This window comes from Lepidochelys olivacea (genome assembly GCF_965140295.1).
Source record: "Lepidochelys olivacea isolate rLepOli2 genome assembly, chromosome: 24".
Taxonomy (NCBI): Eukaryota; Metazoa; Chordata; order Testudines; family Cheloniidae; genus Lepidochelys; species Lepidochelys olivacea.
The window spans coordinates 16877164-16942583 of NC_140434.1; the positions used below are offsets into that span (position 1 = coordinate 16877164).

The 65420-nt window shown below is 55.9% G+C and overlaps 2 protein-coding genes and 1 long non-coding RNA gene across 3 annotated transcripts; 1 reads left to right on the forward strand and 2 right to left on the reverse strand.

Annotated features, from left to right (window-relative positions):
• The first annotated feature begins 1065 nt into the window (after nucleotides 1–1065).
• Nucleotides 1066–17697, forward strand: LOC311512530. The gene is made up of 3 exons (XR_014709470.1): nucleotides 1066–1197; nucleotides 16577–16653; nucleotides 17183–17697. It is a non-coding gene; the product is annotated as an uncharacterized lncRNA (long non-coding RNA).
• A 474-nt stretch (nucleotides 17698–18171) lies between these two features.
• LOC311512522 (sialic acid-binding Ig-like lectin 14) lies at nucleotides 18172–30583 on the reverse strand. Its single transcript, XM_084613779.1, has 12 exons — nucleotides 30446–30583; nucleotides 26591–26752; nucleotides 25842–26246; nucleotides 25386–25706; nucleotides 23022–23075; nucleotides 22349–22612; nucleotides 22052–22117; nucleotides 21656–21922; nucleotides 20789–21094; nucleotides 20559–20652; nucleotides 20224–20317; nucleotides 18172–19150 (listed from the first exon to the last, which is right to left on the reverse strand). Exons 2-12 carry the CDS (start codon nucleotides 26724–26726, stop codon nucleotides 18959–18961), a joined length of 2199 nt encoding a protein of 732 aa, XP_084469905.1. The 5' UTR covers nucleotides 26727–26752; nucleotides 30446–30583; the 3' UTR covers nucleotides 18172–18958.
• Nucleotides 30584–41568: 10985 nt separating this feature from the next.
• On the reverse strand, nucleotides 41569–50178 carry LOC311512523 (sialic acid-binding Ig-like lectin 16; the record flags this gene model as incomplete). The annotated part of the gene is made up of 11 exons (XM_084613780.1): nucleotides 41569–41773; nucleotides 43946–44063; nucleotides 44310–44403; nucleotides 44585–44890; nucleotides 45374–45640; nucleotides 45770–45835; nucleotides 46074–46337; nucleotides 46782–46835; nucleotides 48169–48489; nucleotides 48625–49023; nucleotides 50043–50178. The coding sequence occupies 11 exons, from the start codon at nucleotides 50176–50178 to the stop codon at nucleotides 41582–41584; spliced, it is 2217 nt and encodes a 738-aa protein (XP_084469906.1). The 3' UTR covers nucleotides 41569–41581.
• Between the last annotated feature and the right edge of the window lie 15242 nt (nucleotides 50179–65420).

Here is a 65420-nt window from a genome sequence, read left to right on the forward strand (position 1 = left end):
CACACACACACACACACACACACACACACACACACACACAGCAGGTCTCATCCCCTCCAGCAGGGGGCAGCCTGGGGACACACACACACAGCAGGTCTCATCCCCTCCAGCAGGGGGCAGCCTGGGGACACACACACACACACACAGCAGGTCTCATCCCCTCCAGCAGGGGGCAGCCTGGACACACACACACACTGTATCAAACTCCCCCCCTCAACACGCTGAGTCTCTCTCCTTGACGTGCTTGTCAGATTTCTTCTGTACTAAGGAAATGAGCCGCGATCGGATTCCTTGCTCTGAAATGTCACCCCAAATATATATATATTATCGGGGGGGCGGGGGGGGGGAAGAGAATATAGATAAAACGTACAAAAATTATGTTGTTATGGCAACATCTCCGGGCTGCCTCCTCCCCACAGGGCAGGGGAAATATTGTCCAATACATCATGCGCCCAGGGACCTGACAGCAATAAAATTGTCCCTAACCAGCTCCTGTCCGGGTGATTTATAAGTCCTTAATTTCCCGATGACACCAGGGTATTTAACTTCATTTGCTACCGTTCCCCCCCCACGACCGCGGACACCTGTCGCCCTGCTCCGGGGCAGGCGAGCCAGCCCTCTGCCCCCTTTCTTTGAATTGAAATACTCCTCCCATCTCCAAGTGGTAATTCCGCTCATCGGGAGGCAGGTGGCAGGTGGCCTCTAGGGGACACCACTAATCTGCACCCAGCTGGCTCAGCGGGGATGGGGAATGGGGCCTTTCCCCTCTAGGGGCACCAGCTCTGATCCAGCCTCAGGGCAGGACACTGGCTGGCCCTGGGTGGGGATCTCTCCCCAGTCCCCCCCGCATACCCCCCAGCTTGCCCTCCCCACACAGCCCACCTCCCGGCCAGCTGGGATCTCTCCCCGGCGGGTGCTGATTGGAATGAATTCCATTGGAGTCAATGGGGCCGGACCCCCAGCTGGGGTCAATCAGCCGTCGTTCCTTGGAGTCAGCGCTGTAGTGAACAGAGGCCTGGATTCCTGGCCCTTGTGAGCGCTGCTAAGGAATGAAACTCAGACGTCCTTTGGCGGCCGGTCGATCTGACGCACGAGAGTTTATTATGCCCCTCAGCCGGGCTCCCCCGGCTTTGCAGCTCTTCCCTGGCACGGGGAGTTAGGAGGCCGGTCCTGGGATCACACCGGCTCGTGATCTAGGTCAGTGGTTCTCAAATCGTGGGGTGGGACCCCAGAATCGGTCGCAATCTTGTTTTAATGGGGTCACCAGGGCTGGCGTTTGACTGGCTGGGGGCAGGGATGAAGCTGAAGCCCGAACCCCACCACCCAGGGCTCAGGTTTTGGCTCCAGCCCTGGGCGGTGGAGCTCAGGTTACAGGCCCTCCACCCAGGGATGAAGCCCTTGGTGGTGGGGCTAGGGCAGGCTCAGGCCTTGGTCCCCCCTCCTAGGATTTAGTCAACGTTGGGCGGGGGGGGGGTACACTTAGCTGACTGGGGAGTCCAGCAAGCCGCCCAGTCTGGGGAACTTCCCGTGCAGGCGGAAAGAGCTGGGGGGTCGGGGACAGGGGGGAAACGGTGTAGTCAAATACCCCTGCCAGGATGTTTCCCCCTGGAACGTTTTGCTGGTGCCCGGGCTGCAAAGTGAGGGCAACTCTGCACTAAGCAGGGACGGTCACGGCTGGGATTTGGCCGCAGGGGGGAAATGTTAATGCAGGACACGAGGGATGCTGTGATCTCAAGAGTCAGGGCTGGTGCCGGTGCCCCAGGGCGGCACCAGGGGGCGCTGTGCTGCAGGGGGCGGGGTGGGAGGCTCTCCCCTGGCGGTCAGGGCCGGTGCCCCAGGGCGGCGCTAGGGGTCGCTGTGATGCAGGGGGCGGGGTGGGCGGCTCTCCCCTGGCGGTCAGGGCCGGTGCCCCAGGGCGGCGCTAGGGGGCGCTGTGATGCAGGGGGCGGGGTGGGGGGCTCTCCCCTGGCGGTCAGGGCTGGTGCCCCAGGGCGGCACTAGGGGGCGCTGTGCTGCAGGGGGCGGGGTGGGAGGCTCTCCCCTGGCGGTCAGGGCCGGTGCCCCAGGGCGGCGCTAGGGGGCGCTGTGATGCAGGGGGCAGGGTGGGGGGCTCTCCCCTGGCGGTCAGGGCCGGTGCCCCAGGGTGGCGCTAGGGGGCGCTGTGATGCAGGGGGCGGGGTGGGAGGCTCTCCCCTGGCGGTCAGGGCCGGTGCCCCAGGGCGGCGCTAGGGGGCGCTGTGATGCAGGGGGCGGGGTGGGCGGCTCTCCCCTGGCGGTCAGGGCCGGTGCCCCAGGGCGGCGCTAGGGGGCGCTGTGATGCAGGGGGCGGGGTGGGCGGCTCTCCCCTGGCGGTCAGGGCCGGTGCCCCAGGGCGGCGCTAGGGGGCGCTGTGATGCAGGGGGCGGGGTGGGCGGCTCTCCCCTGGCGGTCAGGGCCGGTGCCCCAGGGCGGCGCTAGGGGGCGCTGTGATGCAGGGGGCGGTCAGGGCCGGTGCCCCAGGGCGGCGCTAGGGGGCGCTGTGATGCAGGGGGCGGGGTGGGCGGCTCTCCCCTGGCGGTCAGGGCTGGTGCCCCAGGGCGGCGCTAGGGAGCGCTGTGATGCAGGGGGCGGGGTGGGCGGCTCTCCCCTGGCGGTCAGGGCCGGTGCCCCAGGGCGGCGCTAGGGGGCGCTGTGATGCAGGGGGCGGGGTGGGCGGCTCTCCCCTGGCGGTCAGGGCCGGTGCCCCAGGGCGGCGCTAGGGGGCGCTGTGATGCAGGGGGCAGGGTGGGGGGCTCTCCCCTGGCGGTCAGGGCCGGTGCCGGTGCCCCAGGGCGGTGCTAGGGGGCGCTGTGATGCAGGGGGCAGGGTGGGGGGCTCTCCCCTGGCGGTCAGGGCCGGTGCCCCAGGGCGGCGCTAGGGGGCGCTGTGATGCAGGGGGCAGGGTGGGGGGCTCTCCCCTGGCCGTCAGGGCCGGTGCCGGTGCCCCAGGGCAGCGCTAGGGGGCGCTGGGCTGCCTCTCAGCACCACCTGAACCATCCCCGTGTAAACACTTTTAAGCGGTTTCGATTAGTTCCCCTCCGGCCCCTGGACAGAACTAGCTCCAGAGCCGCGTCTTCCTCCCTCCAAGCGCTTTTCATTGGAAGCCTGGAAAATGGTTTTTAATAAGATTAGGAAGTCGTTTGTCAACTAATTAATTGGCTTTTCCCTGGTACCTGGAGCCACTGGCTCGGAAAGGGTGTGAGAGCAGAGGAGAAGGGGGTGCGTCCACGTGTGAGAGAGAATGAACGAACAAACGGGGGTGTGGGGGGGGGTGATCTCCCTGGCTTCTGGTGCCTGAGTTGTCGGTGTGCGGGTGTGCGACCACCACCGCAAGCCACACTGAAGGTTCAAAGGGCCAAGGCCACTTCTGACCTTCGGTGTGACCTGTGGTGGTGAGCACACGATCCCACTGTCCCAGCACCCGGCCAAGGGCGTACGGGCCCGTGCCAAGGCCCGCTCGCCTGGGGTCACGTGGCCAAGGTCATACAATGGCATCAAAGGGTCACGTGACAGGAGTGGCGTCAACCAGGTCAATGTCTTGGGTCATAGGTCAAGGGTCACCCCCGGGCCGGGTATCACTGGCCTAGGCCATGTGACCAAGAGCACTGGAGCTAGGGGTCAAAGGGTGAAGTTCACGGAGATGCAGGTCAAGCTCAGGGGGGAAGGGACCTGTAGGGGGAGTTCAAGCACGTGGGTCAAAGATCAAAGGTCACACAGGAATGGGCTAAACATTGGAATCAGAGATCAAAGGTCGTCCAAGGACAGACAACGCCGGGGGTCAAAGGTCACATGGGGCCAGCGAAGCAGGGGTGAAAGGTCATGTGGGGACAGGTCAGAGGAGTGGTCAGTCTGAGGTCCCTGGGTAGCGGGGGAACCCCCATCACCCCATCTCAGGGGACAGGACGAGGGTTGAACAGGCCCCATAACCCCCCTACCCAGCTTTGGCATCTTTCTGTGCACCAGACCCCAGTCCCCTCCCAGAGCTGGGGAGAGAACCCAGGAGTCCTGGCTCCCAGCCCCCTCCCCCCGCCCCGGCCCCTGCTCTAACCCACTAGACCCCGCTGCTCTCAGCCAATTAATTCTAACCCCACTGCGGTGTGAATGATTTATTTAGATTTTATTTTCCTTTGGAAATTGCCTGGTAATCTGCTCCCTAATCGCCGCAGAGCTGATTATGCAAATGGCATTCAAATGAGGCACGAATCAGAGGGAGGTGACAGGGTGTGGGCGCATTAAAGGCTGGGAGGTGTGGGCAGTGGGGATTTGCAGGGTCATTTAGTGCGTGAAGGCAAGGAGATGATAGAAGCAAAGAAAAGACAGAAAAAGAGGGGATGTATAGGGATGAATAGATAGATAGAGGGGTGTATGAGGATAGATGGATGGAGGGATGGATAGATAGGGGGGTAATGTCTGGGGATGGATGGATAGATGGGGGGTAGTGTCTGGGGATGGACGGATAGATAGGGGAGCCTATGAGGAGGGATGGACGGACGTATAGATGGAGGGTAGTGTCTGGGGATAGATAGCAGGGGGGTGTATGAGGATGGATGGATGGATGGATGGATGGATGGGGGTAGTGTCTGGGGATGAATAGCTGGGGTGTGTGTGAGGATGGATGGATGGATAAATGGGGGTAGTGTCTGGGGATAGACAGTGGGTGGATAGATATTTGCAGCGTTGTTGTAGGGGGGTCAGTCCCAGGATCTGAGATGCGCTGGCGGAGGGAACAGTTCTTACTGGACCAACGTCTGCTGGGGACAGTTGAGCTGTCGAGTCCCAATGACTCAGAGAAGTTCTCTGTGGAGCTCGACAGCCCGTCCCCCCCCAGCGCGGCTCCAACCTCACTGCAAATAGCCTGTCTGTCTCCACACCCCTCTGTCTAGTGCTACCCCTCCTCACACCAGCTCTGCTGGGTCACCAGGAGCAAGGCCCGTGCCTCAGTTTCCCTCCCTGTTTTTTTTCTGTTCAGCCGGTAAGTTCTCTGAGGCTGGATCTGTTTTTCTGTGTCTGGGCAGCGCCCGGCGTGACGGGGACCCCGATCTCACTCCTTTCCTCTCTGACCTGTCCGGCCAGTGAAAGCCAGTACAGCGGAAAGCCATATCTGACATCAAACGAGGAGCCAGCAGCCAGAATCCATTAGAGCCCAGCGCTCCCCGAGGGGAGATTCCCGCCACGCTGCGGACAGCTGAGAAATCAGGCCCTGACGCGGCAGGAATTGTATTTAGGGACCAAGGGAGAGGGTTTGGGGCTGGGGATCCCTCGGCTTAAAACCCTCCTGACTTAACGATCGAGGCAGAATAAAAACTGGGGCTGGAAATGAGCGGCTGTCAGAGACCAACGTCCCTTTTCCTGGTGTATCCACAGCACCCCCCACCCCAAGCAGGGCGCATCCTCGCCAGCAGGGGGCGATACACCCCCACCCCAAGCAGGGCGCATCCTCGCCAGCAGGGGGCGATACACCCCCACCCCAAGCAGGGCGCATCCTCGCCAGCAGGGGGCGATACACCCCCACCCCAAGCAGGGCGCATCCCCGCCAGCAGGGGGCCATACATCCCCCCCCAACACACACCCATGCACACACAGCAGGGCTCCTCCCCACCAGCAGGGGGCAATACGCACACCCCCACACCCACTGCAGGGCACGTCCCCTCCAGAAGGGGGCGATACACACACAGAGAGACAAACACAGAGCAAGTTTCATTCCCTCCAGCTTCAGAGCAAAGGACTGGCTGGCTCAGGGGGCCTGTCCCCTTTAGGGGGCGCTGGCTCCCATCCCCTGTCAGGGCAGGGCCTGGCTGGCTCAGGGGGGCAGGGCACGGGGCCTGTCCCCTCTAGGGGGCGCCAGCTCCCACCCATGGGCTCTAGCCCCTCAGCGCAGCGGTTCACCGGCCCCCCTGTGCAAATCGAGTGACCCTGGTCTCGGTCCCCCGTTCCCAGCAGGGACAGCCCCCTCCCCATGCGGCTGCACAGGCCATGGGGACCCCCCCCAGCAGTGGAGCGCTGGGGGCGCTGGGTGGCTGTATGGGTCCGGGGGTTCTTGTCTCCCCCACTCCAGCTCTGAGTGGGGGGCTGGAAACCGTGGCGGGGGTCCTCCCCACCGCGCTGGGCTGCAGCGAATGGCTTTAACCCAAGGGCTATTCAACCCCGACCCCGGAGCCCCCGACCCACAGGCCCCTCCTCCGCGGAGCCCCGTGGCCCGGATCCACACGCGTGTGCCGAGCACACGTGCGGCAAATCACACGCTCCAGGCAGCAGCTTGGCTGTGCGCCGGGCGCCACCTGGTGGCGAGCTCCGGTATGCAGCAGTCCCAATTCCACGGGGCTCAGGGCTGCGGGGGGGCTCCACCTGGCGGTCAAGACTGGCCCCCCCCAGTGCCGTGCTAGGGGGCGCTGGGCTGCGGGGGGGGCTCTCCCCTAACGGTCAAGACTGCCCCCCCCAGTGCCGTGCTAGGGGGTGCTGGGCTGCGGGGGGGCCTCTCCCCTGGCGGTCAAGACTGGCCCCCCCAGTGCCGTGCTAGGGGGCTCAGGGCTCCGGGGGGGGGCTCTCCCCTGACGGTCAAGACTGCCCCCCCCAGTGCCGTGCTAGGGGGCGCTGGGCTGCGGGGGGGGGGCTCTCCCCTGGCGGTCAAGACTGGCCCCCCCAGTGCCGTGCTAGGGGGTGCTGGGCTGCGGGGGGGCCTCTCCCCTGGCGGTCAAGACTGGCCCCCCCAGTGCCGTGCTAGGGGGCTCAGGGCTCCGGGGGGGGGGCTCTCCCCTGACGGTCAAGACTGGCCCCCCCCCCAGTGCCGTGCTAGGGGGCGCTGGGCTGCGGGGGGGCTCTCCCCTGGCGGTAAAAACTGGCCCCCCAGTGCCGTGCAAGGGGGCGCTGGGCTGCGGGGGGGGGTCACTGCACGGCCAATGGCGTGCACTGAATGGTGCAATAAAAGGGCATCAGAAAACAGCGCCTTGCTCCCCTGGGCGGGGCTGTGGTGTGTGTCCGTGTCCGTCCGTCCGTCCTCCCCTGCCGCCCCCTGCTGGAAGGGACGAGCCCTGCTGTGTGTGTTTGTGTCTATTTGTGTCACTATTCACGTGTGTATGTTCCTGTCGGCCACTGATTGCGACCCTGGTTTTGTGTCTCTGTGTGTTTGGGTCTCCGGCGGGGGATGAGTATTTGTGTCTCTCGGTGTGTGTTCGTGCATACTTGTGTCTCGGTGAGCGAGTGTGTCATTGTGCGCGTGCTGGAGGAGTCGGTGGCCACCTCCGCTCCCCGCAGCACAGCGCCCCCTAGCGCCAGCCTGGAGCATGGTCACCAGCCCTGACTGCCTGGGGAGAGCCCCCCCCCCAGCACAGCGCCCCCTAGCGCAGCCCTGGGGCATCGGGGCCAGCCCTGACTGCCTGGGGAGAGCTCCCCCCACTCCCCGCAGCACAGCGCCCCCTAGCGCCAGCCTGGAGCATGGTCACCAGCCCTGACTGCCTGGGGAGAGCCCCCCCCCACTCCCCGCAGCACAGCGCCCCCTAGCGCAGCCCTGGGGCATGGGGGCCAGCCCTGACTGCCTGGGGAGAGCCCCCCCCACACTCCCTGCAGCACAGCGCCCCCTAGCGCAGCCCTGGGGCATGGGGGCCAGCCCTGCCTGTCTGTGGCGAGTCCCCACCCTGCAGACGAGTCTCAGATTGGCTGGGTTGCCTAGTTTGCATTGCAAATTCCCTGGGACAATTTCTGCTCGGCCTGATCTCAGACCAGGGACCCGGCCGCCTGCAGTTTCCAGCCCTGACTCATATGCCTGGTGCTTTGCGGAAGCTTCTCTGCGGATCATGTTGGGAAGCTGACACAGCACAGCCCCAGCTGTTGTGAAATGCATCTGCCCTCCCCAAAACACACCCACACCCCTCGCTCCCTCTCTGAGCCTGTCCAGCCAGATCATGGAGGATCTAGGACAATGCCTGCCTGGAACGGGGATCGGAGGGACTTTCATTCACCCTGTGCCCCAGGACTGTGCCCCGTGCTCTGGCTCTGCCTTCCCTGTGGCTGGGCCCCTCTTTCCTACCCACAGAGAGGCATTGGTGGGAGCGGTGGGATTCCACATTATTTGCTCCAGCAGCTGGGGGCATCACGTTCAGATACACTCAGGGCAACTCCCCCCGCTCCCAGTGATGGGCTCAGGCTCTCTGCGGACGCAGGCAGGGTGGCTGCTGTCCCCTGCTGGAAGGGATGAGCCCTTTTCTTCTCCCATGGAGGTTAGGAATTGACTTCATTTTTAAAATGAAACTGAGAATCTGATTGAATTATGGGGGTGCCTGGATGACTCAAGCTGAGATCAGGGTCCCGTTGGGTCGGGTGCTGCCCAGACACAGGGAGAGACAGTCCCTGCCCCAGCTGAGATCAGGTCCCTGTTGTGCCGGGAGCTGCCCAGACACACAGCAACAGACAGTTCCTGGCCCAATGAGACCACAATCTAACAAGACAAGGATTCCTCTTCTTCTTCCCACCCCCCATTTTACCAATGGGGAAACTGAGTCACAGAAAGGTGAAATGACTGGGCCAAAGCCACAGGTCAGAAACAGAAATCGAACCCAGGAGTCCTGAAATTCCCAGCCCCCCTGGCTCTAACCACTACATCCCACTCCCCTCCCAGAGCTGGGGTTGGAACTAGGTTTGCCAGGTTTTGGTTGGATGTATTCCTGGAGATTTCATCACATGACATCATCTTTCATTAAAGATTAATCTTTAATTCCTGGAGACTCCCCGCCAATCCTGGAGGGTTGGCAACCCTAGCTGATTTAATCTTTAATTCCTGGAGACTCCCCGCCAATCCTGGAGGGTTGGCAACCCTAGCTGGAACCCAGGAGTCCTGACTCCCAGCCCAAGTGACAGATGAAGCTGAGAGATCCTTTTAAGTCTGAGCAAAGTCCCACGTCTATTTTCAAAAGTGCTTTAGGCATTTAGGAGCCAAAACCCCACTGATGGTCGATGGGATTTCAGCTCCTAAGTCCCTTTTGAAAACTAGAGATGCAGGCCTCACAACACAGCGTGGAAACACCTACAGAGCTTGACAAGTCTTGGGCCGTAGGCGCTGGGGGCATCTTGTAACATGCCCCAGCACAGCACGCAGCCCAGCTCCCCGTGCTTGCAGCGCATGCCCTTACAGACTCGCCAGCCCCTTGTATATGCAAAACCCTCGGCCTCGTGGCCGGCCTTGTGTATTTGTTCCACATGAAAATGCCTCGTTTGCGTTTCAGGCCCTGGGCGCACGTTCTATAGGCGAATGCAGAGGCTGCATTGCGAAGCCTGGCGCATGAATTCTACGTACAAATATAACTTGTCCATTGAAGAGCCGGGTGGTGGCTTTCTATATGCAGATGTGTCATTCGCATTTCAGGCCTGTTAGCCGACGGCCAAGGATGTTTGGTGAGGTGCCAGCTATGCCCGTTTATACCATCCGTGACTTTAACCGCTAGGACGCACTGTCCCTTCGCGGCGGGCAGCCCGGGCTAGGCTGACGGATGCCCCGAGGTCCTAACCACCCGTGACTTTAACTGCTAGAGCTCAGAGCTCCTTCGCACCGGGCAGCCAGGATTGACTGACAGGTGCCCCAAGAGTTTGCCCCGTGGAGGCGGCACAACTCAACGCTAGGCTCTTAGTACTCTCACCTAATGGCCAGGCTTTAGAGCCAAAACGGCTGAGGTTCTTTAATTGTGTTGGCTGCTTTACAGTAAACCAGAGAAAACAAGTCAGGCTTATGCACAAATGGTACCAAAATTTATTAAGCTAGATTCTAATCATGTGGTTACAAAATTGCTAGTGCCTACTTATTTAAATGTAGAGATGTTACACACACAAACAAGTTACAAAACTGAAGCCACAATCCCAAAGAAAGAAAACAAAGTATAGAGCTCTATTTCAAAATATGTGTACACTAAAGATAGGAGATCAGGTGTGGGTGCTTCTTACCCTCCTTGCATCTCTCGATTCCAGCGGTGCCAAGCCAGGATCGGTCACTCAATTCCGCGGAAAGACGAATAAGGGACAAGGCGTAGGGACCCTCTTAGCTGCAGAAGCCTTGGGAGGCTGTCACTTATCTGACCAGCAGATAGATAGTGAAAAGCACTCCAAAAATCATGGTGCTGTAGGTCCCCTACATATACCTCTGTACTCCTTTATTCTCTTTCTCCTTTCTTATGCCAAATTGAGGCTGGTCTGTCGGGGTGACGCCAGCTTTCGCAAGAGTAGTTTACACTTGCAAAGGAGAGAAACAATAAGTTTCGACTACTGGACATTTCTTTTATCAGGGTAAATATTTTCCCACCTAGGATGTTGGTGTGTGTGCATCACGCTATTTAGTTGGGGCTAAGAGCCATGTCTGTCACAGGGCCTCTGCCTGCTGTGAGCTTAATCGTCGTATCTGTTCCCAGAGGCACATTGTAGCAGCACACCTGTGCTTTCACAGCTTCAAAGGCTGTGCTGGAATATATGTTAAATGCCCTGTTCCGGCTTCCTCGTGTGTTTCCAGCAATGCTAGTCTGGGGGGGGGAGGGCTGGCTGTCTGGCTACAAGGCACCAGGCTTGCATTCTGTAGGCCAGTGCGTGAGGTTCCCCTGGTGCTACCTGGACTGGTGATCTGCTAGATCACTCCGCTCCTCGACTGTGGGAGCCAGCCTCACCCTGCTCTGCTGTGAGAACCCCACTCCCGGGTTGTTCCCCCACGGCCTCCAGCATGTAAACTGCTCCCAGCGCATAAGGGAACGCTTGTCGCCAGCCCGCTGCTTGGATTGTGCAACCAAATGACACTAGCCAATATCTCCAGTCCCAGACACAACCCTAGGAACCTCCTGTCACGGAGTCCCCGGGCGATGCTCTGGACCTGCTCCCCATGAAGCCAGGCAGGACTCTGGGGAGTCTCTCTGGGAGCAGCCTGTCTGCAGGACACACAGCTCACACGGCTTCCCCCTTCCTGGGTCTGACCTTGGAGCAGTCAGCCTCTCCGTGCGCTTTCCACAGCGAGTCCGCTCAGGCTGGGCTCCTGGGGAAGCCAGAGGGTCCTGCACCCCAACTCCACAGTCAGACGTGACTCTCAGCCAGCCAGGAAAACAGAAGGTTTATTAGACGCCAGGAACATGGACTAAAAGAGAGCTTGCAGGTGCAGAGAACAGGACCCCTCAGCTGGGTCCATTTTGGGGGGCAGTGAGCCAGACAACCACGTCTGCACTTCACTCCATGTCTCCAACCACCCCAAACTGAAACTCTCTCCAGCCCCTCCTCCTCTGGGCTTTGTCCCTTTCCCGGGCCAGGAGGTCACCTGATTCCTTTGTTCTCCAACCCTTCAGCTCTCACCTTGCAGGGGGGGAAGGGCCCAGGCCATCAGTGGCCAGGAAACAGGGTGTCGGCCATTCTCTGTGTCCAGACTCCTGCACACACCTGCCCTCTAGGGCTCTGCAATGATCATACACCCTTACCCCACCACCTAGATACTTAAGAACTGCATAGGGGAAACTGAGGCAACCCCACACTATTCAGAGGACACATTAAGAACAGTCCCACTTGGTCACACCTCTGTCTTGCAGTGTCAAGTTATGCCCGCTCGACGCTGCAAGTTTATATGAGTTCGTCAATTTAACAAAGAAATTGGTATGTACCAGGCTTGTTATCCCAAGGCAAGATGCTGACATGCCTCAAACAAAACGCATGGCTTCAGGTAGAATAAACAAACAGATTTATTAACTATAAAGATAGATTTTAAGTGATTATAAGTCAAAGCACAAGAAGTCAGCTTTGGTCAAATTAAATAAAAGCAAAACGCCTTCTAAGCTGATCTTAACACTTTCAGTGCCCTTACAAACTTGAATACTGCTCACCACAGGCTGGCTGGTTGCCCTTCAGCCAGGCTCTTCCCTTTGATCAGCGTTTCAGTCACTTGGTTGTGATCTCTGTAGAGGGAGGTGGAAGAGAGAGAGAGCATGGTGAAAGTCTCTCCATTTTATCATGTCCTTTCTTCCCTCTTGGCTTTGCCCCCTCCCCACCCTTCAGAGTCAGGGGAGCATTACTTCATCGCAGTCCCCAACTGTCCAGAGGAAGGGGGGTGACTCACTGGAGAGTCCAACAGATCCTTTGTTGCTGCCTAGGCCAGCGTCCTTTGTTCCTGTGAGGCTGGGCTGGGTTTGTCTCATACATGCCGGGATGAGGTGTGAACTGCCCCTCTGCTCCTGGAGAGTTTTGGCTGGGCCTGTTTTAAGCCCTGAGGACACATTTTCAACCTTATATCTATATACATGAAATTACAACCGATAACATCACTATAACAACAATGCTCAGTGCATCATGAGCCTTCCGAAGACACCTGACCTGACAAACTGCATTGGACACCACACAATCATATTATAAGGATGAACATGGGGGTGCAGGGTGTTCCCCTGAGGTACAGAGTGTCACAAAATGCCTGGGGTGCAGTTCAGAGCCTGCTGCATGCATGTTATAGGCAAATGCATGGGGTGCATTACAGAGCCCAGCACATGCATTCGATATACACATATATCTTGTGCATTGCTGGGGTCTGCTTTCTATGCGCAGATGCATCATTTGCACCTCAGGTGCCAGGCATGCATTCGAGAGGCAAATGCTTTTGCATGCATTGAAGAGCACTCTGTAGACAAACGCCTCGTATGCACAGCAGATCTTGCACTTCCCGTTGTAGGCATTAGCTTCCCTACCATCGCAAGAGCAGGGACTCCAAACTTCAATGCCGACACTTAGGCAGGGGAGGCAAGAGCTAGAAACACCCCCCACGCATTGCAAGGCCCCTGTCCGTCCCATGCACCTCCCGGAGGGCTGCATTTCATGCTCTGCAGGGGCACTCTCACAACACATGCCCCTCCCTGGTTGCACAAATCGAACGCCTTGCTTGCAAACAGGGATGTGATGCAACCCCAGAGCTGGGGAAGCTGTTTTCTCACCGCCTTCCCACGCTCATCCATCGCCAGCTCCCCCCACTGAACCCGAGCCCTTGTTCCTCCTTCCACTCCGCTGCCCGCTGCATTTCAGCCTCAACCACAGATTTCCTGGCACTCAGTCCTCCAATGACCCCAGAGATGCTGACTCCGATGTTATCGGGGATTCCCAGTGTTGTGATCAAATAACCCCCAGACTTAATTAGAGATTCACTGTCCCTGGATAACTGTCCACCCTCAGCTCCATCCATCCATCCATCCCCCTACACTCCCATCCATCCATCCATCCAGCTCCGCATTCCACTTCATCTGTCCCCAGACCCTCTCCAACCACCCTCATCCATCCCCCTCTATCTGGTCACCCCCTGTCAGGGTTCCCTCCCCACTCTGAACTCTAGAGTACAGACGTGGGGACCCGCATGAAAGACCCCCTAAGCTAAGTTCTACCAGTTTAGGTTAAAAACTTCCTCAAGGCACAAATTCTTTGCCCTTGGATGGTACCCTGCCACCATCAAGTGATTTAACAAAGAATCAGGGAAGGACCACTTGGAATTCCTCTTTCCCCAAAATATCCCCCCAAGCCCTTTCCTGGGGAGGCTTGAGAATAATATCCTAACCAACTGGCTACAAAGTGATCACAGACCCAACCCCCTGGGTCTTAGGACAATAGAGAAATCAGTCAGGTTCTTAAAAGAAGGATTTTATTTAAAAAAAAGAGTAAAAATCACCTCTGTAAAATCAGGATGGAAAACAACTTTACAGGGTAACAAAAGATTCAAAAACACAGCCGAACTTCCTCTCGGCTTAGTTTCAAAGTTACAAAAAACAGGAATAAACCTCCTTCCAGCAAAGGAAAAATTCACAAGCAAAACAAAAGATAATCTAACACGCCTTGCCTGGCTTTTACTTACAATTTGTAATATGAGAGTCTTTTAGGATGGATTATAGGAGAAGGAGTTTTCTGAACTGATGCTTCTCTGCTTCCCAAGAGAACACATGAAAAAAAAGGCTTTCCCCCCCCGACTCCGCCCCAGATTTTAAAGTATCTTCTTTCCCCATTGGTCCTTTTGGTCAGGTGCCAACCACGTTATTTGAGCTTCTTAACCCCTTACAGGTAAGGAGGAATTCTAGGTTACCCTTAGCTGTATGGTTATGACACACCCATACACACTCCGGCATCAATCCATCATATTCACCTCACCGCCCTCCCCCCAGCTCACAAATCTAATTCGTTACCTAGCCAGGCCCAGCTGCCAGCCCTTGGATGCTTCTGTTCTGACCCATTCCCGGTGTACCTGAGAGCCAATAGATGGCACCCACCCCTGGCCCTCGGGTCACCCTGCTGGCCCAGGGTCCATGGGTTCTAACCCAGGGGGGTGGGTCCTGTGCCTCTGACCCCGACAAGAGGCCCGTAGCTGGCAGGGCTGGGAGGGTGGATGAGATGTGCTTTGCGGCCGGGAGCCGTCTCACCACCGAGAGTCGTGATGGTCACATCAGGTGCCACATCAGCCATGGACTTATCCTCCCACCCATACAGAAACCAGCCCAGTCGCTGGGTAAACTGAGTCACCTGCCCCGCTGCCTGCAGCACAGCGCCCCCTAGTGCCACCCTGGGGCATCGGGGCAGCCCTGACTGCCAGGGGAGAGCCCCCCCCCCCGGCTCACTGCAGCACAGCGCCCCCGACTGTTCAGAGGGAGGGACTTACTTTTGGAGACCCATGATGTGGGCCATGTGCAGTGCAACACTAACAGTGCCATAAACTCCCGGGGTGACTCCCTGCACAGCGCTGCCCCCTGCTGGTGGTGCTGGGAAGTATGTCAGAAAGAATCCCTATTAATTGCTTTGTCTCCATGAAGTGGGTCTGCAGTGAGACCCCTTTGCATTTCTGACGTAGTAAATGGATGCTCAGTTATGTCTATGCAATCCCCAGAGTGAGGGAACTAATAGCAAGTAATAACGCTAATAATCTATCACTCAAATAACGGTGTAAGTAATCGATTGCTGAATTGCTACGATAGTTAATGACCTATTGCTAAATTATAATTTAATAATTAATACAATGTTATTAATATCAATGATCTATCAGTAAATTATAGTATATTAATTAATAATATTCGGATGCTAATTAATAACAATAACCTATTTCTAAATTCTAGTATATTAATAAGGACATTCTCTTGCTAATTAACTATGATGATCTATTGCTAAATTCTAGTCTATGAATATGAATATGTTATTAATTAATTACAATGACCTATTCGTAAATTATGGTTTATTAATAAGAATATTTTGTTTCTAAATTATTCACTAAAGTTATATACTTATTTTTATAATCATGTAATTTAGTAATCTATTGCTAAATTTCTATAATTAGCAATGATCTATCACTAAATTATGTTAAATACTAAGAATAATCTGTTGTGAAATTTCTTACCAATTTTATATTGGTAATTATGTTAATTAATATCAGTAATCTACTGCTAAAGTGCTATAATTAATAATGATCTATCACTAAATTATAATATTAATTACTCAGAAAAATCTGCTGTGAAATTAAACAACAATTATATGCTGATTATTATAACAATGTCAATTAACAGTAATCACTATATTCTGATATTCAATCATATTCCATTGGTAAAATTACTAAATTATTAGTAAGAAAATTATCATTGATAACAAATTGCTATGGTAATTAATACAAATGTACACTACATTCTAAAAATATTCATTAATATTCAATTGCTCAAACCAAATAATTAATTATTGGTAATCAAACGCCAATTATTAATTTTGATGCATTGTACATTTCTATAATAATTAACAAGAATATCCATTACATTGCAGTACTATTCCTTAGTCGCACTTTTCCATGGCTCACATCATGAAGGGAATTATTAGTAATAACGCTTGTTTGCAGTGTTATCGTAGCCGGGCTAGTCTCAGGAGATCAGAGATACAAGGGAGGTGAGGTAATGGTGAAAGAGACAAGATTTTGAGCTGTCTCGAGCTCTTATTCAGGACCAGAAGAAGAGCTCTGTGCAGCTTGAAAGCATCTCTTTCACCAACAAAAGTTGGTCCAATCAAAGATATTCCCTCCCCGGCCTGGTCTCTCTAGTAATAAAGTTCTCATTACTAATTAATATACTGGCAGCTACACTGCCAAGATGCTGAAACCACTTCAAAATGCCGGCGGTGTCTCAGTATGTCGCTCCTTTCCACCGGAGCAGTGTAGCCCATGTTCAGGGCCTCACAGACCATTTCCATGCAGCAGAATTTGTAGATCCACGTCAGGTGTTTCTTGGGTACAGTCCTGTTTATCTCCCAAGAATGGAGGCACAGCCATCTCTCCCTCAACACAGCAGATAACAAACTCCAGGGGGAAGTTTCCTTCCTCAGAAATCCAAGCCTGCTTGCAGACAGTATTCTGCCCAAAAAGATTTCCTCTCAATGCTCCTCTGGCTTGCTGCAGCCTTTTTGGGGGCAGCTTTCTGCTTCCGAGGTACCCAGCTGCAGCCCAATCAATGACCCTGTTTCATTTATCACTAAGCAAAGGAGTGTTTAATTGCTGCCTCATTTAGGCTGGACAGAAGGCTGCTAACACCCCTGAGCTTCAGCGAGGTTCTGTGTTTGTTCCCAGATGAAAGACAAGCTTCCTGGGAATGATCAACACCCTCCAGCACCCAAAACACAACAGGTCTCCCCAGTGGAACACAGGTAAGAGCCATTGTTATGCCCCCTTTCCCCTTGTGTTACACATTCATCATGGTGTGTTTCTCACTGGCTTGTCCCCTTTCCCCTTGTTAGAGTCGAGAGAGATTGTGTGTCTACCAAATCGTTGTGTCTAATTCTTCCGGATGTTACACACTTTTTAATCTGCCTGTCCTCGATTGTTGTGTCTAATTTTCCCTTGGATTTGATCCTCATCAGATTGTGTATCCACCTGTACTAGATCATTGGGTCTAATTTCTCCATGCATTACACACTCATCTGATTGTGTCTGTTTGTTTTCTAGTCTCTCCATTTCCCCTAGTATCCCCCTCCCCTGCAACCCACTGTCTCTTTCCCAGGCGGTTGTCATTTCACACCCCCAAAACACAATCAGACCCCCCAGCTCCTTGCTCAGCTACCTGTAGGTGGAGCGAGTGGAATCTCTGTGGCCTGGTGCACCAGGTCCCAGCACAGTCAGGAAAGTTGCTCCAAAATAAACGGCCAAAGAAATAAAGCAGTTTTGCCTTATTTACAGGCCTGGTGGACGTATCACCCACAACCGGCTGGGGAGGGAAGACTATGCATGGAGAAATGGCGTTCCTAGATGCCAAGGCCAGAAAGGTGCATGTGTGCCTCAGTTTCCCTGTGTGCTGCGTGTGTAACGAGGTGGAGGGAGAGGGTTCGTTGTTGCAGAGGGCCCGGTGTGACCTCGCCTGGCAGCCGGGACCCCGGACAACGGCTTGGAGATGGGGAACCCTAACAACTGTTGACCTGGTGACCAGGAGCCCCCCCAGCTTGGAAGGCAGCCAGTTCGGGCCAGTGGAGGACAAAGGGCGGAGGAGAGAGGACCCTGATGACCTGTTTACTTGGGATGGAGGACAAAGGACACAGAGGACAGGAGAGGAGCTGTGGGGCCAGTGATATCGGATGCTCAGCTGGAAGGAGGGGGCTTCTGGGCTGGGGGGAAGAGAGCAGCCAGAGCCTACCTGGATGCGAGAGAGACCCAGATGTCCTGTGCTGAGGGAGGCCAGGCCCGAGGGCCCTGAGAGCCTCCTGGGCTGGGTTCAGACCTTCAATAAACCTCCTGTGTTATGCTGGCTGAGAGTCACTGCGGGGTAGCGATCGGGGGGGTGGAGGACCCTGGGGTGCAGAGCAAGGGGACTCCCTGAAGGGGCCCACGGCAGAGACAGGCCAGCTCAGAGGTGCGGTCCCAGGAGGTGCTGGGGTCAGAGGGTCTAACCCCGAAGAGAGAGTGAACCTTCCCGGGGGGCCGTCACACCGAAGGAGGGTCACTCCCAGGGGCCGTACGGAGCCGAGCGAGAATAAGCCCTGGGTGTCCGTGACAGCTGGGTGCTGCCCAGACCCAGCGAGAGACGGGCCCTGCCCCAGCTGAGATTGGGGCCGTGTTACGCCTGGCGCTGCCCAGAAACCAACCGTGATCGGGGCCTTCCCAGGGGAAAGGCCGAAGTGAAAACTGATTCTTCACTGCACACAAATAAGTCATAGTTGTTATTGGCCCTTTGTTAAAAAAGTAGCAGGGACAAAAAAGACACATGAAAATCTATTTCAAGGAACAGCTTGTAAAGCGGGAATTTTACAGTCAGATGCTTTTGGCTTTGGAGTGAACATGTTACCTTGAATAGAGCATCGTTATTAAGAATTTATAATCACATGGCACTGATTGACCTAGACAGAGATCAGGGCCCATTGTGCCAGGGGCTGCCCAGACACACAGTCCCTGCCCCGAGGGGTTTAGAACATAACTAGCCCAGGACACCATTATTATCCCAATTTTCAAGTGAGGAAACTGAGGCCAGACAGATGCAGCAACTGGCCCAACCTCACCCACAGCATTTTCAGTGGAGCAGGGATGAGAACCCAGGAAACTTGAGTACCAGGCCAGCACCTTAGATACAAGCCTGTCCCTCCACTCTTGCCAGCTGCTGCCCCTGAGATGGAAAATGCTCTCCATCTGTAAAACGAGTTGGTGGGGGCTCAGGCAGGGTAGAAGAGAGATGCTCTATGGCTGAGAGGTGAGCGGCTCTCTTTCCCCCTGGGGCAGTGGGGTTTGGGAGGGGGCAGGCTTTGGGACCCGGCTGCAGAGGACTTTGGGATACCTCCCCACAATGCAGCGCTCCAGCATCTCGAAGGCCTAGTTGATTCCGCCCTGAGTCCGGGCCGAAGCAGGGATTTGCACCCAGGTTTCCCACAGCCCTGGGCCGACCACTTGTCCCCTTCCCCCCTCACTGTGACACCCCCCCCTCACAGGATGGGCCGGAGACGCCCAGCCTGGGCCCATGGGGCGAGGGGGCTATTTCAGCCGGAGCTCAGAATATTCCGTGGCGGGGGCTTCCGGAGGCTCCCCCCCTTTGTGCTGCAGCTTGGAGAAGTCGATGGAGGCGTAGTGCAGCTCCTCCGGCTCCCCGGGGCCTAGCGGGCCCTGAGCTGCTGCAGCCGAGTCCTGGACGCCTTTGGTCCGGCCGGCGGCTGGAGTGTTGTGATCCTGGGTGAGAAGCAAGGCAGAGACACCAGGCAGAGACTTGCATCCACCCTGCTGAGCTGATTGCATGGGCTGCCCCCGGCCTGGTTTCCCCCACCCTCCATGCAAATGCATTTCCTGCATCGGGCGTGCACTAGCCAGAGGCGGGGGGGATTGGGTGTGTTTCACACGCGCTGCATGCGTGAGCCGATCCCATGCCGGCACCAGCTCAGTTAATGCCTCCCCTGCCTGACCCCCACAGGCCACGCATTGGCAAGACGCACGGGGCGCGGGGGGGGGGGGGGGGAGGTTGCTGCATTTCATGCACTGCACTTGCAGGATTTCATCCCATGCATCTCGTTGCAACACAGGTTCAACGAATGTATTCACTGGATTTATGCAATGGGGATGCATGAACTGTGCCCATGCAGCTTGGGCAGCACGGGGTCCCTTAATCCACTGAGTGCATTGGCAAGACGCACGGGGTTCTGTGCATTTCACACATTGCGCGTGCCTGCACCGATCTCCTGCGTCTTGGGGCAGAGCCGGTTACGTGAATACGTTCCCTGCATTGCCTGCAGCGGCCACGCATTTGATCCCAGGCATCTCGTGGTTGCAGAGCCCATGCTGATGCTTTCGTTGCTTTTTCTGAAAGGTGCAACAGACTCGGAACAGCCTGCACGCACCGTCCGATCACAAGCACCTGACACCGCAGCTGCAGAAATGCATTTCCTGCCCGGTTGGTGCATCCAGGAGATTGGCAGCATCCCCGCCCCAATCTAGTCCCATGCACGTTGTGAATTCACGTGAATGCATTCGCCGCATGTCCTCCCCTCTGAGCGAGACCCGAGGGATGAGGTGCCTTCCCTGCATGCAGGAGCCGACCCCATGCCGTTCGGGGGGCCCAGGCTGGTGGCAGGGGTGCATATCCTCCACCGAGCACGCATGGGGGGTTGGGTGCCCTGGTGAAAGCCTGACTTATAGTCCTGCATTCATTAAGGGGGGGGAAAGCAGGGGGGAGGGAGGAGGAGAAATGGAGGGGGGAAGAGACAGGAAGGGCAGGTGGGCTTGGTCCCCTGCTCCTCCCAGGTACATACCATGGGGATGGTGGTGACCTTATTGTAGATCAGGCTGGAGTCGTCGGCCGTGTGCTCAGCCTGGGTCCCGGGAGCCGGCTCCCGGCCCCGCAGCCTGTGGGAAGATGGATCAGGACGGACTCATGAGACCCGGGGCGGTGGGGGTGGCACACCAGTATGAGAGTCTAGAGGGCAGGGGACTGGGATAGGCCAGGGAGAGAGGTTGGTGGGTCGGGAGGGATCTCACTGGATGAGGGACTAAGGGGCTGGAATAGCCCTGGGGAGATGGCAGGGGATCTCAGTGGGATCTTGGGACGGGGGCAGCTGGGGGTCAGGTCGGGAGGCGTCAGACTCACTTGATCACACAGAGCCCGAGAAGGAAGATGCCGACAGCGACCCCCAGTCCACAGGCCACCCCGATGCCCAGCAGCTTGCCAGGCTCCTCCGCACCTGCAAAAACACACAGCACGGGGCACGGCTGGGAGAGAACCCAGGAGTCCTGGCTGCCAGCTGCCCTGCCTCCAACTCCCAGACCCCACCCTTCTTCCAGGGCGGGGGACAGAACCCAGGAGTCCGAGTGTCTCACCTCTCTGCGGGGGGCTGCGTTCAAAGTGCAGGGCGGCGTAGGTCCCGTGGGGGTTGGAGCCGAGGCAGAAGATCCGGGGACCCCTGTCCCCGCTCCCTGTCCAGCTCAGGGTGCTGAAAACCTCGTCCCCCTGGGCCCACGAGCTGACCTGCAGGGCCCCCCGCGAGCCGTTCCCAGCCAGGGGCTCCCCGTCCACCTGCCACTGAAGCCGGGGCGGGGGGTGGGAGCGCAGGGAGCAGCTGCAGCTGACGCCGGGCCCCTGGCGCTGGCAGGACGCGTTCAGCCCGGTCCCCGGCCGGGGGCTGTCTGGAGAGCACAGGAGATAAAGGGAGAAATTAATAGAGAGAGAAACCCAGTGGCAGGGAGTCCCGTGGGTTAACCCTCCTAATACCCAGGGGCAGGGAGTCCCACTGATTAACCTACTAATATCCAGTGTCAGGGAGGCCCGTGGGTTAACCCTTCTAATATTCAGGGGCAGGGAGTTCCATAGATTAACCTGCTAAATATCCAGAGGCAGGGAGTCCCGCGGATTCTTCTGCCCTGGGACGTCTCTTCAGCCAGCCCGTGGGCGCTGATCTGGCTCCATCCTCAGCGAGCTTCACATCACACCAACCCACCTGCTTCTCCACCTTCAGCCTCGGTGCTCACGGCCCTTGGAGACGGCCCAGGAGTCGGTTCAAGCCTCAGCTGCCCCCTTGGGGCTGCTCTTGCAGCAGCTAATTAACTATGGCACAGGGGAGGTTGGCTCTGTCTCCGGTTAAAGGGGCCAGAGACCTGCGACACCAGCTAGAACTCAGTGGCGAGGAGTCCCACGGATTAACACTGCTACTCTCCAGTGTCAGCGTCCCAGGGCTGAACCCCACTCACACTCGACGAGCAGCTGGAATGTCCCCTGGGCAGAGCTCTCCCCGTTCCGGGCCCAGCACCCGTACAGCCCCCCGTCCTCCGCCGTCACGTTGGGCAGTTCCAGCTGCAGCTGATTCTCCCCCGTGGGGCGGGCGCCCTCGACGGCTCGGCCCCCCCTCACCCAGCCCAGCACAGCCGGGGGGTTGCTGGCGACGGAGCAGAGGAACCGCAGGGAGTCGCCCTCCCGGGCTGTGAGTTGTGAGCCGTTCCCCACCGGGGTGCCGGGATCTGGGAACGGGAATAACACAGAGCCACTCGCACCCTGAGCCAGCCAGGCCCTGCCTGGGGGCCGGATCGGGGCCAGCACCCCCTAGAGGGGGAAGGCCGCATGCCCCTTGCCCTGCCCCCTAGCGATACCTTGGAATAGCTGGGGGTCGCTCCTGTTGGCTCTGGAGACGGTGATTTGCAGAGTCCTCTCTAGAGCTGAAATACCCACGGCAACATATTAGATTGGAGAGCGCCCCCCACGGACCCCCTGCTCCGCTGCCCAGCACCCCCCACTGACCACCTGCCCACCTGCAGCCCCGCGCCCCCCATGGATCCCCCGCCCACCCCCTGCACCACAGCCCCCCCTACTGACCACCCCCACCCCCTGCAGCCCAGCACCCCCCACTGGGGCCCCTCTGTCTCGCCCAGCACCCCCAAATGCCTTACACCGCACGTGCACACACAGGGCCCGGCTGGCCGACCCAAAGGGATTCTTCGCCCAGCACCGATACTCCCCAGCGTCCCCTCTGCTGAGATTCGGCAGCTCCAGGCGCCCGGCCCCTCCCTGGCCGGGGCTCAGGGACTCGTTCCCCTTGGCCCAGCTCAGGGTGGCCTCGGGTCTGCCCCCAGCCTCACAGCCCAGGCTCAGGGAGTCGCCCTCCTGGGTCTCCAGAGACACGACGTCGCCCTCAGCTCCCCAGGCATCTGGCACTGGAAGAGAGGAGCAGGCGGGTTTGGTCCCCCCAGAGATTCCCCACCAAGGAGCCAAGACGCGGAGTCACTACTGGGGTGGGGTGGGGGGCTGGTTATGCAGGGACCCCTCGCCCGGCGCTGAGACCTGGCCCCTCTGGGGTGGGCGCACAATCTTGGTGCCTTGCCATGGCAGCAGGTCTCTGTCGCAGCGATCGGTCCCTAACCCATCTCCTGCCCACTGCCCAGCGCCCCCTTAACGCCACCCCGGGCTCTAGAGAGAGGGAACCGGGCCTGCTCCCCCGACCACTGCCCCCCACAGCCCCGCGGTTCCTCAGGCTCTCCCCTCCGGGCACGGAGCAGCCTGGCCCGGCAGAGCATGACTCGGAGGCGCTCGCTGATCCCCGGGGCTCGCAGCGCGGCCTCTCACCGGGGCGTCCGTTCCTGGTCAGGGTCCCGGTGATGCTGGGGGGGCCGGGCGGGTCTGTAACACAAACCAGAGAGGGGGGATCGGGGGGCTGGACAGCACCGGGGCGGGGGGTCGCTAGTGATCCCTGAGCCTAGACAGGGACCCTCGCTGTGAGCTCAGCTGGGGGACGGGAAGGTCCCTGAAGTGACACAAGCCCCGTGGGCAGGGAAGGGAAGCGACAGACCCGACTGGGCGCGACCCAAGAGGCGCCGGACGTAACCCAGGGTCCGGGTTAGGGCCAGGGGGAGCCAGAACCAAGGGACCAAAACCGGTGGGTCAGAATTCAGCTTAATTGGCGGAGGCACTAACGAGGGGCCGGGCTGCTCCGGCCTGGGGACTGGAGTGAGCGTCACCATCTCGCTGCCACCGTCCGCCGGGCGCCCGGGTGTTCAATGTCCTGTCCAAACGTGTTTCCCCCAGGGCGGGACAGAGCCAGGGGCCTAAATAACCCCGCTCCCGCTCCCACCCCAGTCCCAGCCACCAGGGTCATCAGACACCCCCCTTGTGGGTCCTTTGCCTTCCCCCCTCGGTTCGTCTCTCCCCAGCCCTCTCCTTTGGCCCCCGGGCTTGGCTGACCAGGCCTGGGTATTTTGCAGCCCGGCTGTGCCCAGAGGGGCGGCTGTGACGAAGTGGGACTGTTCTTAATGTTTCCTCTGAACAGTGTGGGGGGTGCCTCAGTTTCCCCTACGCAGTTCTTAAGTATCTAGGGGGTGGGATAAGGGTGTATGGTCATTGCAGAGCCCTAGAGGGCCGGTGTGTGCAGGGGACTGGACACAGACAATGGGCGACACCCTGTTTCCTGGCAACTGATGGCCTGGGCCCTTCCCTCCTGCAAGGTGAGAGCTAAAGGGTTGGAGAACAAAGGAATCCGGTGAGCTCCTGGCCCGGGAAAGGGACAAAGCCCAGAGGAGGGGGGGCTGGAGGGAGTTTCAGTTTGGGGCTGGCTGGGACATGGAGTGAAGGGCAGACGTGGTTGTCTGGCTCACTGCCCCCAAAATGTACCCAGCTGAGGGGTCCGGTTCTCTGCACCTGCAAGCTCTGTGTTAGACCATGTTCCTGTCGTCTAATAAACCTTCTGTTTTACTGGCTGGCTGAGAGTCACGTCTGACTGAGGAGTTGGGGTGCAGGACCCTCTGGCTTCCCCAGGAGCCCTGCCTGAGCGGACTCGCTGTGGGAAGCGCACGGAGGGGCAGAGGAGGCTGAATGCTCCGAGGTCAGACCCAGGAAGGTGGAGCCGGGTGAGCTGTGTGTCCTGCAGACAGGCTGCTCCCAGAGAGGAGACTGCCCCAGAGTCCTGACTGGCTTCGTAGGGAGCCGTTCCAGAGCATCGCCCGGGGACGCCGTGACAGTGGCTGAAAGCAGCATCCAGAGGAGCCGGACACTGGTGCCCTCTGGCCAGGCCTGGCAGGGTCCGTCCACGCTGCCCTCAAAGCCCCGCGGCGCTGAGGCCCAGAGCCTGGGTCCGTTGGGTCGGGCTCGCGGGGCTCGGGCTGCTGGTCTTTGATTGCAGCGCGGACGTTTCCTCCGAGGCCTGTGTAGGCGTTCGGGGTTGGGCTGGGGCCTGGGCTCAGACAGGGGGCGGGGCGGGAGGCAGGGGGCGAATTTCTTTCTAAAACTCCCTCCGGCTGATGGGAACAAGGGCCGTCCTTACAGTGACGCCTGATTTGGTCCTTCACCTCGCAAAGGCGGCTGCTGATTTGCCCTCTGGCCTGGATCTGCAGCGCGGGGGTCACGGGCCAGTTAATGGGGTTTGCCCTGGGGCAGGGCGGGTCGAGGTCTCTGGGCACCGACTGCGGAGCGCGTTTAGTGCCAGACAGCGACTGGGTCCCGTTAACACTCTGCCCCATAGAGAGCATCCTCCGATCCCGGCAGAAAGGGGACGGGGTGGAGGAGACGTGGTGGGACAGCCCGGGTGGATCTCAGGGGGAACTGGGGTGTCTGGTGTAAGGGGGGGAATCCCAGCAAGGGGGGACTGGAATAGTGGGTGGATCCCAGCATAGAAGGATTCTGGGGGCAGGGCAGGTCGCGGGTAGAGAGGATCCCAGAAGAGAAGGGCGTGAGGACGGGGCATGTGGATGGGAGGGTGAAGCCATAGCCAAGCGTGGCAGGAAGGGGTGAAATTCCCAAGAGAGAAGGGGCTGCATGGTGTGGGGGGGAAGGGGTCTGGAGTAGAATTGGCTGAGGGTGCATGGTGGGGGGTGGGGATCCCAGGACAGGGCTGAGTTGGGGGAGGGGCTGGAGGGCAGGGCTGGGGAGCCCAGGGGGGTGTGGATCCCAGCAGGGGGGGCTGGGGGCCGGCATGGAGGGGCTGGGGGGGTCACTCACAGCCGACGTGTAGCCGGACGGTTCTGCGGGTGGAAGGTCCCCGTGGTGGGCGGTAGGTAATTCTGCAGACGAGCTCTTTGCCGTGGTCCCCCGGGGCGGGTGTGAAGTGCAGCGCGGAGCTGTGGGCCCAGGTGCCGTTCGCCAGCAGGGCTGAGACGTCCCGGGCTGTGTGGCTGAACGGCCCCGTCCAGGTGATTCGGGGAGGGGGCCCAGAGCAGCGCCCGGGGGCCGTGCAGGTCACAGTCACCAGCTCCCCGGCCAGCAGCGTCCCTGGCAGCCCCCGCGCCGGCGAGATCTGGATCTCTGGCTCCTCCGTCAGCCCTGAGACACGGGGAGAGGGGAGAGAATCACTGGGGGACACGGGGCCTTTCCCCCCAGGGGCTCTGGCCCCGATCCGGCTCGAAGGCAGGGACTGGCTCAGGGGGGCTGAGGAGCGGTGACTGAGGCTGCTCTTACCTGGAACAGAGATCGCGAGCGTAGGGTGAGCGCGATTGTCATTGGAGACGTAACTGTATTTAAAGTTTCCTTTCTCAACCCTAAGGAAATACCTCCCTGCATCCGTCCGTTGGGCGTCATTGATTTGCAGGGAGCAGTCGCCACGTGCCAGATCCCCCGCCAGCCGGAACCGGCCCTGGGTCTCCTGCGACACCCACTGGCTGGGGTGAGTGCTGGCCACGGGCGGATCCTGGCCCGCAGTTGCGGGCTCCTTGTACCAGTGTCCGTAGAGCCAGTCATGGGGATTGTCAGTGTCGTACCAGGCTGGGTACGCGAAGGTGCAGGGGACGAGAACGCAGAGACCCATCTGCACCGACACCGACTGTGGCAGCCCCAGGGAATAACCAGACTCCAGGGACAGGGACCCTGCAGGGGACGGAGAGGGATCGAAGTGGGAGCTACAGAGAGCAGAGACCAACCCTGAGCTCCCCCGACACCTCTGCCGGTGCCCTCACTCCCGACCTGCAGCCCCCTGCGAGCCCAGCCCTGGGTCCTCAACCAAACCTCACTCCATTTAGTTTCCATCCCTCCCTACGTCGAGCCCCCTGCCCGCTCCCTGTCGCTCGGTGCCCCCTCGCACCGCACGAGGGCATCGGGCTCCCCTCCCCCTCTGGCCAGTCTCCCTTCCGTGGCCTGGGACAGACCTGGCCCTGCGTAGCGCGGGTTCTGCCCTTCCCCCTGCACTGGGGCTGCAGGGGCTGCTTACTTACCCCTCCAGAGCAGGGCGAGGATCAGGACCCTCAGCGTGGCCATATGGAGGGCAGGACTCCCTTCTCTCCAGGGGGGGCCCTGAGCCGGGAGCTCCCATTCTCCGGCATCCTGCTGTGGAAGCAGGGCTCTGCCCATGGCTGGGGCGTCCAGCTGGGACAGACCTAGAGACAGACGGCGGGGTGGGGGGGTGGGAAGTGTGAGAGCAGAGGCTGTTGTGGGGGGACAGATCTGCCTGGGGGACCATCAGTGCTGCTGGGCTCTGCAGGGGGCTGATCTGGGGCTGCTGGCAGTGCAGTGACCCCCCCAAATCAGCAGATGGTCCCGAGAGATCATGAGTTAAAAAAATCCTTAGTTTGGTGACAAAACCTGAGATTTTTTCACTAAGAATCATGAGATCAGCCAGAAAATCCCGAGCTGATGAGAGAAGATGGTGGGAAGGCAGCGCTGCTCAGAGCCTGCTCTGCTTCCATCTTCCCACAAACACCAACACACGAGCGGGTGGCCAGCGAAGTTACCACGGACGGCAAAGGGGAAAGGCGTCAGATCGGGAGAAGGAAAGAACCCGTCAGAGATGTTCCGACCAATTTGAATGAATTCAAATCAGTGGGGCAGGACGCATGGATGCCAGGAGAGGTCACAGAAGATGGGAAAAGGGCTAACGGGGTGGCCATCTTTAAAAGGGGGAAAAGGAGGAGCCGGGGAATTATAGACCAGTCAGCCTGACCCCGACACCTGGAACGCTATTAGAGCAATGTATAAAACCTTCAATTTGTGAAGGACGAAGGGGTGATCACCAGCATGGATTTGCCAAGAACGAATCCTGCCAAACCAGCTTGATTTCCTTCTTTCACAAGGTAACTGGTTGGTGGCCGGGGGAAAGTGGTGAATATAATACCCCTGGACTTCATCAAGGCTTTTGACACCGTCGCATGTGGCATTCTCATAAGTAAGCTGGAGAAGACTTCTGAAGGAACTCAAATGTGAAACTGCAGAACAACTAACTGTTATTTGAGCTATCATTTAAATCAGCTTCTGTACTGCCGTTCTTATGGAGAAATGTGGGCTCGGTGGAACTACCATTAAGTGGATACGTAACTGGTTAAAAAACCACAAACAAGGAGTAAAGACATGGGATTGGAGGGAGGTCCCATGTGGGGCTCCAGAGGGATCTGTTCTGGTTCCTGTGTTGTTTAACATCTTTATCAACGACCTGGATGTCAGACTAGGGAGCAGACTGATCACATCTGCAGATGACACAAAGCTGGGGGGAGTTGCCAACGCTTTGGAGGATGGAGCTAAAATTCTGATAAATTGGAGAACTGGGCTGTAGACGAGACAATGAAATTCGTCACGGACAAATGGAAGTTGCTCCCCTTGGGGGAAAAAAAAACAACTGCACAAATATAGGATGGAGAAGAACTGGCCGGGCAGCAGCACCACTGAGAAGGAGCTGGGAGTTGGGGTGGATCACAACCTCGACAGGAGTCAGCAATGTGATGCTGTTGCAAAAAAAATGCATTTTTGGGTCGCATTACCAGAGGCAGAGCATGCCAGTCCCGGGAGGTGCCAGTCCCACTCTACTCAGCGCTGGCTAGGCCTCAGCTGGAGGACTGTGTCCAGTTTCGGTCACCAATGTGTAGAAAGGATGCAGAGAAACTGGAAAGGATCCAGAGGTGAGGGAGAAAGATGATCAAAGGGATGGAACGCGAGCCCGAGGGGCACAGCCTGAAGGAACTGGGCACGGTTAGTTTGGAAAAGAGATTGGGGGAGGCTGACATGATCGTGGTTTTCAAATACTGGAAAGGCTGCCAGAAAGAAGCTGGAGAAAAGTTGTTTTCTCTGGCCCCAGAGGACAGGACAAGGAGCAACAGGTTCAAACTACTGCAGAGTTGATTTTTATTAAATCTCAGGGAAAACTCCCCAGCTGTGAGAGTAGTCAGACAATGGACCAGACACCCAAGGAGGTCGTGGAAGCTCCTTCACTGAAGGGTTTCGGGAGGAGGCTGGACAGCATCTGTCTGGGATGGGTTAGACCCAACAAATCCTGCATCTTGGACTAGGTGACCCCTGCAGTCCCTTCTTACGCTGTGGGTCTGTGATTCTAGGATTCGCTAATAAATCCCGAGATTTAATATGAATGTCATGACAACCCCCCTCCCCGAAATTCGCTAATAAATCCAGAGGTTTGCTTTACAATTCCTGCAATTGGCTAAAAATTGAGATTTTTTCTAAGAACCCTGAGACTGGCTTTCAAAATCCACAGATTTGTGCTTTCTCTTTGCACACCCTCTTTTCTGTAGCCCGTTGGCTCTTCCCCCCACCACAGTGCTGGTGTCACCCCCGCACGGTGAATGGCTTGCTTTTGCAGGGACCCCGTGGAGCCAGATGGCCTGGATGCGCGTAAAGCATCCCCGGAGGGTGGGGGGAGAGTGCAGAGAGCTGACGGCTCCCCCCTCTGCAGCCAGGGCGGGGCACTAATGCTGCCCCCCGTGCCCCACAGCTGTCTCCCCCGCTGCTCCTCCTGCAGCTGGGACTCTCCTCCCCCACTCTTCAGAGAATGGGAGGGGCCCCTCCCCCCACCCCGCCACACTCTTGTGGGAATAGTTTGGGCCACTCCCGCCCTCCCACTACTCACCTGTGAAAATGGTATTGGCCACTCACCCCTTCCCCCCTCCTCACCTGTTAATGTGTTTTGGGCCGCTCCCCCTCACCCCTCCTTTCCTTTTAAAATGGTATAAGCCACTCTCCTCCTCCCCCTTCCCTTTCTGTGCAAATGGTACGGGGCAATGGCCCCTCGCACCCCCATGAAAATGGTACAGTCCACTTCCCCCTTTGCCTCCCCACCTAAAAACTCCTCTCAGCTCCTGAGGGAGGAGCTGTCTCCCTCCTGTAGCAGCTCTGATTGGCTGCCCTTCTTCAGGAGGCGGGGCAAGTGGGCAGGGCAGCCAATCAGAGGGAGGTTCCCCTTCTGCGCAAAGCGGGAGGTCTGCAGCTTTGGGGCCGGTCACTGGTGCAGTGAGCTGGGCGGGTCTCAGCCTGGATTCCCCCATGGCCCATGAACCATCCTCTGCCAGAGCAGGGTGGGATGGGCCCTGTTGCCCAGGGCTGGAGGGGCAGGCAGGGGCTGTCCCCAAGAGATCCAGCCACCATCCCCTTCTCTGGGGCAGGAGCCTGCTCGGGCTTGAGGGGCACTGGCAGAGCTGTGGGGGCAGGGAGCCCGGGGCTGGGATAAGAAGGGGCTGCGGGTCGAGATTGAGGGGCACCCTAGTCTTCACAGAGCATCCAGCTCCCTCCCCCACCCTAGTTCCACTCACCCCTAGGCCTGCGGAGGGGGGCCCAGGCCTGGCTCTCCCACCCTGCAGCCCGGGTTCCCCAGGGTTTGTGACTCAGAGCCTGGGGAAGCGGCATGCACAGGAATATGAAAGCAGAAGTGGGTGCGGATGAGGAAGCAGGGGAGCTGCTCTCTCAGAAACCCCAGCACCAGCATCCTGCCAACTTCCCCTCCCTCTCACTGGGGCTGCCCGCGGCTTCCCTGCAACAGGGGCAGGCTGCATATTGCTTGTGGGGTTGGAAATAGAACCCAGGAGTCCGGCTCTGAGCTCCTCTACATCCCACTCTCCTCCCAGAGCCGTGGATGGAACCTGGGAGTCCTGGCTCCCAGCACCCCCTCCTCTGAGCATTAGACCCCACTCCCCTCCCAGAGCCAGGGATAGAACCCAGGAGTCCTGGTTACCTGCCCCCCATCCCAGCCCTATCCCTTTATTACTGCTGTTTCCAGTCCCACAATAATATTTGAACGCTAGCAGCTCACACCTCTTATCCTACTGAACACGCTGCAGACACTAATCACTCACCTGGAGCTGAGATGCGTCCGCCTCTGGGGTGGGGCGGCTGGGAACAGCGCACTGGAACTGCAGATGCCCAGTTAGGACGGCTAGCCAATCCCGACTACAATGGAAAGAGCCGGGTGCGTGTGGAGACCTGCCTGGCAGGGAGCGGGTGCGAGTGTCAGAGTGAGGGATGGGGCAAGATGTGAGATTTCAAGACAGGAAGGGGAAGTCAGTGTGTGAATCTGGCCCTAGAACGTCTTGCACAAGCCAGTTCCAGTGATTGGAAATCTCAGTGCCATCAAGGGGCACTGGCTGGGGGTGGGAGGTGACAATGGGACCCGGGGGTCCTTCCTCTCTAGGGTCTCTCAGCAGGGGAGACGCCAGCAGATTGGATCCCCCCCCTCATTGAGCACAGATGTTTGTTTTCTGTCTCTTGGTTCCTCAAACGCCTCCCAGGTCCCGGATCACTGAGTCTGGGGATTCTCTTGTGATGGGACCCGGGTCATCGGCTGGATCAGGAGAGGCAGCTGGATTCCACGGCCCGCCACAGACTCCGTCCTTCGACTTAAGAGGTGAGATGCAGCTGAATCTGGCCTGGGGGCTGTTTACACAGGGACCTCTCCCCAGCGCTGAGATGTGGCTGCCTCTGGGGTGGGGCTCGGGGGCTGTTTACACAAGGACTCCTTGCCTGGTGTTGAGATACACAAGGGTTTGGTTTCAGAGTAGCAGCCGTGTTAGTCTGTATTCGCAAAAAGAAAAGGAGGACTTGTGGCACCTTAGAGACTAACCAATTTATTAGAGCATAAGCTTTCGTGAGCTACAGCTCACTTCCTCAGATGCATATCGTGGAAACTGCAGCAGGCTTTATATATACACAGAGAATATGAAACAATACCTATTCCCACCCCACTGTCCTGCTGGTAATAGCTTATCTAAAGTGATTTCCAGCACAAATCCAGGTTTTCTCACCCTCCACCCCCCCACACAAATTCACTCTCCTGCTGGTGATAGCCCATCCAAAGTGACAACTCTTTACACAATGTGCATGACAATCAAGCTGGGCTATTTCCTGCATAAATCCAGGTTCTCACATCCCCCCCACCCCCATACACACACAAACTCACTCTCCTGCTGGTAATAGCTCATCCAAACTGACCACTCTTCAAGTTAAAATCCAAGTTAAACCAGAACATCGGGGGGGGGGGGGTAGGAAAAAACAAGAGGAAACAGGCTACCTTGCATAAGGGTTTGGGGGAAACCTATAACTAAAAGAAACACAGCACCCACTAGGGGCATTGGGACCAGCCCCAACGGCCAGGCCCTCGCGAGTCTCCCACCCCAGCCAGACCTTGGTCTGCTCTGCCCCAGGCCAGTGGCACGTCAGCTCTGCCCCCCTGCGTGTGGGCACCGGCGGCTGTGCTGGGAAGCTGGTCGCTGACCGGATCTTGCACAACAGGAAGTTTCCAGTCGGTGAGTTTGCTCCACCTCCGGCCGGTCGGCCCCAGTTCTGGGCTGAGTGAGATCCATTGGACCTAGTTTGGTGGGTTACATTCTGCCTCTGGTTAATCCCCATTTGGTTTCCGACTTTTTTTAATTAGCTGCCTGGGAGGTTTCCCTCGGTTGCTGTTAAATAGATGCCCCACCTGGAGGTGGCTGCATCTCAGCGCCAGCCGGGCAAGGGATCTTTATATAAACAGCCCCCACCCCAGAGGTGGCCACATCTCAGCGCTGGCTGAGGGGCCCTGTATAAACAGTCCCCACACCCGATCCCAGAGGTGGCTGCATCTCAGCGCTGGCCAAGGGATCCTTGTATAAACAGCCCCCACACCCTGCCCCAGAGGTGGCCGCATCTCAGTGCTGGGCAAGGGATCGTTGTTCATTGCATTGAGCTCAATATTTGATGCGTGTGCTTTTCCTGGGTCTTGGGAATTACCAGGTTCAGAGGCAGGAAAAAAAGAAATTCTCTGGGAAACCTCGAATACGCCAGGTCGAAATCGAAACTTGACATAGCTGATAACATGGAGATCATGGTGGCTGGGGTCTGTTCTTTTACTGATATTGGAGGCAAAGGGTTAATTACCAGTTGGTATCTATCTATCTAAATAATTCAAATGTATGTTTTTTTCTGTGTCCTGAAGATATTTCAAAACATGGGATGGGTGTATCTCTCTCTCTGTGTGTGTGTGTGTTAGGGGGATTGAAAAATGTGGGATATTTTTTGTGAAAAATACCTAGCCAGTGAATTTTTACCCCAGGAATCATTAGTTTTAAATAGCCAAGATCTCTGTGAAACCTTTCTAAAAACCAAAAAATCCTGTGATTAGTTTTTAGGAAAGGGAACATTTGCGCAAAACTTTTATTTTAAAAACCATCTCTTATGCAGTGGGGGATTTCGTTTGTGTTTTCCATGAATACTTTGTGTGCCTCAGTTTCCCCGTGTGCTGTGTGTGTAATGAGGTGGTGGGAGAAAGGGATTGTGGTTCCAGAGGGCCAGGTGTGATGTCACCTGGCAGCCGTGACCCCGGACAATGGCCTGGATATTATGGACGTTAGCAACCAGTGATCTGGAGGCCCAACCCATCTTGGGAGCTGGCCGGTCTTGGCCAGTGGGAGGATAAAGGCCAGAGGAGAGAGAGCCCCAGTGACCTGACCAGCCGGTTCTGGTCAGTGGGAACAAAGGACAGAAAAGAGGGGGCCCAGGTGCCCTGTTCGCCTGGGACCCAAATTTTGGAATATCCTACAACATCCCAAATATACTGCTGTGTTCCTTGAGCTCCATGAAACGTTCTTCAGCTGACTGGATTGCACAATCTAGCACCTGGTTAAAGAATTCAACTTTGAATTGCTGTTTGGGTCCCTTATGGGATTATCCCGTGCCTCGTAATCAAAACACTTTGCTTTGTCCAGTTGTTCCATTGCTCCAGATATATCAAGGTCAGCACCTTGCAGTCTCTTGCTTACAATATTTATTTCAAACAGTAGGTCAGGCCACAACTGTAAGCCACACAGAAATGTGAAGTTATGTACGTTTCTGGTGATTCCATTTCCCTCTGCCACTGTTCTCCCATGAACAGTTCCTGTCATAGCCTTATCCTCCATAATGGCAACTATGGCATCATCTATCTTCCCAATTTGGTGTCTGACAGGCTTTATGCTCTCTGACAGTCACCATTGCAGGGACTTTGTCACTAGGTTCTGTGGTTGTTACAAAACCCACCATTAAAGTCATTTGTTCCGTATGGCTGATGTCAGGTGTGCAGTCCACAATAACAGAGGAATATCTTGCTGACTTCAGAGCTGCCACAATCTTCTGTTTGACTTCTGTTGCCAGTAACTGGATGATCTCATTTGGAATTGTTTTCCCAAGGTAGTGGGGGGTGTACATTTCTTGGGTGGTGACTCTTCTTAGATGCTCCTGGAGAACAGCATCAAACTCAGCCCCCAGCCCCACAATTTTAAGGAAGTTTCCATTGTTTGGCACATGCAGCTGATCTGCAGTGCCACGCAGGGCTAGGGTTTGGGTCGCGAGCATTCTCACCATGGCCGTGAGCCTTTTCAGAACATTTTGCCAGTAAAGAGACTCTGATGCCGTCTTCTCTTGATGCTGATCATCTCTGGTGGCCTTTATCCTTACTCTCATCTCGAGCTCTTTCCACCTATGGAATGCTCTCTGGTGATTTGCTGCCTTCTCATGGCATGCCAGATTTCTAGCCTGATTTTTCCAGTCCTTTGTTCCTGTAGAACCCAGTGTGGCTGGAACATTAGACTGGAAGAGTTGGCAACCAAAACAGTATGGAGCATTCTGGGGTTTTGAGTACATAAGCCATGGCCTCTCCACTTTGTCACCATTGGGGATTTCACGCCAGTAATGTGTTGGATGGAAACTTCTATTTCCATTGTCTTTGGGGAACATGACGTTTTTCACTTGCTGTGGCTCGTGCAGTACAAGGAAGTCCCTCAGGCTACTGCTCAAGTGGGTCCACAGTCCTGGATCCTCTAGACTCAAGGAACTAAACTCAGCAGCAGCTGTTTCCTTGCGTCTCCACCCCACTCTTCTCTGATCTACACTTTTCTTCAGGACTGTGCCTGGTTACATCCATTGGAGATGGAGATATGGATGCTGCAGTAGCTGCCAGGTCACCAGCACTCTGACTTAACTGGAAGATCAGGCCTCTCCTCACCACTCCCATCCTCTGTGGGGCCGGAAGGCTCACCGTGAGCATTTGTGTCTATGTCTCTCAGGAGAGCTGCTTCCTGCTTAGATAGAAAAGCTTCCTTTGCGTGCTTTCTTTTTCTGAATGCTGCCCCAGAGGGGTGTTTTCTTCTTTCACTCATGGCGGCTGTTCTGGGCCAGCTAGAGTGGCTCTCAACACTCAGTTGAAGGGGGCAATTAAGCAGGCTGGTAGCAGGGCCTGAGTGAGGGAAGATATCAGCATCTTAAGGGCCTAATGACAGGTTTCAGAGGAGCAGCCGTGTTAGTCTGTATCCGCAGAAAGAACAGGAGGACTTGTGGCACCTTAGAGACTAACCAATTTATTTGAGCATAAGCTTTTGTGAGCTACAGCTCACTTCATCGGATGCATCACGTAAGCTTATGCTCAAATAAATTGGTTAGTCTTTTTAAGGGCCTAACTGGCTCCTACAACTTCAGCTGAAGGCCTGTTCTCCTCAAGTGGGTCCAGGGAAGCAGCAGGGAACAGGAAGCTCCTTGAGAAGCTGGGGTTAATCAGTCCAGGCTCCGGGGGGTGCTCGAGAGGTCCATAAGAGGCTCCTTCTCTCTCTCCCCTGCTGCTTTCTGTTATTCCCTCTCCCCTTTTCTCCGGCCTGCCTGTTCTGTCTCTTGTGCCCTCCTCCCTCCAGCCCAGCGCTCCCCCATCTCTGTGCATCTCCAGCAGAGAGAATCCAGATGCACCAGCAGCAGACACAATTTTCTACACTCTGGGTCCTAGTGCCCCCGCCCCACAGCCTGGCACCTGAGGCGGCTGCCTCAGTTTGCCTCATGGTAAGGCCAGCCCTGAGGGCAGGGGAGGGCCCTCAGAAGAAACTGTGGCAATTGTAGGGGCAAAGAGGGGAGACACAGTTAACCCTGAGGCGGGGACAGATCAAAGGAATGTGGGGGGAAAGGGGAATTATGTGGGGCTGTAAGGATCTGCTTCATCTGTCGGGGGCACTGTTCCCCCTCAGCTGTGGGCGTGTGCGCACGCCCACCAACCCTAAGCCCCGCGCACACGGCGAATCACCGCGCGCACGGAAAGGTGCACAGAAGCACAACGCTTCGCACAGAAGAAATTTGTTGCGCGCACGGCCTGTCAAAAATTAGAGGGAACCTTGGTTGGGGGCAGGAGATTTACACAAACTGGGACTTGTAGTGGATTTAGCCAATTGGGTGCGTTTACTGGGAGAGACGCAGGACGGGCAGGGCTGTACCATCCCTACGGGGATAGCCACTCGGACCATTAAAGCGGCACATGCCCTCCCACCACCCCCGGCCGGGTGGGAACACATCCCTGTGTGGGCGAAGGATAACCTGGATTGTGGGAGGGGCCGCATGGAGGTACTGCTGGAGGGAGGGGATCCTCCCCCGCAGAAACAGTATCCTGTTCCTCGGGAGGCCTTGGCAGAGGTGGGGACAACGATTGGGGAATCGGAACAGCGGGGACTGATTCGAGCGGTTGCATCCCCTTGCAATGCTGCTGTGCGGTCCGTGAGGAAGCCAAACGGTGCCTGGCGCCTCACTGTGGATTACGGGCACTAAACGCTCTGGCCAATTGGCCAGCCTCAGTGGTGGCAGCGGACCCTGAAATGCTCGCTCGTACTGGACCCCCGTTCCAAATTTTCACTGTTTTGGACATAGCGAATGGGGTTTGGTCTCTGCCACTAGCTACCTCGTGTCAGCATTCACATGGGAGGGCAGACAATTCTGCTGGACGGTCCTACCCCAGGGATATCGGGACTCCCCTGCAATTTTTCATAGATACATGCTCTGGAGGGGGTGGATTCAGCAAGGTGCACACAATATGTAGAGGACCTGTTGCTAATGTCAGGGACAGAGGAGGAAGAGAGGGGACTAACCGAGCAGGTCCTGCAAGCTTTGGCAAGAGCAGGGTTGACAGGCAATGGGAAAAAGGCTCAGATGGGACAGACAAGAGTGACCTACTTAGGAGTGGAAGTGTCCCAGATGGGAAGGGAAATCGATAAGGGCCGGGTGCCACTGATCCAGTCCCTGCCACTGTCTAGGGATGTTAAAAGCTTGCAAAGTTTTCTGGGTCTAACTGGATTTTGCAGGGATTTTGTAGCCAATTATGCAGAAATAGCCCGGCCTCTATTCGACCTAACCCGAGCCTCAACTTGGGAGTGGTCAGAAGAGTGTCCTGAGGCAGTGAGAGTGAGAAAGGAAAACCTGGCCAGTGCTCCAGGGCTGGCTTCCCCGGATGGGGAGAAATTCTTTTATCTGTGCCCTTTGGTATCGGACACTGCCAGGTTGTGCGTTAACGCAGGCGTATGGAGCAAAGGACCGACCTGTGGCCTTTGCCTCTCGACTTTTGAGTGCTGTGGAACTGAAGTAGGGATGGTGTGAAAAGGTCTTGTGCACCTACTGGGGGGCAGGGAAATTCAAATACCTCCCGGGAATGCAGAAAGTCATAGTCCGATCTCATCCTGACGCCCTGCGGCTGTTAAACATGCACGCTGTCTTACAGGGACCAGTGAGTGGGCAGCGTGTTGCCCAATGGTGGCTGGCTCTACAGGCAGAAAACATCACAGCAGAAGTGTGAACGGAACCCGTAGTCTGGGTAGCCGGATTACCTCTGGCCGGCACCCCACACCAATGTGAAGCCAGCCCAGGTAAAACCCAACGTCAGGTGTTCCGGGCGGCTAACCCCAACCAGGTAAAGGAGGGGACATGGGTGTGGTTTTTGGATGGAAGTTGCGGGTATCAAGGGGGACGGAAACCTGCAGGCTTAGCTGTTGTGGGAATCCGAGGCAATGAGACAGCCAGCGCCACTGGTTTCTCGCCGGAAGCGAGGTCAGCTCAGGAGGCAGAACTGGCAGCCTTGCGAACAGCTTTAAATGAAGTGGATCCCAAATTTGAGCCAGAATGTTGGGTGGTGGTAGATTCAGATGACGTATTTTGTGGGGCCACATTGATGCTGAGATGGTGGGCGGATAATCAGTTCAGGGCAACAGACGGCTCCGCAATCAAGCATGCTACCTGGTGGACGGGAGTGGAGGGGCTGAGTCACTGTTTTACACGGATCAGTGTGGCAAAGGTAAAGGCACCCAAGGAAACCGGACCCCAAGCAAAGGGAATAACCTGGCCGACGCAGAGGCCAAGCGGGATACAAGACAGCAGCACCCCCGTGGCCCTGGCAGCCAGAAGAGAGTCTGCCTGTAGCCACGCTAACAAGAAGCGGGGTGGATACAGATCGGGGAGGGCAAATTCAAGAGTTGCAAGAATCTGACCCAGGGCTGGAAGGCATCAGGAAACTTGGGGACAGGCATGTGCCAAGGGTGGAACTAATGGAAGGGATTTGGTGTCGTAACTGCTGAGGGACCAGTCATGCTGTGCCCCCAGGGAAACCGGGCGGCTTTCTTAAGCTGGGTGCATGGGAGCTTGGCAGGGGGACACCCGGGTTTGAGGAGGCACTGGGAACTTTTGAACAGTTGTACTGGGGGCCAGGAACGGCAGCTGAGTTAAAATCACGCCTGGAACGTTGTTTGGACTGTGCCAGGCACAGCCCACCTCACAAGGTGCGAAGGGGAGAATTAATGAGACAAGCCCCAAGGGGACCGTGGGAAAGGATACAAATTTCCTACACAGGACCCCTACCACCAGATCACAGGGAAAACCGATGCATGTTGGTGGTGGTGGATGCTTTCAGCCGGTGGGTGGAAGCTTTCCCCACAAAGTATCAAACTGCCCGGGTAACTGCTGAAATGCTGGTAAATGAGGGATTCACTCGCTGGGGGGTCCCAAAGGTGACTGACTCAGACCAAGGAGCTGCTTTCCGGTCAGATCTGTTAGGGGAGCTCTCGGCCCTCCCTGGGATCACACAGTTGTTCCATATTGCTGATCACCCCCAGGCTGCGGGGCAGGTGGGATGCATGAACCGCACCATTAAAAGCGAGCTAAGCAAGGGAGTGGCAATGGGAGGAAAAAACTGGTCACGGTTACTGCCCTTTGTCTTAATGAGAATAAGGGCCCGAGAATCAAAGGGCACAGGATTTTCTCCATATGAAGCTCTCATGGGAAGGCCCATGGAACGGTGGGAAAATCTACTTACCCCAGTACCTGGGGAAGTCACTACACACGGCTTAACACAAGAATGGATTTTAACTCTAATCAACCATGTGAAACAAGTACAGCAGGCGGTGGCCTGGCGAGACGAGCCAGGAGCAGCAAGAGTCAAAGCATGGTGTGACCTGCCCGGGGAGCATGATCTGCCCACGGTGGGAGATCTAGTGATGTACAAGACTCCAGGTCAACACCATCCATTCCCAGCTCCTCAGTGGAAGGGCCCCTATCTTGTCTTTGACCAGTTAGGGCCCAGTCTGCTATTACTGGGTACAGAGAATGGAGGACGGGAGTGGGTCCACTGCACGCAAATAAAAAGGTACAAACAGGGGATTGGGAAAGGGGATGTGTAAATTTTGTTATGTCTGTATTACAGGTTAATTCAAAAAGGAGACAAGGATGAAAATTCCCTGGCCCTGGATGGAACAATTCCTAGTGCTAATCACAATTGTCACATTTACAAATTCTATTCAGATCCCCCGATGTGAAGTGTCAAAAGGAGGAAACACATGGACGGCCACACGTGCAACCTGTGGTAATAAAGCTAATGAAGACTGTGAGAATCTCCCCATAGAAAGATGTACCACTAATACTCCAACAGGAATTTGGCAGTGTCGGTATATGGTTTATGGATTAGATGGGGGAATCCCAACCTGGTGGAGAATATCAAATTTATCAGGAAATATTGCATGGTACTCCCTGGGTGCTGCCATGAGTAATGATCGTGGAAAACACAGTTACCCAGCTATGTGGTTTGTTACAGGGGGTCCAAAGACTATAACCCTCTGCTCTCCTGGAGCAAATGAACCCTCTTGGGAAAATAGGGCCCCACATTGAGGGTGTGATGTTACCGTATGCAACGCCAAGGGTACTTCCATGGAAGATAATCCCCGAAGGTGTGATTGTTATGTACATATTACATTGGGCGTAAAATCCCCTTTGGGACGCTGGGTGTCTGATGAGTTAACCATTTTACAGTCTGTAACCCTACAGGCGATGTGGATGCCAAGTTGGAAGAATCCAAATTTCAAGTGGCCACAGCTTGGAGCCGAGAATAGTCCCCAGCGAGGAAATGTGCGGGAGCCTTTGTGGGAGCGGGTGCAGCCAGCATTGTGTAACATGCCCTTTCACTCTATTCCAGGGGTGAGACGCCCCAAGGCATGGTGGGTGGACCAAATTCATCTTAATTGTAGTATGTACATCAAAGGACTGAAACAACAATTCAATGGGTGGGTGAGGGGACACACCTGGAATCGTCCTCGGAAAAGGGGATTGATTGTGGGCAGCGGGGAACACTACGCTGGGTACATGGAATCTGGGGGACGAGTGGGTAACCGAACAATTAGTGAGCCAAATTGTGAGATTTCACCAACAAATGAATGAATGGATGGCACAGCACAGGGTGGATGACAGCACGGCCGTAGAGGTGAACTTGCGGTTAACTCATGGGGCAGCTGGTGTATTATTACCGGTATTTGTGTTACATTGCATACGGAAATGATCAAGGGGGGCACAACCCCCTAGAGAACAGCCACTAATTATAAGCTATAAGTAATGTAGTAAGCCCTCCCACGCAGTTTACAAGACAACCCGGACCCAACCTTCTCGGGCCCGCTATACTGGGGAAGTCTGGAACACTAATCGGAATAGGTGTGCTATGCCCCTAGGAGAGAAGGTGGAGGGCACGGTACTACACAAGGGACAGGGGGACAGATGGAGGATCGACACCTTCCACCTTGATGCCTGGCCCTCTCAGGAAGAGTGTCGCCATATGTCCTATGCTGAAGAGTGAACCTTCCCGGGGGGCCGTCACGCCGAAGGAGGGTCACTCCCAGGGGCCGTACGGAGCCGAGCGAGAATAAGCCCTGGGTGTCCGTGACAGCTGGGTGCTGCCCAGACCCAGCGAGAGACGGGCCCTGCCCCAGCTGAGATTGGAGCCATGTTACGCCCGGTCCTGCCCAGAAACCAACCGTGATCGGGGCCTTCCCAGGGGAAAGGCCGAAGTGAAAACTGATTCTTCACTGCACACAAATAAGTCATAGTTGTTATTGGCCCTTTGTTAAAAAAGTAGCAGGGACAAAAAATGACACATGAAAATCTATTTCAAGGAAGAGCTTGTAAAGTCGGAATTTTACAGTCGGATGCTTTTGGCTTTGGAGTGAACATGTTACCTTGAATAGAGCATCGTTATTAAGAATTTATAATCACATGGCACTGATTGACCTAGACAGAGATCAGGGCCCATTGTGCCAGGGGCTGCCCAGACACACAGTCCCTGCCCCGAGGGGTTTAGAACATAACTAGCCCAGGACACCATTATTATCCCAATTTTCAAAGTGAGGAAACTGAGGCCAGACAGATGCAGCAACTGGCCCAACCTCACCGAGAGCATTTTCAGTGGAGCAGGGACGAGAACCCAGGAAGCCTAAGTACCAGGCCAGCACCTTAGCCACAAGCCTGTGCCTCTACTCTGCCTAGCTGCTGCCCCTAAGCTTCAAAATCCTGTCCACCTGTGAAACGACTTGGTGAGGGCTCAGGCAGGGTAGAAGAGAGATGCTCTATGGCTGAGAGATGAGCGGCTCTCTTTCCCCCTGGGGCAGTGGGGTTTGGGAGGGGGCAGGCTTTGGGACCCGGCTGCAGAGGACTCTGGGATACCTCCCCACAATGCAGTGCTCCAGCATCTCGAAGACCTAGTTGAGTCCGGGGGAGAGCAGGGATTTGCACCCAAGTTTCCCACATCCCAGGTCCAGCCCTTGGCCGACCCCTTGCCCCTTTCCCCCCTTCCCCCCTCACTGACACCCCTCTCCCCCGCACCGCTGCACTGGACGGGCCGGAGATGCCCAGCCAGGGCCCATGGCGCGAGGGGGCTATTTCAGCCGGACCTCAGAATATTCCGTGGTGGGGCCCTCGGGAGGCTCCCCCCGTTTGCGCTGCAGCTTGGAGAAGTCGATGGAGGCGTAGTGCAGCTCCTCCGGCTCCCCGGGGCCTAGCGGGCCCTGAGCTGCTGCAGACCCGTCCTGGACGCCTTTGGTCCGGCCGGCGGCTGGAGTGTTGTGATCCTGGGTGAGAAGCAAGGCAGAGACACCAGGCAGAGACTTGCATCCACCCTGCTGAGCTGATTGCATGGGCTGCCCCCGGCCTGGTTTCCCCCACCCTCCATGCAAATGCATTTCCTGCATCGGGCGTGCACTAGCCAGAGGCGGGGGGGATTGGGTGTGTTTCACACGCGCTGCATGCGTGAGCCGATCCCATGCCGGCACCAGCTCAGTTAATGCCTCCCCTGCCTGACCCCCACAGGCCACGCATTGGCAAGACGCACGGGGCGCGGGGGGGGGGGGGGGAGGTTGCTGCATTTCATGCACTGCACTTGCAGGATTTCATCCCATGCATCTCGTTGCAACACAGGTTCAACGAATGTATTCACTGGATTTATGCAATGGGGATGCATGAACTGCGCCCATGCAGCTTGGGCAGCACAGGGTCCCTTAATCCACTGAGTGCATTGGCAAGACGCACGGGGTTCTGTGCATTTCACACATTGCGCGTGCCTGCACCGATCTCCTGCGTCTTGGGGCAGAGCCGGTTACGTGAATACGTTCCCTGCATTGCCTGCACCGGCCACGCATTTGATCCCAGGCATCTCGTGGTTGCAGAGCCCATGCTGATGCGTTCGTTGCTTTTTCTGTGTAAGCAGTGTCAGGATGAGCTCCACCCTGACATCTGGTGGTGAGGTGTGTCAAGTTGTGGAAAAGAACTTCAGGGGATGATCTCATTTGCATAGGCACACCCACCACGCCTAGAATGAGACCATAGCTGCCCAAATGGTCACTTTGGCTGCTGTGGGATCCCCAGTGTCTCTGTTATTGGGGCAGGAAGAATAAATTGTTATTACCCTGATTATGGGAACTGTGCTTGGAACTGTACATGGCCTTTTGTTATGATGGAGGGATTCACCATCACCTAAGTAGCACTCGCTAGGCAAGGGTCATGGGTTTCAAAACTGTGTGAATAGAGAGAGGCTGGGGACAAGTAGTAATACTTGGTGGCATGGGCCCCTTGGTGAGGGCCTTACATGGTAATTGCACTGCCTCCTCTCTCCACTGTGGAATATCAGAGCTAATTTTGATTTCATTAGAAGTCTAGTTATAGGCTGCTGAGCTCACTTTGGGCTGACAGTGCACCAGCACTGGGGCTCCCCTATTATAAGCTGAATTCACCTAAGAGCTGAAATCACTGAGTGTTGTGTTAAGTAGTGGGGGAGCCTGAAGATATATTGTGGAGCAGTTCGACGCGGAGCAGTGTGTGGATGGCAGGAGCTGCTTGTGGGCCGTGGAGCTGAGCAAAGGAGTTCGTGGGGCGGCTGGCGGAGCGGAGCGCAGCTGAGCGAAGGAGTTCGTGGGGCGGCTGGCAGAGCGGAGTGCCGCTATGGGGCGGTCAGCTTCAGATCACGTAAGGTGCCTCTTACCCCTGTCCCATTTCCACCCAGGTTGGGAGGTAAAGCTCCGCAGATAAACTTTCGAACTCTGGGGCTGCCCTGACATAATGCCACATTGTTCTCTCTGTTATTAAAAGGCTTTTGCTACACTCAGACTCTGTGCTTGCGAGAGGGGAAGTATTGCCTCTTGGAGGCGCCCAGCGGGGGTGGTATATATTTGTCCCAGGTCACTGGGTGGGGGCTCGAGCCGGTTTGCACTGTGTTATTGGAATGGAACCCCTAGATATTGAACCCGGCCCTTGTTGCTGCCAACTCTGACGGGCAGAAGGGTTACATCTGAAAGGTGCAACAGACTCAGAACAGCCTGCACGCACCGTCCGATCACAAGCACCTGACACCGCAGCTGCAGAAATGCATTTCCTGCCCGGTTGGTGCATCCAGGAGATTGGCAGCATCCCAGCCCCAATCTAGTCCCATGCACGTTGTGAATTCACGTGAATGCATTCGCCGCATGTCCTCCCCTCTGAGCGAGACCCGAGGGATGAGGTGCCTTCCCTGCATGCAGGAGCCGACCCCATGCCGTTCGGGGGGCCCAGGCTGGTGGCAGGGGTGCATATCCTCCACCGAGCACGCATGGGGGGTTGGGTGCCCTGGTGAAAGCCTGACCGATAGTCCTGCATTCATTAAGGGGGTGGGAAAGCAGTAGGGGAGGGAGGAGAAGAACTGGAGGGAGGCAGAGACGGGGTGGGGTGGGAAGGGCAGGTGGGCTTGGTCCCCCGCTCCCCCAGGTACATACCACAGGGATGGTGGTGACGTTACTATAGATCAGGTTGGCGTCGTCGGCCGTGTTCTCCGCCAGGCTCCCGTTAGCCGCCTCCCCGGCCTCGGCGCTGGGGGGCACCAGTTCACGCAGCCTGGGGGGAGACAGATCAGGACGCACTCATGAGACCGGGGGTGGTGGTAGAATATCCCGTGGGGAGGGAGGGAGGTGGCACACCAGTATGAGAGGCTAGAGCGCAGGGGACTGGGAGAGGCCAGGGAGAGGGGGTGGCGGGGATCTCACGGGGGGGCTGGAATACCGCAGGGGAGATGGCAGGGGATCTCAGCGGGATCTCGGGGCGGGGGTAGCTGGGGGTCAGGGTGGGAGGCGTCAGACTCACTTGATCACACAGAGCCCGAGAAGGAAGATGCCGACGGCGACCCCCAGCCCACAGGCCACCCCGATGCCCAGCAGGTTGCCAGGCTCCTCCGCACCTGCAACAACACACAGCACGGGGCACGGCTGGGAGAGAACCCAGGAGTCCTGGCTGCCAGCTCCCCTGCCTCCAACTTCCAGACTCCATCCTTATTCCAGGGTGGGGGACAGAGCCCAGAAGTCCTGGCTCCCTCCCCCTCCCTGAGTTGGGGACAGAACCCAGGAGTCCGAGTGTCTCACCTCTCTGTGGGGGGCTGAGTTCAAAGTGCAGGGCGGCGTAGGTCCCGTGGGGGTTGGAGCCGAGGCAGAAGACCCTGGAGCCCCTGTCCCCGCTCCCCGTCCAGCTCAGGGTGCTGAAAACCTCGTCCCCCTGGGCCCACGAGCTGACCTGCAGGGCCCCCCGCGAGCCGTTCCCAGCCAGGGGCTCCCCGTCCACCTGCCACTGAAGCCGGGGTGGGGGGTGGGAGCGCAGGGAGCAGCTGCAGCTGACGCCGGGCCCCTGGTGCTGACAGGACGTGTTCAGCCCGGTCCCCGGCCGGGGGCTGTCTGGGGAGCACAGGAGATAAAGGGAGAAATTAATAGAGAGAGAAACCTAGTGTCAGGGAGTCCTGTGGGTTAACCCTACTAATACCCAGGGGCAGAGAGTACCATAGATTAACCAGCTGATATCCAGTGGCAGGGAGTCCTGTGGGTTCTTTTGCTCTGGGATGTTTCTTCAGCCAGCCCGTGGGCACTGATCCGGCCCCAACCTCAGTGAGCTGCGCTTCACACCAACCCACCTGCTTGTCCGCCCTCAGCCTGGGTGCTCACGGCCCTTGGAGACGGCCCAGGAGTCGGTTCAAGCCTCAGCTGCCCCCTTGGGGCTGCTCTCGAAGCAGCTAATTAACTATGGCACAGGGGAGGTTGGCTCTGTCTCCGGTTAAAGGGGCCAGAGACCTGCAACACCAGCTAGAACTCAGTGGCGAGGAGTCCCACGGATTAACACTGCTACTCTCCAGTGTCAGCGTCCCAGGGCTGAACCCCACTCACACTCGACGAGCAGCTGGAATGTCCCCTGGGCAGAGCTCTCCCCGTTCCGGGCCCAGCACCCGTACAGCCCCCCGTCCTCCGCCGTCACGTTGGGCAGTTCCAGCTGCAGCTGATTCTCCCCCGTGGGGCGGGCGCCCTCGACGGCTCGGCCCCCCCTCACCCAGCCCAGCACAGCCGGGGGGTTGCTGGCGACGGAGCAGAGGAACCGCAGGGAGTCGCCCTCCCGGGCTGTGAGTTGTGAGCCGTTCCCCACCGGGGTGCCGGGATCTGGGAACGGGAATAACACAGAGCCACTCGCACCCTGAGCCAGCCAGGCCCTGCCTGGGGGCCGGATCGGGGCCAGCGCCCCCTAGAGGGGGAAGGCCGCATGCCCCTTGCCCTGCACCCTAGCGATACCTTGGAATAGCTGGGGGTCGCTCCTGTTGGCTCTGGAGACGGTGATTTGCAGATTCCCCACTGGAACTGAAATACCCACGGCAACGTATTAGATTGGAGAGCGCCCCCCACGGACCCCCTGCTCCGCTGCCCAGCACCCCCCACTACCCCCCTGCCCCCCACCCCCCTGCAGCCCCGCGCCCCCCATGGATCCCCCGCCCACCCCCTGCACCACAGCCCCCCCTACTGACCACCCCCACCCTCTGCAGCCCAGCACCCCCCACTGGGGCCCCTCTGTCTCGCCCAGCACCCCCAAATGCCTTACACCGCACGTGCACACACAGGGCCCGGCTGGCCGACCCAAAGGGATTCTTCGCCCAGCACCGATACTCCCCAGCGTCCCCTCTGCTGAGATTCGGCAGCTCCAGGTGCCCGGCCCCTCCCTGGCCGGGGCTCAGGGACTCGTTCCCCTTGGCCCAGCTCAGGGTGGCCTCGGGTCTGCCCCCAGCCTCACAGCCCAGGCTCAGGGAGTCGCCCTCCTGGGTCTCCAGAGACACGACGTCGCCCTCAGCTCCCCAGGCATCTGGTACTGGAAGAGAGGAGCAGGCGGGTTTGGTCCCCCCAGAGATTCCCCACCAAGGAGCCAAGACGCGGAGTCACTACTGGGGTGGGGTGGGGTGGGGGGGCTAGTTATACAGGGACCCCTCGCCCGGCACTGAGACCTGGCCCCTCTGGGGTGGGCGCACAATCTCGGTGCCTTGCCATGGCAGCAGGTCTCCGTCGCAGCGATCGGTCCCTAACCCATCTCCTGCCCGCTGCCCAGCGCCCCCTTAACGCCACCCCGGGCTCTAGAGAGAGGGAACCAGGCCTGCTCCCCCCACCACTGCCCCCCACAGCCCTGCGGTTCCTCGGGCTCTCCCCTCCGGGCACGGAGCAGCCTGGCCCGGCTGAGCTGGTGCCGGGCCCGGACCACGGGCAGAGCATGACTCGGTGGCGCTCGCTGATCCCCGGGGCTCGCAGCGCGGCCTCTCACCGGGGCGTCCGTTCCTGGTCAGGGTCCCGGTGATGTTGGGGGGGCCGGACGGGTCTGTAACACAAACCAGAGAGGGGGGATGAGGGGGGCTGGACAGCACCGGGGCGGGGGGTCGCTAGTGATCCCTGAGCCTAGACAAGGACCCTCGCTGTGAGCTCAGCTGGGGGACGGGAAGGTCCCTGAAGTGACACAAGCCCCGTGGGCAGGGAAGGGAAGCGACAGACCCGACTGGGCGCGACCCAAGAGGCGCCGGACGTAACCCAGGGTCCGGGTTAGGGCCAGGGGGAGCCAGAAGCAAGGGACCAAAACTGGTGGGTCGGAATTCAGCTTAATTGGCGGAGGCACTAACGAGGGGCCGGGCTGCTCCGGCCTGGGGACTGGAGTGAGCGTCACCATCTCGCTGCCACCGTCCGCCGGGCGCCCGGGTGTTCAGTGTCCTGCTCCCCAAACGTGTCCTCCCCAGGGTGGGACAGAGCCAGGGGTCTAAATAACCCCGCTCCCAGCTCAGCCACCACCAGGGTCATCAGACACCCCCCTTGTGGTCCTTTGCCTTCCCCCTTCGGTTCGTCTCTCCCCAGCCCTCTCCTTTGGCCCCCGGGCCTGGCCGGCCAGGCCTGGGTATTTTGCAGCCCGGCTGCACCCAGAGGGGCGGCTGAAAGCAGCACCTGGAGGAGCCGGACGCTGGTGCCCTCTGGCCAGGCCTGGCAGGGTCCATCCACGCTGCCCTCAAAGGTGCGCGGCGCCGAGGCCCAGAGCCTGGGTCCGTTGGGTTGGGCTCACGGGGTCGGGCCAGTTAATGGGGTTTGCCCTGGGGCAGGGCGGGTCGAGGTCTCTGGGCACCGACCCCGGAGCGTGTTTACTGCCGGACAGTGACTGGGTCCCGTTAACACTCTGCCCCACAGAGAGCATCCACCGATCCTAGGAGAAAGGGCACGGGGTGGAGGAGACATGGTGGGACAGCCTGGGGGGATCTTGGGGGCAACTGGGGTGTCTGGTGTGAGGGGGGGCATCCCAGGAAGGGGGGACTGGAATGTGGGGTGGGGGGGTGGAGCCCAGCACAGGAGGATTCTGGGGGCAGGGCAGGTCGGGGGTAGAGAGGATCCCAGAAGAGAAGGGCCTGGGGACCTGGGGCTGCGTTTGGGAGCGGGGAGCCATCGCCAAGCGGGGCAGGAAGGGGTGAAGATCCCAAGAGAGAAGGGGCTGCATGGTGTGGAGGGGAAGGGGTCTGGAGTAGAATTGGCTGAGGGTGCATGGTGGGGGGTGGGGATCCCAGCACAGGGCTGAGATGGGGCAGGGGCTGGAGGGCAGAGCTGGGGAGCCCAGGGGGGTGTGGATCCCAGCAGGGGGGGCTGGGGGCCAGCATGGAGGGGCTGCGGGGGTCACTCACAGCCGATGTGTAGCCGGACGGTTCTGCGGGTGGAAGGTCCCCATGGTGGGTGGTAGGTGACTGTGCAGACGAGCTCTTTGCCGTGGTCCCCCGGGGCGGGTGTGAAGTGCAGCACAGAGCTGCGGGCCCAGGTGTCGTTCGCCAGCAGGGCTGAGTCGTCCTGGGCTGTGTCGCTGAATGGCCCCGTCCAGGTGATTCGGGGAGGGGGCCCGGAGCAGCGCCCGGGGGCCGTGCAGGTCACAGTCACCGGCTCCCCGGCCAGCAGCGTCCCTGGCAGCCCCCGCGCCGGCGAGATCTGGATCTCTGGCTCCTCCGTCAGCCCTGAGACACGGGGAGAGGGGAGAGAATCACTGGGGGACACGGGGCCTTTCCCCCCAGGGGCGCTGGCCCCGATCCGGCTCAAAGGCAGGGACTGGCTCAGGGGGGCTGAGGAGCGGTGACTGCGGCTGCTCTTACCTGGCACGGAGAGTATAAGATCAGTGCCATCGGAATTGAAGAGATAATTGTATTTCAGTTTTCCTTTCTCGACTCTAAGGAAATATCTCCCCGCATCCGTCCGTCGGGCGTCATTGATTTGCAGGGAGCAGTCGCCACGTGTCAGATCCCCCGCCAGCCGGAACCGGCCCTGGGTCTCCTGCGACACCCGCCGGCTGGGGTCACTGCTAGCCACGGGCGGATCCTGGCCCACATCAGCCTGATCCTTGTACCAGTGTCCGTAGAGCCGGGCCCAGGGATTGCTGGTGTCGTACCAGGCTGGGTACGCGAAGGTGCAGGGGACGAGAACGCAGAGACCCGTCTGCACCGACACCGACTGCCGCACCGTCAGGGTAAATCCGGGCTGCTGGCACAGGGACGCTGCAGGGGACGGAGAGGGATCGAAGTGGGACTGTCGGGGGGGTCGACACCCGCTCCTGCCCTGAGGGGCTGAGAACAGCCCAGGAGAGCCTGTGGGTGGGGCAAGCAGGCCAGGCTGAGTGGGGCAGTAGGCCCCAATTCAGGCTCCGCTGGCCTTAGAAGCAGGCGGTGAGGAAGGAGCAGACTCTCTCTCGCTCGCTCGCCTTTGGCGAGGGAGGGACCTGGCTGCAGGGAGCAGAGCGTACCTAGCATGGAGCAGGGCTGGGGAGCGGCCAAGGGGGCTGGGGAGCTCCGGCCGGGAAAATCCCAGGCTGCGGGTGTAGCAGGAGGCCAGGCAGGTACTAGGGTTGCACAGGGGCAGCCCATGGGGAGGCCAGGGCAGCCGATCCAAGCCCCTCCTTGCCAGTGATGAGTGGCTTTTACACCGCAGTCTGACCCCCCTACAAGGGGCTCGTTGGTGACTGGCAGTAGCCTTACACTGCGGCAAGGTGGGGATAGTGGGTGGGGGGGTTCCCCTGGAGGGGGGGGACCCTGAGAGACAGCAGGTGTACTGCCAGGGGGCAGCCATCCAGGAGACCAAGGGGCAATGGGTCCGGGAGGGATGCGGGGCCAGCAGTAAGGCGGATCATCGGCCTGCAGAGGGCGCCCTGGAGCCTGGTGATCTAATTCCCGACGAAGACCAGCAGGAGGCACTGCAGGGGTGAGTCTGCTCGCTTCCAGGCACCCACAGAGAGCAGAGGCCAACTCTGAGCTCCCCCCGAGCTCTGCCGGGGCTCCTCACTCCCGACCTGCAGCCCCCTGCGAGCCCAGCCCTGGATCCTCGACAAAATCTACTTCCATTTAGTTTCCAGCCTTCCCTACATGGAGCCTTGTGCCCTCTCCCGAGCACCACACTGGGCCATTGGGCTCCCCTCCCCATCTGGCCAGTCTCCCTTCCAAGTCCTGGGACAGACCTGGCTCCGCTTAGCGCGGGTTCGGCTCTTCCCCCTGCACTGGGGCTGCAGGGGCTGCTTACTTACCCCTCCAGAGCAGGGCAAGGATCAGGACCCTCAGCGTGGCTGCAGGGGGGGCAGGACCCTCTGCTCTCCAGAGGGGGCCCTGAGCCGGGAGCTCCGGTTCCCTGGCATCCTGCTGTGGAAGCAGGGCTCTGCCCATGGCTGGGGCGTCCGGCTGGGACAGACCTAGAGACAGATGGCGGGGAAAAGCGTGAGAGTGGAGGCTGTTTTGGGGGGTACAGATCTGCCTTGGGGACCATCAGTGCTGCTGGGCTCTGCAGGTGGCTGATCTGAGGCTGCTGGCAGTGCAGTGACCCACCCCCCGCCCCCATCACCAGACGGTCCTGAGACATCGTGGGCTAAAAAAATCCTTAATTTGGTGACAAAACCTGAGATTTTTTTTCACTAAGAATCATGAGATCGGCCAGAAAATCCCGAGCTGGTGAGAGAAGATGGTGGGAAGGCAGCGCTGCTCAGAGCCTGCTCTGCTTCCATCTTCCCACAAACACCAACACGTCAGCGGGCGGCCAGCGAAGTTACCACGGACGGCAGAGGGGAAGGGCGTCAGACCGGGAGAAGGAAAGAACCCGTCAGAGATGTTCTGACCAATTTGAATGAATTCAAATCAGTGGGGCCGGACGCTGTTCAACCTAGGGTGCTGAAGGCATTAGTTGAAGAAATCTTGGAGTCACTGGCAATAGTATTTGCAAACTCATGGATGCCAGGAGAGGTCCGAGAAGACGAGAGAAGGGCTAACGGGGTGGCCATCTTTAAAAGGGGGAAAAGGAGGAGCCGGGGAATTATAGACCAGTCAGCCTGACCCCGACACCTGGAAAGCTGCTAGAGCAATGTATAAAACCTTCAATTTGTGAGGACGAAGGGGTGTTCACCAGCATGGATTTATCAAGATCAAATCCTGCCAAACCAGCTTGATTTCCTTCTTTGACGAGGTAACTGGTTGGTGGCAGGGGGAAAGTGGTGGACATAATATCCCTGGACTTCATCAAGGCTTTTGACACAGTCCCACAGGACATTCTCATAAGTAAGCTGGAGAAGACTTCTGAAGGAACTCAAATGTGAAACTGCAGAACTATGCAGCGAACAGCAGAGAGGCTAACAGAGGGAGTTTGCCTGGGATCTGCCTGAGAGGAGGTACGCTAAGAGCTGCATTAAGGAGGCTGTGTTGGTGAGTATCTGAGTGTCTGTTGTGGGGACAGTTTGACAGTTTGACCGTGTGCTTGATTGGTGGTTTGAAAAGTGTGAATTGGGAGTGCTTTGTTCCAGGTGAGCCTTGAGGGGGCCTGACTGTTATAAAAAGCCAGTCAGCTGCGAACCAGCTGAGTGGCGAACAGCAGAGAGGCTAATAGAGGGAGTTCGCCTGGGGAGAGCCCACTGAGGCTTACATCTTGCCGGCTTCTCTGAGTAATTACTACAACTCCTGAGAAAGCTCGTAGAAGCAAGGTAATATGGATGGGGAGCGTTCAGCTGTTGTGACCTGCACTGGATGTGCCATGTTTGTCTTTCTTCCACAGGACAGAAGCGACTTTGTCTGTACAAAGCGCAAGCTGGTCTCCATATTGGAAGAGAAGGTTCAAGATCTAGAGCAACAGGTATCGACCCTGTGTTGCATAAGAGAAACTGAAGATTTCCTGGACAGACATCAGGATATGCTTCTATGGGCACAATGTTCTGAAGATTCAGAGCAGGCTGCACTGCGGGGACAGGAGGACGGTGAAGAAATTTGCAGCATGTGACCTCCAGAAAAAGAAAGGGGAGTGTCCATGTACCAGCAACGCAGATACAGGTAAGTAACTGTTTTCATGTTCTCTCCACAGGTACCATTGCGGGGAGTGGCCCAGATGATACATCTGGGGGAAGGGAGCAGAAGGAGACTCTGCCGATTGAAGGCATGAGATGCACTGTCCTAGGGATGGGGGTTCCACGACCACCGCTCCCAAGAGAAGGAGGCGGGTGGTGGTGGTCGGGGACTCTCTCCTCTGGGGGACTGAGTCATCTATCTGCTGCCCTGACCGGGAAAACCGAGAAGTCTGCTGCTTGCCAGGAGCTAGGATTCATGATGTGATGGAGACACTGCCGAGACTCATCAAGCCCTCAGATCGCTACCCCTTCCTGCTTCTCCACATGGGCACCAATGATACTGCCAGGAATGACCCTCAGCGGATCACTGCGGACTACGTGGCTCTGGGAAGAAGGATAAAAGAGTTTGAGGTGCCAAGTGGTGTTCTCATCCATCCTCCCCGTGGAAGGAAAAGGCCGGGGCAGGGACCGTCGAATCGTGGAAGTCAACGAATGGCTACGCAAGTGGTGTCGGAGAGAAGGCTTTGGATTCTTTTACCATGGGATGGTGTTCTAAGAAGGAGGAGTGCTAGGCAGAGATGGGCTCCACCTTACGAAGAGAGGGAAGAGCATCTTCGCGAGCAGGCTGGCTAACCTAGTGAGGAGGGCTTTAAACTAGGTTCACCGGGGGAAGGAGACCAAAGCCCTGAGGTAAGTGGGGACGTGGGATACCGGGAGGAAGCACGAGCAGGAGCGCGCGAGAGGGCAGGGCTCCTGCCTCATACTGAGAAAGAGGGACGATCAGCGAGTTATCTCAAGTGTCTATACACAAATGCAAGAAGCCTGGGAAACAAGCAGGGAGAACTGGAAGTCCTGGCACAGTCAAGGAATTATGATGTGATTGGAATAACAGAGACTTGGTGGGATAACTCACATGACTGCAGTACTGTCATGGATGGATATAAACTGTTCAGGAAGGACAGGCAGGGCAGAAAAGGTGGGGGAGTTGCACTATATGTAAGGGAGCAGTGTTGGATCATATTAAAGAAGTTCTGTATTAAAATCACAAATGAGTTTGATTTCCCCATAGTTTAAATTCCAGGGTATTACTAATTAAGAGGTCTCTTGGTTTTTGGTGCTGTTTCTCTCCCTCTATGTGTGAAAATTGCAAGCTGCTAATTGTGTTAGTACATTCTAAGACAGAGTCTGTTCTCAAAGGAATTCTTTGTAACAACAACCACTCACACAGAGAGAGACTCAAAGCAACACTCTGTAACAACAGAAACAGCACCCAGAGACTCCCCACCCTTTTGTTGTAGTCATCTCGCTTTGTTAACAATTGTGTTTAAAATAGAGATAGAGGATGTATGTGGATGGATGCTTGGTGTGGATAACAACTGAGTGATCAGGGAGGTGCCAGCCTAAGAATCCAGTGTCCATCGGCTGAAGAAGGCGTCAAGTGGAAATAATCAGAGGACCCCCGGAGGGCAGACTGGAATCCACCCAACAGCCTCAAGGATGGGAGACCCAAAGAACAAGGTAACACCTGGCAGCACGGAGCTGCCAGGAATGTGCCATCTGCTGATTGAGCCAGCAACAGCATGATGAAGCAATTCTCATAGACTGGCATAGGAAGAAATTCCTATAAAAATGGACTCTAGAAAGTGAGAACTTTGGGGTCTGATTCTGCAGACCAACTTCCAGGAGCATCAGATGAGCATCTGACAAAGCCCTGCTCCCTCCTCATGTCCAGGCCACCTGGCCAATGGCTTGGCATGAGCAACTCTAAGGCTGGTAACTATGATAACAACCTTGCAGAACCTGTGTGTGTATCTGAATGAATGTGTGAATAAATATGAGATTGAATGGAATATTACAGCTATAACTAACTGCTTACTATGATTCTTTCTGTATTCACAATAAATGTGGCATTTTGCCTTTTTCCCTTTAATAAGATCCTGCTGGTTTTTATTTTATTGGTATAACAGCAGTACGACTGCTCAGAGCTCCAGTATGAAACTGCAGAAAAACCTGAGAGTCTCTGGATTAAGTTTAGAAGTGTGAGCAACAAGGGTGATGCCGTGGTGGGAGTCTGCTATAGACCACCGGACCAGGGGGATGAGGTGGACGAGGCTTTCTTCCGGCAACTCGCAGAAGTTACTAGATCGCAGGCCCTGGTTCTCATGGGAGACTTCAATCACCCTGATATCTGCTGGGAGAGCAATACAGCGGTGCACAGACAATCCAAGAAGTTTTTGGAAAGTGTAGGGCACAATTTCCTGATGCAAGTGCTGGAGGAACCAACTAGGGGCAGAGCTCTTCTTGACCTGCTGCTCACAAACCGGGAAGAATTAGTAGGGGAAGCAAAAGTGGATGGGAACCTGGGAGGCAGTGACCATGAGATGGTCGAGTTCAGGATCCTGACACAAGGAAGAAAGGAGAGCAGCAGAATATGGACCCTAGACTTTGACTCCCTCAGGGAACTGATAGGCAGGATCCCCTGGGAGAATAACAGGAGGGGGAAAGGAATCCAGAAGAGCTGGCTGTATTTTAAAGAATCCTTATTGAGGTTACAGGGACAAACCATCCTGATGTGCAGAAAGAATAGTAAATATGGCAGGCGACCAGCTTGGCTTAACAGTGAAATCCTTGCTGATCTTAAACACAAAAAAGAAGCTTACAAGAAGTGGAAGATTGGACAAATGACCAGGGAAGAGTATAAAAATATTGCTCGGGCATGCAGGAGTGAAATCAGGAAGGCCAAATCACACCTGGAGTTGCAGCTAGCAAGAGATGTTAAGAGTAACAAGAAGGGTTTCTTCAGGTATGTTAGCAACAAGAAGAAAGTCAAGGAAAGTGTGGGCCCCTTACTGAATGAGGGAGGCAAGCTAGTGACAGAGGATGTGGAAAAAGCTAATGTACTCAATGCTTTTTTTGCCTCTGTCTTCACTAACAAGGTCAGCTCCCAGACTGCTGCACTGGGCAGCACAGCATGGGGAGGAGGTGACCAGCCCTCTGTGGAGAAAGAAGTGGTTCGGGACTATTTAGAAAAGCTGGACGTGCACAAGTCTATGGGGCCGGATGTGCTGCATCCGAGAGTGCTAAAGGAGTTGGCGGCTGTGATTGCAGAGCCATTGGCCATTATCTTTGAAAACTCATGGTGATTGGTGGAAGTCCCGGACGACTGGAAAAAGGCTAATGTAGTGCCCATCTTTAAAAAAGGGAAGAAGGAGAACCCTGGGAACTACAGGCCAGTCAACCTCGCCTCAATCCCTGGAAAAATCATGGAGCAGGTCCTCAAGGAATCAATTCTGAAGCACTTAGAGGAGAGGAAAGTGATCAGGAACAGTCAGCATGGATTCACCAAGGGCAAGTCATGCCTGACTAATCTAATTGCCTTCTATGAGAGATAACTGACTCTGTGGATGAGGGGAAAGCAGTGGACATGTTGTTTCTTGACTTTAGCAAAGCTTTTGACACAGTCTCCCACAGTATTCTTGCCAGCAAGTTAAAGAAGTATGGGCTGGATGAATGGACTATAAGGTGGATAGAAAGTTGGCTAGATTGTCTGGCTCAACGGGTAGTGATCAATGGCTCCATGTCTAGTTGGCAGCCGGTATCAAGTGGAGTGCCCCACGGTCCTGGGGCTGGTTTTGTTCAATATCTTCATAAATGATCTGGAGGATGGTGTGGATTGCACCCTCAGCAAGTTTGCAGATGACACTAAACTGGGAGGAGAGGTAAATACACTGGAGGGTAGGGATAGGATACAGAGGGCCCTAGACAAATTAGAGGATTGGACCAAAAGAAATCTGATGAGGTTCAACAAGGAGAAGTGCAGAGTCCTGCACTTAGGACAGAAGAATCCCATGCACCGCTACAGACTAGGGACCGAATGGCTCGGCAGCAGTTCTGCAGAAAGGGACCTAGGGGTTACAGTGGATGAGAAGCTGGATATGAGTCAGTAGTGTGCCCTTGTTGCCAAGAAGGCCAATGGCATTTTGGGCTATATAAGTAGGGGCATTGTCAGCAGATCGAGGGACAGGATTGTACCCCTCTATTCGACATTGGTGAGGCCTCATCTGGAGTACTGTGTCCAGTTATGGGCCCCACACTACAAGAAGGATGTGGAAAAATTGGAAAGAGTCCAGCGGAGAGCAACAAAAATGATTAGGGGACTGGAACACATGACTTATGAGAAGAGGCTGAGGGAACTGGGATTGTTTAGTCTGCAGAAGAATGAGGGGGGGATTTGATAGCTGCTTTCAACTACCTGAAAGGGGGTTCCAAAGAGGATGGCTCTAGACTGTTCTCAGTGGTAGCTGATGACAGAACAAGGAGTAATGGTCTCAAGTTGCAGAGCGGGAGGTTTAGGTTGGATATTAGGAAAAACTTTTTTCACTAGGAGGGTGGTGAAACACTGGAATGCGTTCGCTAGGGAGGTGGTGGAATCTCCTTCCTTAGATATTTTTAAGGTCAGGCTTGACAAAGCCCTGGCTGGGATGATTTAGTTAGGGATTGGTCCTGCTTTGAGCAGGGGGTTGGACTAGATGACCTCCTGAGGTCCCTTCCAACCCTGATATTCTATGATTCCATGAACTACTAACTGTGTTATGTAACCTATCATTTAAATCCCCTTCTGTACCAGATGACTGGAGGATAGTTTATGTGACACCAATTTTTTAAAAAGGCTCCAGAGGTGATCCCACCAATTAGAGGCCACTAAGCGTAACTTCAGTACTAGGCAAACTGGAGAGAGGTAAATAGCAGTGTTCCCCAAGGGTCTGTACTGGGACCAATGCTGTTCAACATATTCATAAATGATCTGGAGAAAGGGGTGAACAGTGAGGTGGCAAAATTTACAGATGATACAAAACTACTCAAGATAATTACGTTCAAAGCTGACTGCGAAGCTCTACAAAGGGATCTCACAAAACAAGGTGACTGGGTAACAAAATGACAGATGAAATTCAATGTTAATAAATGCGAAGTAATGTACATGGGAAACCCTAATCCCAGCTGTAATATAAAATGATGGGGTCTAAATTAGTTGATACCACTCAAGAAAGATTTTGGAGTCAGTGTGGACAGTTCTCAGAAAACATCCACTCAATGTGCAGCGGAAGTTGAAAAAGCTAACAGAATCTTGGTTATCATTAAGAAAGGAATAGATAATAAAACTGAAAATATCATATTGCCTTTCTATTAATCGATGGTACACCCACATCTTGAACGCTGCGTGCAGTTCTTGTGGCCCCATCTCAAACTGGAATTGGAAAAGTTTCAGAAAAGGGCAACAAAAATTATTAGGGGTGTGGAACAGCTGCCATCTGAAAACGAATAGTGCGGTGTCACCATACACCATGGAACAGCTTCCCTATGAGGAGAGATTAATAAGACTGGGACTGTTCAGCTTGGAAAAGAGACGACTGAGGGGGGATAGGATTGAGGTCTATAAAATCCTGACGGGTGTGAAGAAAGTAAATAACACAAGAACTAGGAGTCCCCAAAAAAAAGTAACAGGCAGCAGGTTTAAAACAAACAAAAGGAAGTATTTCTTCACACAACGCACAGTCTACCTGTGGAACTCTTTGCCAGAGGATATTGTGAAGGCCAGGACTATAACAGGGTTCAAAAAGAACTGGATAAATTCAGGGAGGATCGGTCCATCAATGGCTATTAGCCAGGATAGGCAGGGATGGTGTCCCTAGCCTCTGTTCGCCAGAAGCTGGGAATGGGCAAGGGGATGGGTCACTTGATGATTCCCTGTTCTGTTCATTCCCTCTGGGGCACCTGGCACTGGCCACTGTTGGAAGACAGGATACTGGGCTAGATGGACCTTTGGTCTGACCCAGTCTGGCCGTTCTTATGGAGAAATGGGGGCTATTTGGAACTACAAATAAGCGGATACATAGTTGGTTAAACAACTGCAAACAATGAGTGACTGTTAATGGAGAGACATTGGATTGGAGGGAGGTCCCAAGTGGGGCTCCAGAGGGATCTGTCTGGGTCCCGTGTTGTTTAACATCTTTATCAATAACCTGGATGTAGGACTAGTGAGCAGACTGATCACATCTGCAGATGACACAAAGCTGCCGGGAGCTGCCAACGCTTTGGAGGATGGAGCTAAAATTCTGAGGGATCTTGATAAATTGGAGAACTGGGCTGTAGACGAGACAATGAAATTCATCAAGGACAAATGGAAGTTGCTTCACGTAGGGAAGAAAACCAAATACAGGATGGGGAAGAACTGGCCGGGCAGCAGCACCGCTGAGAAGGAGCTGGGAGTTGGGGTGGATCACAACTCGACAGGAGTCAGCAATGCGATGCTGTTGCAAAAAAAAAAAAATGCATTTTTAGGTCGCATTACCAGACGCAGAACATGCAAGTCACGGGAGGTGCCAGTCCCGCTCTGCTCGGCGCTGGCTAGGCCTCAGCTGGAAGACTGTGTCCAGTTTCGGTCACCAATGTGTAGAAAGGATGCAGAGAAACTGGAAAGGATCCGGAGGCAAGGGAGAAAGATGATCAAAGGGATGGAACGCAAGCCCGAAGGGCACAGCCTGAAGGAACTGGGTCCGGTTAGCTTGGAAAAGAGACTGGGGGAGGGGGACATGATCGTGGTTTTCAAGTACTTGAAAGGCTGCCAGAAAGAAGCTGGAGAAAAGTCATTCTCTCTGGCCCCAGAGGGCAGGACAAGGGGCAACGGGTTCAGACTGCGGCAGAGTCGATCGAGATTAAATCTCAGGAAAAACTCCCCAGCTGTGAGAGCAGTCCGACAATGGACCAGACGCCCAGGGAGGTCTTGGAAGCTCCTTCACTGGAGGGTTTTGGGAGGAGGCTGGACAGCATCTGTCTGGGATGGGTTAGACCCCACAAATCCTGCATCTTGGCAGGGGTTGCACTAGGTGACCCCTGCGGTCCCTTCTCACCCTGTGGGTCTGTGATTCTAGGATTCGCTAAAACATCCTGAGATTTAATGTGAACATCATGACAACCCCCTGTCCCTGAAATTCGCTAATCAATCCGAGATTTGCTCTAAGGATCTGAGATTGGCTTTTAAAATCAACCGATTTGTGCTTTGTCTCCGCACACCCTGTTTGCGGCCCACTGGGTCATTCCTCCCCCTCCCACACCCCCGACCCTTCCCTACTTAAAATCTCCTCTCAGCTCCTGAGGGGGGAGCTGCTTCCCTCCTGCAGCACCCTTGATTGGCTGCCCTTCTCCAGGAGGCGGAGCAAGGAGGCAGGGTAGCCAATCAGAGGGGGGTTCCCCCTCTGGGCAAGGCTGGAGTTCTGCAGCCTTGGGGCTGGTCACTGGCGCAGTGAGCTGGGCAGGTCTCAGCCTGGATCCCCCGTAGCCCATGGACGCCCCGCCCCGCCAGAGCAAGGTGGGATGGGCCCTGCTCCCCAGGGCTGGAGGGGCAGAGGCCGGCCTCAAGAGATGCAGCCTCCATCCTCATCCATGGGGGGCTGCCCTGTCCTCGTGCAGTGTCTAAAAGCCCCAGTGGTCTGTTGTCCACAGAGCTCCATGGGAGGCGGGGGCCATGGAGTGAGCACAGCTGGAGAATGGGAGAGAAGTTTGCACATATGTGCTCCCTCTCATAGAATCATAGAATATCAGGGTTGAAAGGGACCTCAGAAGGTATCTAGTCCAACCCCCTGCTCAAAGCAGGACCGATCCCCAGTTAAATCATCCCAGCCAGGGCTTTGTCAAGTCTGACCTTAAAAACTTCTAAGGAAGGAGATTCCACCACCTCCCTAGGGAACGCATTCCAGTGTTTCACCACCCTCCTAGTGAAAAAGTTTTTCCTAATATCCAACCTAAACCTCCCCCACTGCAACTTGAGACCATTACTCCTTGTTCTGTCATCAGCTACCACTGGGAACAGTCTAGAGCCATCCTCTTTGGAACCCCCTTTCAGGGAGTTGAAAGAAGCTATCAAATCCCCCCTCATTCTTCTCCTCCGCAGACTAAACAATCCCAGTTCCCTCAGCCTCTCCTCAAAAGTCATGTGTTCCAGTCCCCTAATCATTTTTGTTGCCCTCCGCTGGACTCTTTCCAATTTTTCCACCTCCTTGTCGTGGTGTGGGGCCCAAAACTGGACACAGTACTCCAGATGAGGCCTCACCAATGTCGAATAGAGGGGAACGATCACGTCCCTCGATCTGCTGGCAATGCCCCTACTTATACATCCCAAAATGCCATTGGCCTTCTTGGCAACAAGGGCACACTGTTGACTCATATCCAGCTTCTCGTCCACTGTCACCCCTAGGTCCTTTTCTGCAGAACTGCTGCCTAGCCATTCGGTCCCTAGTCTGTAGCTGTGCATGGGATTCTTCCGTCCTAAGTGCAGGACTCTGCACTTGTCCTTGTTGAACCTCATCAGATTTCTTTTGGCGCAATCCTCTAATTTGTCTAGGTCCCTCTGTGTCCTATCCCTACCCTCCAGCGTATCTACTTCTCCTCCCAGTTTACCCTCTGGGGTATCTATAACTGCCCTGTCTGCAATGCCTGTCCACCCTGCCCCCCAAACCTGCCCCGTGGAGAAGGGGAAACCCCCGGGGTATCTGTAACTGTAGTAGCAGGATTTTATGTCTGTAGTTTGTATAATTTAGAATGAAGGACAAAGAATAATAATACAGCATGTATGATTTGACCATATTCTGCCAGCCACCCTTTCTGAAAGCAGGAAGGAATGGCCTCGTGGGCCATTGGTAAAAATGCATCAGCCAGAATCTTTTGTCTGAAGCTGATTTCAAGGCAGTAATAGATCCGTAGGGTCACCACTTTGTTGTAGGTTTAAAATGAGCATTTTGAAATAGGTAGAAGTATGCAATGATTGTTTTCTCCTGCATTGCAATTTGATGTTCCTGTTCAAATGTTCTGTGTAAATCAATCCTGTTTTGCGTGTGAATGAGGAATGCGTGTGTTAGAAAAGCGTGAAGGCCGTCACCAGACCAGATGTTCTAGGGAGGAACTGAGGATAGATGTAAAGGTGACAGAAGATTGCAACACACCCCTATTGAGATGTCAGAGGAGGGCAGATTGATGACTCTAAAAGATGGGGCAGGAACTTGTTAATGGGGACAAGATAGTTGTGATCAAACCCAGCATGGGGTAACTCCCTGAGAGATGGGTGAAGGAACAAGATAAAGGATGAGGAGAACAATTTAAGAAAATGAGCACTCGTCAAATGGCGATTGATCACAGCATGATGGTGCAAAACTCATTGGTCCCAATGAAGGAGAATCACTATATAAACAGGGGGCCTTGCCATGAAACTTTGGGTTCGTCCTGCCAAGACTTCCCCGGAGCATCGTGTCGCAACCGACAGAACCCGGCTCCTCCCTCCCCTTGATCAACCTAGCTGGCCACTAGATTGGTCCATACTTTGGACTGGTAACTATGACTTTAACTATAACATCGACTGGTGGGACAGTTTGGGTGTGGGAGGGGGTATGTTTGATTAAAAGCATATGCTAATTGTTGTATGTCCAATAAATGCAGCGTGTTGCCTTTTCCCCTGAAAAAGATTCTATGTGCTTCTTATAAGCAAAACATAACTGCCCCCTCTGCAATGCCTGCCCTCCTTTCACTCCAAAATGGCCCCCATGGGGAAGGGGAAAGTTCCATTTCCCACCATCCCTCTGCTGCCCTCAGGTGCTCTTGGGAAGGAGGCTGAGAGATGAGGGCTGGGGAACCCACTGCTGTACGTGGCCCCCTGAGCCGACGCCTCCAGTGTTGTGCCCAGGGTGGGGAAGACCTGGGGTGGGACGCTGCTCGGGCTTGAGGGGCACCGGCAGAGCTGTGGGGGCGGGGAGCCCAGGGCTGGGATAATAAAGGACTGCGTGTCAAGATTAAGGGGCACCCCAGTCTCCACAGACCATCCAGCTCCCTCCCGCACCCTAGTTCCACTCACCCCTACACCTGCAGAGTGGGGGCCTAGCACCAGGCTCTCCTACCGTGCAGCCTGGATTCCTCACGGTTTGTGACTCGGAGCCTCGGGAAGCGGCATGCATAGGAATGTGAGCGCAGAAGTAATCGCTAGTAGGGGCTGTTGCGGGGAGATGCTGTCTCAGAAACCCCAGCACCAGCATCCTGCCGACTTCCTCTCTCTCTGGCTGGGGCTGCCTGTGGCTTCCTTGCAACAGAGGCAGGCTGCATCTTGCTTGTGGGGCTGGAAATAGAACCCAGGAGTCCGGGTCTCTGAGCCCTTTTACAGCTCACTCTCCTCCCAGAGCTGGGACAGAGCCCAGGAGTCGTGATTACCTGCCTCCAGCCCCCACTCTAATGCACTAGACCCTGCTGCCTACCCAAAGCCAGGGACAGAACCCAGGAGTTCTGGTGTGACATTGCACTCCATATGTTTATGGAAATATGCTTATGAGTGTGAATATAATGTAACTGGAATACGCTTTATGCAAAAGGTCTCTTGTAAGGTATCATTACAAAGTTTATAATCTGCTGAGTGTGGTTATCCTATTTGTATGAATGTGCCATTCTTGTATCTGAAGCTAGAAATAGGAAGTATTACTCTGAAGTCCTATTGTAATTATGCAAAATGTGGGCCATTAATGGTGGTTTAGAATCTTGATGGCTCCCACTGACCAGGAAACTTGGTTGTAAATGGCTCTGTTTACCTGTAAGCCTTCCTGTGAGTCAGACCAGAAAGAATGGAGGCTTGGGGGGTCTCACAGGACATGTGACCCTGTCACCTGGTACTCGAATCCACCTTAAACCTGGTGCCTTTCCATTTAGAAGGAGGGGTGGGGACCCAGAGAGAAAAAGGTTCCTGCCTTGTTCCAAAACCATAAGAGGGGATGGAACAGAACAAAGGGGGCTGCAATCATGAGAACTACTAGTTACCACCTGAGCTGGAACTAACAAGGACTGTACCAGGGGAGAGGATTAGGCCTAGACTAGGAAGGAGTCTGGTCTGTGAAAGAAGCTCCTTGGAACATCTCTGAGGGTGAGATTTACCTGTATTCAGTTTCTTAAATGTATTAGGCTTAGACTTATGTGTTTTGTTTTATTTTGCTTGGTGACTTACTTTGTTCTGTCTGTTATTTCTTGAAAGCACTTAAATTCTACTTTTTATACTTAATAAAATCACTTTTATTAATTAACCCAGAGCAAGTGGTTAATACCTCGGGGAGCAAACAGCTGTGCATATCTCTCTATCAGTGTTATAGAGGATGGACAATTTATGAGTTTACCCTGTCTAAGCTTTGTACACAGTAAAATGGATTTATTTGGGGTTTGGATCCCATTGGGAGCTGGGTGTCTGGGTGCTGGAGATAGGTGACCTATGGAGTAGTTTTTGGTTAAAGCCTGCAGCTTTGGGGGCGTGGCCCAGACCTGGGTCAGGGTTGCAGCAGGCTGGTGTGTCTGGCTCAACAAGACAGGGTTCTGGAGTCCCAGACAGTCAGTGGAAAACAGGCTCAGAGGTTCAACAGGCTCAAATTCAGCACATCAGGTGACAGTCTCAAGGGGGTCTCTGTGACGGAACCCGTCACAGTGGTGTAGTCGAACAGGCTATGTGCACAGCTGATTGCTTTGACACAATGGTAAGGATTTTAAGTGAGTTTTAAGTGTGTTGGCTGGAGAATAGACAAAGCGGTTACCAGTTTATTTTCTGTTTGCTTATTTTGGGTAAGGGAAATAGGGACAGAAAAGTAAGAGTGAAACTCAGAAGAAGCTAGAACTGCACCAGTTGCAAGTTGTTAGGAAGGAAAGAGAGAGCCAGCAAGTCCTTGAGTTCAAAGACAAAGAACTTGAGGCCCAGAAACAGAGTCAAATCAAAGTACAAAAAGCTGCCCACCAGCTAGATCTGGAGTTAAAAGACAGAGAAATACAGGCCCAAATTGAGACCCAGAAGCATGAACTGGCTGTAATGGAGTGGAAGAGGTGCACAGAGACCTGTATCCCAGTCATAAATATAGAGGGAAGAGTAGCCTAAAATCCCTCCTTGGCAGCTGTACTAAATTACCTTACCTGTAAGGGGATAAACAGTTCCATAACCTAGTTAGCACCTGACCAAAAGGACCAATGAGGAACGAAGATACTCTCAAATCCGGGGAGGTGGGGGCGGGGAGAAGGGGGCTTTCTTTTTGGTTCCCTCTCAGGACAGACAGAGAAGCCAAGCAGGTAAAACATCTCCTGAAAATATACCTGGAATTTACTATGTAAAATTACAGCAATTGTAAGTAAAGGCAAGGAAATGCGTTAGGTTATCTCTTGTTTTAGCTTGTGAATTTTCCTATGCTACAAAGGTAGTTTTATTCCTGTTTTTGTAACTGAAACTGAGCCAGAGGGGAATCCTTTATGTTTAAATCTTTTTATTACCCTGTAAAGTTACCTTCCATCCTGATTTTGTGGTGTGATTCTTTTACTTTTTCTTTATAAATAAAGTTCTTCTTTTAAGAACCTGATTGATTTCGGTGTCCTGAAGACAAAGGGTCTGGTCTGTGCTCACATTGGGAACTGGGTGCTGGAGACAGGTGACTTGCTGAGTTGTTTTTGTTTAAAGTCTGCAGCTTTGGGGGTGTGGAGCAGACCCGGATCTGTGTTGCAGCAGGCTAGCGTGTCTGGCTCAACAAGGCAGGGTTCTGGAGTCCCAAGCCAGCAGGGAAAACAGGCTCAGAGATAACTTCAGCACCTCAGGCGACAGTCCCAAGGGGATCTCTGTGACCGAACCTGTCACACCTGGCTCTGAGACCCTCTACACCCCAGTCTCCTCCTAGAGCTGTGGATGGAACCCAGGAATCCTGGCTACCTGCCCCCGATCCCAGCTCTATCCCTTTATTACTGCTTTTTGCAGTCCTACAATAATATTTGAACGCTAGCAGCTCACACCTCTTATTGTATTGAACACGCTGCAGACACTAATCACTCACCTCGAGCTGAGAGGCAGCCGCCTCCGGGGTGGGGCAGCTGGGGAACAGCCGCACAGCGACACTGTCCAGGGGTTGTTCACCTGGAGCTGAGATGCGTCCACCTCTGGGGTGGGGCAGCTGGGAACAGCGCACTGGAACAGCAGATGCCTGGTTAGGACGGCGAGCGAATCCCAACTCCAATGGGAAGAGCCGGATGTGTGCGGAGACCTGCCTGGCAGGGAGCAGGTGCAAGTGTCAGGGCGAGGGCTGGGGTGAGATGTGAGATTTCAAGACAGGAAGGGGAAGTCAGTTTGTGAATCTGGCCCTAGCCCGTCTTGCACAAGCTGGTTCCAGTGGCTGGAGATCTCGGGGCCATTGATGCAAGACGGAGATTGTCACAGACACAGGCCAGCTCCCACCGACAGCCGGCTTCCAGCCCCCACGTGGGAAGACTGGCTGGGGGTGGGAGGAATGGGGCATGGGGCCTTTCCCCTCCAGGGGGCGCTGGCTCCGATCTGCCCCAGGGTGGGACACTATCTGGCTCCACAGTGTGGGAATGGGATTCGGGGTCCTTCCCCGCTACGGTCTCTCAGCAGGGGACACACCAGCAGATCGGAGCCGGTCCACTGAGCGCAGATGTTTGCTTTCTGTCTCTCGGTTCCTCAAACGCCTCACGGGTCACTGAGTCTGGGGATTCCCTTGTGAATTCCCGGCTGGATCAGGAGAGGCA

Bases quoted from the DNA above. Each gene is read 5' to 3' on its own strand.
- LOC311512522 (XM_084613779.1), bottom strand. From the start codon at position 26,726: ATGGGCAGAGCCCTGCTTCCACAGCAGGATGCCGGAGAATGGGAGCTC. The intron at 26,247-26,590 runs GTAAGTAAGCAG...CGTCCCCTGCAG, and splicing joins CCTCGCCCTGCTCTGGAGGG to GGTCCCTGTCCCTGGAGTCT. The intron at 21,095-21,655 runs GTGAGTGGGGTT...TGTGCTCTCCAG, and splicing joins ATTCCAGCTGCTCGTCGAGT to ACAGCCCCCGGCCGGGGACC.